The sequence below is a fragment of the Pongo pygmaeus genome, chromosome 4 (assembly GCF_028885625.2).
Source record: "Pongo pygmaeus isolate AG05252 chromosome 4, NHGRI_mPonPyg2-v2.0_pri, whole genome shotgun sequence".
In the NCBI taxonomy this organism is placed as follows: Eukaryota; Metazoa; Chordata; class Mammalia; order Primates; family Hominidae; genus Pongo; species Pongo pygmaeus.
Genome location: NC_072377.2, coordinates 126,072,793 through 126,144,881, shown reverse-complemented (window position 1 = coordinate 126,144,881; position 72,089 = coordinate 126,072,793). Strand labels below are relative to the sequence as shown.

The following is a 72,089-nucleotide window of genomic DNA, read 5'->3' as shown; positions in this document are numbered from 1 at the left end:
GTAGATTTCTTCTTATATAATGCAAAAAGAAATATTTTTGTATAATCTGTCATTGACTATATATTGTCACCATATATAGTAATGATAAATATAGATTATATAAACACATGTGTGTTTATTCTCTATATACATGCATGTAAAATATACATGAATATAGTATATTTCTCTAGAATAGCAGATTCCCCTGGAAGTAAACTGTTTTCTGAACAATTTCCCTTCTAGAAATATATAAAAATTATTCATATACAGCTATTCTGTTTGTATAAATATATACAAATCGAATTTTTGGGAGAACTTTATAATGAGGCACTGACTCATGAACACAGTAATGTAAACTATAATGAAAATAGTTCAATAAAACACCTGACAATTTTCTGGGAATCAAGTTAGACTAAAATATGATCTAGAAAATATATAGGTACACTCCAGTTGTACTCAGTAAATCTGTGGGTACTTGGGGACAAGACAGAAAGATTATCAATATAAAATAATTTTGATAAAAAATTGTTAAATGAGTGATAAAGTAGAGAAATTATGCGATTTTTTTCATAATATTTTCTGTAATACTGTTGTCATCTTAAGTTTTCAATGAAAATGATAAGTTCCATAAAATTTCTGAGGAAAATTTTACAAACAAGATGTATTTTTATTCCAAAAATGTTTTTGACAAAGTGGTACAGTTCTCACACACATAAAAAAAATTAACAAGTCACTATTTATGGAAGACAATCATTTGATCTTCTGATACTTAAAAGTCATGTTCCAGTGACCCTCTGGATAGGTAAGCTTCATGGACCAGGCTCATTGAGAATTTACTGACACTTCCAAGAGGCAGGGCTGTGCCCTCTTCTCAACTGTTCATATATTGATGCTTTTGGGTCACTGAAAAGAGAATAAAGCTGCTGGTCCCTAAAAATAAATCATAATTTAGATTAATTAAAATAATTGAAAATGTCTCAAATCCATCCTTCAAATGCACAATGGGATAATCTGTCTCTAGTGATAAAATAATCCTTCAATAAAGACAGCAATCCAAGCCTTCTAGAAATTTTCAGTCTAGTAAAACTGTCATTTCTTTATTTTAATAGAAAACCTTAAGGATTTTTAAAAATACATGTCCTTCTCATTTGGTTATTTTATTTTAATTTTTGAAATTTACTTTTGTCTTTTTATTTTAAAAATTATGCATTTCTAAACAATTAAAAATTATTCTGAGAAAACTAAGTGCTGCCTAGACCCTCAGTTCCCTCCTTTTGATTACCAGAGGTGACCAGAGTTACTGGTTTCTTATGTATCCTTCCATTAAAATTCTATAGCCTTCCTCATATGGTTTTGTTAGATGTGTGAGTATATTTATTGGATAAATTTTATAATAGTATTTTTAGGTCAGGGAGCATATAAGCCAGGGGAGGTGAGCTTCCACGGCAATAACCAATAATTCCAAAGTCTATGGGACTTAAAACAACAGAAATTTAATGCTGACTCATGCTGTTTGTTTATGCATGTTCAGTTGAGGTCTCCGCACTGCCCAGATTAATGAAGCAGCCAGTACCTGGAAGACTGTTGGTCAAGATTAATGTATAGGGTTGATCTTCATTCTCAGACACGTGCAGAGTGGCAAAAAATTTGAGTTGTACAACAGTGCAGGTTTCCAGCTGAGGTCAAACAAGACGATGCTCCTCATTCTTATTTCAGCTCTCACGCCTTGTTTTTTTTTGTTTGTTTGTTTGATCTATTTAGTACTACTTTTTTACATTTTGTGCTTTTTTGTCGGTAATTTTGCCATTTAAAATGGCCCAAAGCATAGTGCTAAAGTGCTGTGTAGTGTTCCTATGCACAACAGGGCTATGATGTGCCTTATGGAGAAAATGCATGTGTCCAATACGCTGTATTCAGGCATGAATTACAATGCTGTTGACCATGAGTTTAATGTTAACAAATCAGTAATACAGTAAATTCAGAAAAGAGGAAATGTGCCAATCTATATATCAGGCTGACCCAGGAATTACGCAAGTAACTTCTATTGTACTAGGATTCAAGCTATATGGTAACAACTTTGTTGTTTTTGTTTTGTTTTGAGACGGAGTTTCGCTCTTACTGACCAGGCTAGAGTGCAGTGGCGTGATCTCTCCTCACTGCAACCTCTGCCTCCTGGGTTCAAGCAATTCTCCTGCCTCAGCCTCCCAAATAGCTGGAATTACAGGCGCCTGCCACTACACCTGGCTAATTTTTGTATTTTTAGTAGAGACGAGGTTTCACCATGTTGGCCAGGCTGGTCTCAAACTCCTGACCTTAGGTGATCCACCTGTCTCGGCCTCCCAAAGTGCTGGGATTACAGGTGTGAGCCACCGCCAGGTCAGTAACATCTTAAAATATGCAGAAGATGAAAAAATGGCTAGTCTTGTGGATTCACTAGATGATGAACAATAAAAACAGGGTGAAACATTGTTATGAGGTTGAAAACTAAAGAAATTTTTAGTCATGTTACCCGAGGTGAAGAAAATTCTAAACTATTCTTGGCTAGTGTTTTATTATAAAAAGATAAACACTGCATATAATTATTTGTAAGAAATATATATTCATTAAGATATCTTTAAACAGAAAGACCTGTTAAAAAAAGCATTAATGGTTGTATTGATTGGTAAATAGTGTAAATGTTGTGACCAGAGGTTAATAGAAACCCAATAGTGCATTTCTCCTCAGAGCAATGACGGTATTTGATGAACAATCTTCAGCATTCATGGAAATTTTATATAACATAGCTGCTGTGAATGCTGAGAATTTACTATAGCTTGCATTTGTCCTTAAAGCCCCAAAGTGAGACATATAATTTCTTCTTACATTTTATTTTCCAAAGCAAGTCACATGTCCATTATAGGCTTCAATGCACTAAGGAAGAATAATTTTACTACCGGGGAAATGGAACTGGCTACTGGTAAATTATAATGCATACACCAAAAGGAGTTTAGAATAGCCACAATCCCTTCAGGAAGATTGTATTCCTAACAGTTTGAGAGTGCCTGTTTCCCCACACATTCACCTGCTGACATTAGTAAGGTGTCAAAAGCAGATCAAATATTGCCTTTCTTTTTCTACAGCCTGTGTAACTTCCTATAAATGTACTATTGACCAAGGAGAAATATTTATTTTTCCTTTGGGAATTTCCTCTAAAGAATTATTTCTCAGTTGTCATTCTTTTTGGCTTGTCAGAATGCTTCTCTGTGTGTCATGCATGCGGGTAATATTGAGAAAAGATTATTTCTGTTTAGGAAATAAGATTAGCTGTACTATATTTACTCCATTTTATCTAGATTAATATCTTTTAAAAAATATTGCGCATGTTTAAGGTCTTAGATTTATTTTGACATGTGGCAGTGTACATGAGCTATTGTAAGGTTGCTGAAAGAGTGGATAAAAACCCTCATGTCTGTTTAACATCATAAGATTATATAAATACTTATTTTAAAGGCTCTTGTCCAGAGGAGTAAGTGGTTCCCACATCAACGCTTACTTTTACATGAGAACTCCAAACTTTTTGTCTGCGTGTTCTATTAATTACCTACTGAAATGTATCAATCTCCTTTTAGTTTTTAAATTTATTTTTTCTAGGTTTTTCAATTTTGATTTATATATTTTGAGGCCATATTTTTCAGCGAGCAAAGTTTTTAATTTATAGAACATTATTGTGAGTCAAAATCATTTTACTTCAAGAAAGTTTATTTTTTTATTTTTATTTTTTTGAGACAGAGCCTTACTCTGTTACTCAGGCTGGAGTGCCGTGGTGCGATCTCGGCTCACTGCAACCTCCGCCACCCGGGTTCAAGTGATTCTCCTGCCTCAGCCTCCCGAGTAGCTGGGATTACAGGTATGTGCATCATGCCCTGCTAATTTTTGTATTTTTAGTAGAGATGGGGTTTCTCCATGTTGACCAGGCTGGTCTTGAACTCCTGACCTCAGATGATCCGCCCTCCTCAGCCTCCCAAAGTGCTGGGATTACAGGCATCAGTCACTGCAACTGCCCCCTACAAAAAAGTTTTATTATCTTAAATTCTATTTGTTTGAAATTATTTTAATAATTTTGGGGAGCATTTGCATGACATATTCTATTCCATTGTTTTAGTTTATATTTTCTATAACTGTTTTAAATGTATCAAAAAGAATTTCATAAGTTGATGATTTTTTTTACTGAAATACCAACTGGATGTACATTTAATGCATTTATTGATGTATTCAAAATTAATCCTATCATCATACTACATGCCTTTTTTACCCTCCTCTACAAACGATATTGTTTAACCTGAGAGGTACGGCCTCTTAGTTTTCAGCTCCTCAGGTGTGTTTTAAATCCCAGTCCTCTGTGTCAAATAAGTTACAGGAAATGCATACAGGGGATGCTTACAGAGCCCTTGAGAAGCCCCATTCATTTGGATTAATACAAGAAGAAGCATTCTTTCCCTGCCCTCATGGAGTGGTACTATCTCACTGACAAGCTTTTCCAAACCTCCTGTGACTATTCAGTTTTTACCTTGTTTATATTTATGGAAGGTGGCTGACCTTGTAAAATCTAAGAAACATTTGTCATGTTCTTGTATAGATGAACTAACATCTCACTATAAGGTATATGGTTACTTGGCACCCACTCTGTAGTTCTCAGCCTTTGGGGGCCCAGCCAAAATCAGTGTAGAAAGATTATCATTTTAAACTCTTGTTACATTAGTCTTGAGAATATGCTGGCATCCCTATATTTTTTTAAATAGTATTGCACTTTTAAACCTAAAGATTTGAACAGACTTCTGTATTTCTTTTAATGTCATTTGCATAGATTAAGTTGCAGTAGTTTTCTATTAATACTATAAAATGTGTTTTATAAAAATGTGTCAGAACAGAGTAATGCTGATTTCATTAAAATTACAAACCTATAGTTCAAGGTCACCCTAAAGACTATGTTAATAGAAAGAGCTGTAGATTTGTTGAAGTTCAGTAAAAAATTCGTAACTGCAATTTGAAAAAGACTTTTGGCAATAAATACTCACTCCTAAACCCTGCAACTGAAAAGATTATTTTCCTTAAACGTTAACTACTCCTTGTCAAAGGCCATTAGATTGACCTAATAACATTTAAAACTTCTGATTTCTATACCATCTCTTTTGTTCCGGGATAAGAATATATTTTCATACAGTGTTCAAACCACTAGGCTGCAGACCGTATTTTATTTGGTTTGGGCACATGTTCTGTCTCTTTCACATTCTGTTTTTCTCTGTTCCTTACACATATGAATACCTATATGTTTGAAATAGAAGAACAACTTCTTGTGATGGTTAGAGAGATCTTCTCTCTCCTTTAGGATGTTTTGGACTGTTTCGTGGTAAGTTGTGAGATAATTATGAACCATATTAACATTTAAGTTCATGGGTAGAGGTAAATTCAGTTTGGTAAGATAAAAGGAAAGATAATTAGTAAAAGGAAAAGTCTCTTTTAATCTTGCAATGGGGCCAAAGAATTCTGCAGTTTTACTTGAGGACAATGTTTATGGATAAAAATAAAAAGTGAATTTGAATTCATTTTTGCTTGCTTTTACTTAAGTGTTACTGGCATCTATTAAATTCTAATGTACTCATGTGACATTCATAAGCATTAGTTGTACTGGAATCAGGCAGCAGAAGAGTGAGCCTGACATTGTTTTTGTAATATCTGGATGAACATGGTAGCTTATTTTGGCTTCTTCTTTCATCTTCTACTTTCCATTAAAGATCAACTTTGCAGACAGATTTTCTAATATTTATAAGCTAAAGTAGTTTTTGCTTTGCCTGCCAAACTTGCATTGATTCTATACACTTCCTCCATTTCTAGCAATCTTTGTCACTTTTAATGATTTCTCACAGCCCTGGGGAATGTGAACACATAACCCTCTTCAACCTAAAAACTATTAGTGAGGCAGATGGAAGGCAAATTGAGAGCCAGATATGGGGATTTATGGATTTTTCTCCCTCCAGTATACATTAGCTTGACTGGAGAGCAAGAAAAGGCACTTCTCAAATTCATGCCTAGACATTCAAAGTGTATGGCAGGAAGGAGAGAGGCAGCCTCTGACACAAAACTTGCTGTAACATTTATTATTTTTATCTTTACTACATGGATGAGTGAAGAAAGACTTAAGGTCTTTAAGGCTTTTTTTGTAAAGTTGCATGGAAAGATTATTATTTTCACAAGTTTCTTAAGTTTGTTCTTATACAACTTTTTTACCAACTGTTCTATTTTCCTACGTAATTGATAAGGAAGTTGTCAGTACAAAGTAGTGAGATAATTTGTTCAAGGTCACACAACTAATTTGTAAGGCATTTCGAATCCTAATACTTTGCCTTTTTTCTTATTATACCTGCTACTTTCGGGATTGGATTTTTTTCCTCTGCTACCAATGTGCTAATTCTTAGTGTCGAACATCTGAATCTTGTGACACAACATAAAGAGCTGAAGATTCTGTGCCCAAATTAGTCCTGTGTTTGAATTTTAGCTCCTGCATTAATGCCTGTGGCCCCTTAAGTGATCAAGTTTCTAATGAACCTTAGGCTCAGATTGCCAACCTGTAAAATGGGGATAATAACACTAAGTTGAGTGGCTGTTATTACATTAGAAAAAAATACATAATGCTCACTAAATAATAGACTGTTAGTGAATAATACATATTTTCATCAATATCTATATTTTTTATATTTTTGTGTTATACCTTAAAAGCTGTATTCCAGTAATATGAGTAAGAGGGAATGTATAGGACAGAAAAATAGCCATGGAAATAACCCAGCTTTAGAGACGCTTTTTGTAGAGGGGAGGTTTCCAATGAGACATATCAGAAAGTCATTGTAAATTCTACAGAAGCTGTAATGAGTACGGAGTCTAGGGCTGGAGAATCGGACTGACATGGCAGATGTAAAAACTGGAATTCAGAGAGGGACAATTCCTTGTCACCCATTGAGTTATGGTCTGGGTAGCCAGTTCATTCACAGTGGGTCTCCAGTAATGCAACTGCAAGAGCTAGGGTTCTGTGCACAGCTATAGTCCCATTAGGAAAGAGGGATTCTAGGAAAAAGACCAGGCAGAAATCAAGTTTCTCAAAATGATTCAACATGTAATAACGGAGGCAGGAAATATTAGAGTGTGGAGATCATACAAGCCCTCTGTGCTCACTTCTAGAGCAACACATATTGGGCCTGTTGACAAGTTCATTCCATCTATGTGGTGCAGCAAAGGCTGATCTAAATATAGCAAGAATCTACCCAGGAGTGAGGAAAGGGCAGACGCCACCACTATCATGTCTACAGATGCCATTACTACCAAGTCAGCCTGTGACAATCTGAGGAAAACAGGGGCTGGCAGGATGGAAAGGAGACCCAGACAGAAGCATGGTTATTGTCATGGCCTTTGCTATAGTGAAAAGTGAAAGCCGGTTAGAAAATCAACTAGCAGTGATTGCCTCCCTTTTTTTTTTTTTTTTTTTTTTTGTTGTAGTTGTTGTTTCCCTACCCTTCTGCAGGTTGGAGTAGCTTCTTTTTGCTCACAAACAGCAAAAGGATTCCTGAGTAACTGTATTTCAAAGCTGCAGATACTTTAGATCTGCTCCATGTGGGGTGTGTGTGTTTGTGTGTGTGTATGTGTGTTTGTGTGTGTTCATGTGTTACAGCAGAAAGAGACCAGTGGAGAGTGGGAAATAGAACAATAATGTTATTTCTAAAATAGAAATACATCTGCTTCCACTAGAGTACTTGGTTCTTATGTTTAAATTTAGCCTTTGTTAATCCACCTATGTGCACAGTCATGCACCACTTAACAACAGGGATACTTTGTGAATTGGGTCCTTAGGTCATTTTGTTGTTGTGCAAACATCATAGAATATACTTACACAAACCTATATGGTATAGCTTGCTACACACCTAGACTACATAGTATGGCCACTTGCTCATAGGCTACAAACCTGTACAGCATGTTACTGTACTTAGTACTGTAGGCAACTGTAGCACAATGGAAATAATTTGTGTATCTATACATATCCAAACATGGAAAAGGTACAGTAAAAATACTGTGTTATAATCTTATGGAATCACCATATATGCAGTCTGCTGTTGATTGAAATATTGCTAAGAGGTACCTTATTGTGTATATGTATAAAATATGTACTAAATATCTCTATCATCAGTCAATTCCCTTGAAACAAATGGCAGGGGAATTTTTAAACACTAGGGTAAGGTAGTGAAAAAGAATTGGAAGTTGTTAGTGGGGAGGTTGGTCAATGAGATTAGGCCAGCTGTGTTGGATAATTGGCACTTATCAAACTTATGCATGTATTCTTCCACGGAGACAAAGAGATGGGATTACAGGCATGTACCACCATACCCAGCTAATTTTTTACATTTTTAGTAGAGATGGGGTTTCACCACGTTGGCCAGGCTGGTCTCGAACTCCTGGCCTCAAGTGAACTGCCCGTCTCTGCCTCCCAAAATGCTGGGACTATAGGCATGAGTCACTGTGCCTGGCTTGGTTAAAATTTAAAAAGAAAAAAAGGTAGAATGGTAAGAAAGCTTTCACTCAAGGGAAGCACAGAGACTAATCACATGATTCATAGCAGAAAAGATTCAGCTTCTTACACAGCATCAAATCCTCCCCTGGTAAATACAGGTACTTACAAGCCTAATACTCCATTAATATTGGCCAATGCACAATAAGACATGCAAAAACAATGGAATGCTAAACACTTTGTCAGAAATCTTGCAACCAAAACCAAAAATGATGCAGGCATAAAAGAATATTCTCCTGGATAAACAATAAATGGGTGGTTACAATAAAAATAATTAGATGATAACTAATATAACACCTAATGTACAAACAAAAATTTGCATTATAAAATCTTGAAGCAGAGGTTAAGGATACTGAAACAAATGGGGTTATTTTGTTTTTACCTTTTAGTTTAGGTTACCATGCTCTAAGTCTTTTTGTACTTACTATAGTGCTATCTGCACTCAGTAAATACTTATGGGAAGAAGGGAAAGGAAGGAGGAAGGAAAGGAAGGAAACAAGGAAGGAAGGGAGGAAAAAACAGAAGGAAGGAAAGAAGGATTGGGGAAATAAATAATCTTCATGCCAATACAGTAGAGAGAAAGAACACAATTGAATATTGAGTGAGTGTTATCAAATTTATATGCATGCAAGATGACATAAAAGTGACTACAAAATCTGGACAGAATTGTACACATATTTGTGCAGTAAAGTAGTAGAGAAATAAAACTTCCCTTATCTCCCTGAAAGACAAGAGGACCTACTTTGTGATTATCTCTGGTATAGTGAAAGACTTTTAAGCTAATCTCAGAGAAACGTGTTTATACTTTCAATGGTCAGGAGGTCCTGGATCTTATATTGAAAATGAAAAGGTTGGGCCTTTTATTGGGACTCTTATGTTTTTAAAAAGATACTCAAGCAGGGAGAGGTTGGGGAACCAATTGCCTTCTTTCTTTTTATTAAGCAAAGAAAGTGTGATCTTTGTTTACTGAACGCTAGAGTATTCTTCCTTTACAGTAGGAAGAGGAAGAGGGAAGGAAGGCAAAAGCAAGAAGGAGGAGAAGACAGAAGGAGGCGGGAAACTGAATGGGCAAGAGGTTCAGTGATGTAAAGCCTAGATTATGTCCCACAGCAAATCAGGCACGCTTCCATTTCCCTGGTTGGGGTTCCCAGGAATAGCACCTTCATATTCCTTTGTTAACAGAAAAGCTAAACTCTAAAATATTTTAAAGAGGTTTATTCTAAACCAGTCTGAGTGACTGTGGCCCAGGAAACAGTCTCAAGAGATCCTGAGAATGCTTAAGGTGGTTGGATTATGGGTTAGTTTTATACATTTTAGGAAGACAAGAATGATAGGTAAAATCAGAAATCAATACATGGAAGATGAACATTGGTTCAGGATACAGGGGCAGGATATCTTGAAAGAGGGGGAGGATGGGGATGGGGTCTTATAAGACATAGGTGGATTCAAAGATTTTCTGATTGGCAATTGACTGAAAGAGTTGAGCTATGTTTAAAGACTTGAAGTTGTTAGAACCAGCGAATATGTATAGGTCTGCAGCAAACTCACTTTTTGCCACTTCAGGAGACAGGATTCAACTGAGGGAACATAAGGCAGAGTGAGAGACTGAGGCAAGTTTTAGAGCAGAAGTGAAGTTTATTTTAAAAGTTTTAGGACAGGAAGTAAAGTACACTTTGGAGAGGGCCAAGCAGGCAGCTTGAGAGAGTCAAGTGCATGGTTTGTCCTTTGACTTGGGGTCTTATACACTGGCATGATTCCGGGGTCTTGCATCTCTTCTCTCCTGATTCGTCCCTTGGGTTGGGCTGTCTGCATGTGCAGTAGCCTGCCAGCATTCAGGAGGGGCCTAACATGCCATGAAACACTGAAATTGTGCACATGCTCACTTGAGGTGTCTTCCCTTACCAATAGAGTGTTCCCAGGAGAAGGTCATATACCAGTCAAACTCTGCCATTTTGCCTCATAGTGCACATGCTTGAGCCCACTCACCCAGTTCCTGGGATCTTATCAGGAAGCCGCTGATCACCCGTTTCAGGAGATTTCTATCAATTGGGAGACTGCTTTTCCCTGGTGCTGGCTGTGACCAATTATTATTTTAGAGAGACAGTTTAACAACCGATTGACCATCACCTAATAGTTGCCTGACATTCCTGGTGAGGGGATCCCTCTCCTGTCCTGCTCACATCTGCCTGACTACCTCCTGTAACACAATGAAATATTTCCACAAGTATTCCAATTATGATTTGTAGAAAATATTTTTCTCATATCAAAAAATGTGTTATTTACTATATTACATTCTTTTCTCCAGAGAATTTTTGTGTTGTCTTAGTTCCAGAGGAACTGATTATATTTTAAACACTGTATATAAAATTCAGGAGATTCACTTTAGTTTACCAGTTCAGATGTCTTGTTTTATATAATTAAAATTTATATTTACCACTAACAAACTCACCTCCAATTGCAAGTGAAATATTACTTATGAAATGTAAGTATTTTGATTTCACACACCCTATTTTCTTTGCCACAGAGAGTAACAAATTCTGTTTATCTGTCATAACCTTCTGCCCCTTGAAATTTCTCAATTTGGTAGATTGCCAGTGTAATTCATCAAGGTAGCTATAATGTAAGTATTTTTAATTTAACACTTCCACAAATAATTTTATAGCTAGACTATTTTAAAAAATTTATTTTTAATTGACAAATAATTTCATATATCAATGGAATACAAAGTGATATTTTGATACATGTGTACAGGTAGAATGATTAAGTCAGGCTAATTAGTAGATACATCACCTAGAGTGAAATAAATCCCAACACTCAACCACAGATGAAGTTTCTCAGTCAGTCCCATCTGGTTACTAATTCTTTGCTTGTTCGTTTAGTCACATAAGAAACACTTTTGCACTGTACAGTTTCCCTCAAATAGACTTCTGACATTTGGACATGACAGCCAAGTTGGGATCAATCAGTGCCCATTAAATTCAGTGCTTTTGTTTCCCTTGAATAAAGGGCGTTCTGATTACATATTTACAACAAAATTCTCAGAAAGTTGTTTTGCTAGAGCCAAAGAGAAAGAGTTCATGTTTAATGCAATAAGCAATAAAAACGGGCTGCTGGCCAGATGGCCAAATAAGAACAGCTCCGATCTGCAGCTCCCAGCCAGACCAACGCAGAAGACGGGTGATTTCTGCATTTCCAACTGAGGTACACTGTTCATCTCATTGGAACTGGTTAGGCAGTGGGTGCAGCCCACATAGGGAGAGCAGAAGCAGGTTGGGACATCACCTCACTGGGGAAGTGCAAGGAATAGGGGAGCCCCCTCACCCAACTCCAGGTACCTCAGCCAAGGGAAGCTGTGAAGGACTGTGCTGTCCGACCCAGATACTATGCTTTTCCCAATTTTTTTGCAATCCGCAGACCAGGAGATTGCCTCGTGTGCCTACACCACCAGGGCCCTGGGTTTCAAGCACAAAACTGGGTGGCTATTCAGGCAGACGCTGAGCTAGCCACAGGAGGTTTTTGTTGTTGTTGTTGTGTTCCCTCCCCGACCCCCTGCCCCCATATCCGAGTGGTGACTGGAACCCCAGTGAGACAGAACCATTCACTCCCATGGAAAGGGGGCTGAAGCCAGGGAGCTTCAGTGGGTCTCACCCCTACTGAGCCCAGCAAGGTAAGAACCACTGGCTTGAAATTATCGCTGCCAGCACAGCCAACTGAAGTCAACCTGGGACCATCCAGCTTGCTGAAGGGAGGGGCCTCCACCATTACAGAGGCTTCAGTAGGCGGTTTTCCCCTGACCGCACTATAAAGGCCTGGAAGTTCGGACTGTGTGGAACTCAACACAGCGTGGCAAAGTGGCTGTGGCCAGAGTGCCTCTGTAAATTCCTCTTCACTGGGCAGGGCATCTCTGAAAGAAAGACAGCAGACCCAGTCAGGGGCATATAGCTAATAACCCCATCTCCATGGGACAGAGCAGCTGGGGGAAGGGGCGGCTGTGGGAGTATCTTCACCAGACTTAAACGTTCCTGCATGCCAGCTCTGAAGAGAGCAGCAAATCCTGACCAGGAGGGTTTTCCTAGCACAGCACTCAAGCTGTGCTACGGGACAGACTGCCTTCTCAAGTGGGTCCCCGATTCCTGTGCCTCCTGACTAAGAGAGACCTCCTAACTGGGTTTGATAGACATCTCATACAGGAGAGCTCTGACTGGTATCAGGCCAGTGCCCCTCTGGGACGAAGCTTCCAGGGGAAGGAGCAGGAATCAATCTTTGCTGTTCTGCAGCCTCTGCTGGTGATACCCAGGCAAACAGGGTCTGGAGTGGACCTCCAGCAAACTGCAGCAGACCTGCAGAAGAGGGGCCTGACTGTTAGAAGAAAATCAAACAAACAGAAAACAATAACAACAACACTAACAAAAAGAAGCCCCACACAGAAACCCCATCCAAAGGTCATCAACCTCAAAGATAAAAGGTAGACAAATCCACAAATATGAGAAAAATCAGAGCAAACATGCTGCAAATTCCAAAAACCAGAATGCGTCTTCTCCTCCAAGTGACTGCAACTCCTCTCCAGCAAGGGCACAAAACTGGATGGAGAATGAAACTGATGAATTGGCAGAAGAAGGCTTCAGAAGATGGGTAATAACAAATTCCTCTGAGCTAAAGGAGCATGTTCTAACCCAACGTAAGGAAGCTAAGAATCTTGATAAAAGGTTACAGGAACTGGCAACTAGAATAACCAGTTTAGAGAAGAACATAAGTGACCTAATGGAGATGAAAAACGCAGTACAAGAACTTGGAGAAACACGCACAAGTATCAACAGCTGAATCAATCAAGCAGAAGAGAGGATATCAGAGTTTGAAGATCAACTTAGTGAAATGAGGCATGAAGACAAGATTAGAGAAAAAAAGATAGAAAAGGAATGAACAAAGCCTCCAAGAAATATGGGACTATGTGAAAAGACCAAACCTACGATTGATTGGCGTCCCTGAAAGTGATGGGGAGAATGGAACCAAGTTGGAAAACACACTTCAGGATATTATCCAGGAGAACTTCCCCAACCTAGCAAGACAGGCCAACATTCAATACAAAGAACAACACTAAGATACTCCTTGAGAAGAGCAACCCCAAGACACGTAATTGTTAGATTCTCCAAGGTTGAAATGAAGGAAAAATTGTTAAGGGCAGCCAGAGAGAAAGGTCTGGTTACCTACAAAGGGAAGCCCATCAGACTAACAGTGTCTAACATCAGCTAACAGAAACCCTGCAAGCCAGAAGAGAATGGGGACCAATATTCAACATTCTCTTTTTTCTTTTTTTGAAATGGAGTCTCACTCTGTCGCCCAGGCTGGAGTGCAGTGGCACAATCTCGGCTCACTGCAACCTCCGCCTCCCAGATTCAGGCGATACTCCTGCCTTAGCCTCCTGAGTAGCTGGGATTACAGGTGCATGCCACCACATCCAGCTAGTTTTTGTATGCTTTTTTTAGTAGAGATGGGGTTTCACCATGTTGGTCAGGCTGGTCTTGAACTCCTGACCTTGTGATCCATCTACCTCGGCTTCCCAAAGTGCTGGGATTATAGTCATGAGCCACCCTGCCTGGCCTCAACATTCTTAAAGAAAAGAATTTTTAACTCAGAATTTCATATTCAGCCAGACTACGCTTATAAGTGAAGCAGCAATAAAATCCTTTACAGACAAGCAATTCTGAGGGATTTTCTTATCAACAGGCCTGCCTTACAAGAGCTCCTGAAGGAAGCACTAAATATGGAAAAGAAAAACCAGTATCAGCCACTGCAAAAACACACCAAAATATAAAGACCAATGGCACTATGAAGAAACTGCATCAACTAATGTGCAGAATAGCCAGCTAGCATCATGAAGACAGGATCAAATTCACCCATAACAATAGTAACCTTAAATGTAAATGGGCTAAATGCCCCAATTAAAAGACACAGACTGGCAAATTGAATACAGATTCAAGACCAATTGGTGTGCTTTATTCAGGAGACCCATCTCATGTGCAAAGACACACATAGGGTCAAAATAAAGGGATGGAGGAATATTTACCAAGCAAATGGAAAGAAAAAAAAAAAAGCAGGAGTTGCAATCCTAGTCTCTGATAAAACAGATTTTAAATCAACAAAGATCAAAAAAGACAAAAAAAAGGGCATTACGTGGTAAAGGGATCAATGCAACAAGAAGAGCTAAATATCCTAAATATATATGCACCCAATACAGGAGCATCCAGATTCATAAAACAAGGTATTAGATACCTACAAAGAGACTTAGACTACCACACAATAATAGTGGGAGACTTTAACACCCCACTGTCAGTATTAGACAGATGGAGACAGAAAATTAACAAGGATATTCAGGACTTGAACTCAGCTCTGGACCAAGCAGACTTAATAGATATCTATAGAACTCTCTGCCACAAATCAACAGAATATACATTTTTCTCAACACCACATAGTGCTTATTCTAAAATCGACCACATAATTGGAAGTAAAACACTCCTCAGCAAATGCAAAAGAATGGAAATCATAACAGCCTCTCAGACCACAGTGCAATCAAATTAAAACTCAGGATTAAGAAATGCACTCAAAACTGCACAACTACATGGAAACTGAACAACCTGCTCCTGAAGGACTACTTGGTAAATAACAAATTTAAGCAGAAATAATGAAGTTCTTTGAACCCAATGAGATAAAAGACAATGTACAAGAATCTCTGGGATACAACTAAAGCAGTATTTAGAGGAAAATTTATAGCACTAAATGGCCACATCAGAAAGCAGGAAAGATCTAAAATTGACACCCTGACATCACAATTAAAAGAACTAGAGAAGCAAGACCAAACAAATTCAAAAGCTTTCTGAAGACAAGAAATAACTAAGATCAGGGCAGAACTGAAAGAGATAGAGACATGAAAAACTCTTTAAAAAAATCAATGAATCCAGGAGCTGTTTTCTTTTTGAAAAGATTAACAAAATAGATAGACTGCTAGCCAGATTAATAAAGAAGAAAACAGAGAAGAACAACATAGGCACAATAAAAATGATAAAGGGGATATCACCAGTGATCCCACAGAAATACAAACTACCATCAGAGAATACTATAAACACCTCTACATAAATTAACTAGACAATCTAGAAGAAGTTGATAAATTCCAGGACACATACACTCTCCCAAGACTAAATGAGGAAGAAGCCAAATCCCTGAATAGATTCATAAAATGTTCTGAAACTGAGGCAGTAATTAGTAGCCTACCAATGACAAAAAAAGCACAAAAGCATACAAATTCACAGCCAAATTCCACCAGAAGTACAAAAAGGAGCTAGTACCATTCCTTATGAAACAATTTCAAACAATAAAAAAGAGGGACTCCTCCCTAACTCATTTTATGAGGCCAGCATCATCCTGATACCAAAACCTGGCAGAGACACAACAAAAAAAGAAAATTTCAGGCCAATATCCTGGATGAACATCTGTGCAAAAACCTCAATAAAACACTGGCAAACCGAATCCAACAGCACATCAAAAAGCTTATCCACAACAAGCAAATTGGCTTCACCCATGGGATGCAAGGCTGGTTTAACATATGCAAATCAAGAAATGTAATCCATCCCATAAACAGAAACAATGACAAAAACCACATGATTATCTCAATAGATGCAGAAAAGGCCTTTGGTAAAATTCAGCATCCCTTCATGCTAAAAACTCTCAATAAAATAGGTATTGATGGAGCATATCTCAAAATAATAAGAGCTATTTATGACAAACCCATAGCCAACATCATAATGAATGGGCAAAAGCTGGAAGCATTCCCTTTGAAAACTGGCACAAGGCAAGGATGCCGTCTCTCACCATTCCTATTCAACATAGTATTGGAAATTCTGGCCAGAGCAATCAGGCAAGAGAAAGAAATAAAATGTATTCAAATATGAAGAGAGGAAGTCAAATTGTCTCTGTTTGCAGATGACATGATTGTATATTTAGAAAACCCCATCATCTCAGCCCCAAAACTCCTTAAACTGATAAACAACTTCAGCAAAATCTCAGGATACAAAATCAATGTACAAAAATCACATGTATTCCTATACACCAATAATAGACAAGCAGAGAGTCAAATCATGAGTGAACTCCCATTCACCGTTGCTATAAAGAAAATAAAATACCTAGGAATCCAACTTACAAGGGATATGAAAGACCTCTTCAAGGAGGACTACAAACCACTGCTCAAGGAAATAAGAGAGGGCACAAACTAATGGAAAAACATTCCATGCTCATGGATAGGAAGAATCAATATTGTGAAAATGGCCATATTGCCCAAAGTAATTTATAGGTTCATTGCTGTTCCCATAAAGCTACCATTGACTTTCTTCACAGAATTAGAAGAAAGTACTTTTAATTTTACATGAAACCCAAAAAGAGCCTGTGTAGCCAAGACAATCCTAAGCAAAAAGAACAAAGCTGGAGGTATCACGCTATCTGACTTCAAACTATACTACAATGCTACAGTAACCAAAATAGCATGGTACTGGTACCAAAACAGAGATATAGAACAATGGAACAGAAAAGAGGTCTCAGAAATAACACCACACATCTACAACCATCTGATCTTTGACAAACCTGAGAAAAACAAGCCATGGGGAAAGGATTCCCTATTCAGTAAATGGTGCTGGGAAAACAGGCTTTCCATATGCAGAAAACAGAAACTGGACCCCTTCCTTACATCTTATACAAAAGTTAACTCAAGATGGATTAAAGACTTAAACATAAAACCTAAAACTATGAAAACCCTAGAGGAAAACCTAGGCAATACCATTCAGGACATAGGCATGGGCAAAGACTTCATGATTAAAACACCAAAAGCAATTGCAACCAAAGCCAAAATTGGCAAACGGGATCTAATTAACCTAAAGAGCTTCTGCTCAGCAGAAGAAAATATCATTGGAATGAACAGGCAGCCAACAGAATAGGAGAAAATTTTTGCAATCCATCTGACAGAGGACTAATATCTAGAATCTACAAGGAACCTAAACAAACTTACAAGAAAAAAACAACCCCATCAAAAAGTGGGCAAAGTACGTGAACAGACACTTCTTAAAAGAAGACGTTTATGTGGCCAACAAACATACGAGAAAAATGTCAGCATCACTGGTCATTAAAGACATGCAAATCAAAACCACAGTGAGATACCATGTTACGCCAGTTAGAATGGTGATCATTAAAAAGTCTAGAAACAACAGATGCTGGAGAGGATGGTGAAATAGGAATGCATTTACACTCTTGATGGGAGTATAAGTTAGTTCAACCATTGTGGAAGACATTGTGGCAATTCTTCAAGGATTTAGAACCAGAAATATCTGGCCCAGCAATCCCATTGCTGGGTACATACCCAAAGGATTATAAATCATTCTACTATAAAGACACCTGAACATGTATGTTTACTGCAGCAGTATTTACAATAGCAAAGACTTGGAAGCAACCTAAATGCCCATCAATGATAGACTGCTTAAAGAAAATGTGGTACATATATACCATGGAATACTATGTAGCCATAAAAAGAATGAGTTCATGTCCTTTGCAGGGACATGGATGAAGCTGGAAACCATCATCCTCAGCAAACTAACACAAGAACAGAAAATCAGACATCACATGTTCTCACTCATAAGTGGGAGCTGAACAGAGAGAACACATGGTCACAGGGAGGGGAACATCACACACCGGGGCCTGTTGGGGGCTGGGGGGAAAGGGGAGGGAGAGCACTAGGACAAATACCTAATGCATGCAGAGCTTAAAACCTAGATGATGGATTGATAGGTGCAGCAAATCACCATGGCACACATGTACATATGTAACAAACCTGCACATTTAGCACATGTATCCCAGAACTTAAAATAAAAACAAATAAATAAAATAAGCAATAAAAACTTTATTAGCTAAACTGGAAGGAATTTGAGATTTCAGGCCTATTTATGTTTTCTTAAATTGCCACTATCTGTGTGAGAGACTGGAATATGCCACCCCAAAGATGCCTGTTGAGCTGAAGACAAGAAGTAGATACAGAAAAGTTCCCAGTCCTCTCTCAATTTGTCTAAAAGCAGGATATAGATATACGAAGATAAGAGGTTCCTTGACACCCCTTCTTCCAAGGAGAGTAAAGATTAACTACTGATGGCAACTTTACAACCTTATTGGCCTGAATATGTTACCATAGTGCCACCAATGGGCTGGAGGAGGTTCCCAAAAATCAGTGAGACCTTGACCCCACTGATGTCCAGGCTCTTGTCAGTGTTGTGAAAAGGAATTCAAAGATGAGTCGAAAAATAGTGAAAGTATGGAGATTCATTACAAAGCAAAAGTATACACTTAAGAAAGGAGAGTGTGGGTGTATTTGAGAGAGAGAGTTGCTCATTGAGTTTTGGGATTTCTTTTTTTTTTTTATTTTATTTTTTTTTATAGCTTTTTTATTTTTTTCTTTTATTATTATTATTATTATTATTATTATACTTTCGGTTTTATGGTACATGTGCGCAATGTGCAGGTAAGTTACATATGTATACATGTGCCATGCTGGTGCGCTGCACCCACCAACTCGTCATCTAGCATTAGGTTTATCTCCCAATGCTATTCCTCCCCCCTCCCCCCACCCCACAACAGTCCCCAGAGTGTGATGTTCCCTTTCCTGTGTCCATGTGTTCTCATTGTTCAATTCCCACCTATGAGTGAGAATATGCGGTGTTTGGTTTTTTGTTCTTGCGATAGTTTACTGAGAATGATGATTTCCAATTTCATCCATGTCCCTACAAAGGACATGAACTCATCCTTTTTTATGGCTGCATAGTATTCCATGGTGTATATGTGCCACATTTTCTTAATCCAGTCTATCATTGTTGGACATTTGGGTTGGTTCCAAGTCTTTGCTATTGTGAATAATGCCGCAATAAACATACGTGTGCATGTGTCTTTATAGCAGCATGATTTATGGTCCTTTCGGTATATACCCAGTAACGGGATGGCTGGGTCAAATGGAATTTCTAGTTCTAGATCCCTGAGGAATTGCCACACTGACTTCCACAAGGGTTGAACTAGTTTACAGTCCCACCAACAGTGTAAAAGTGTTCCTATTTCTCCACATCCTCTCCAGCACCTGTTGTTTCCTGACTTTTTAATGATTGCCATTCTAACTGGTGTGAGATGGTATCTCACTGTGGGTTTGATTTGCATTTCTCTGATGGCCAGTGATGGTGAACATTTTTTCATGTGTTTTTTGGCTGCATAAATGTCTTCTTTTGAGAAGTGTCTGTTCATGTCCTTTGCCCACTTTTTGATGGGGTTGTTTGTTTTTTTCTTGTAAATTTGTTGGAGTTCATTGTAGATTCTGGATATGAGCCCTTTGTCAGATGAGTAGGTTGCGAAAATTTTCTCCCATTCTGTAGGTTGCCTGTTCACTCTGATGGTAGTTTCTTTTGCTGTGCAGAAGCTCTTTAGTTTAATTAGATCCCATTTGTCAATTTTGGCTTTTGTTGCCATTGCTTTTGGTGTTTTAGACATGAAGTCTTTGCCCATGCCTATGTCCTGAATGGTAATGCCTAGGTTTTCTTCTAGGGTTTTTATGGTTTTAGGTCTAACATTTAAGTCTTTAATCCATCTTGAATTGATTTTTGTATAAGGTGTAAGGAAGGGATCCAGTTTCAGCTTTCTACTTATGGGTAGCCAGTTTTCCCAGCTCCATTTATTAAATAGGGAATCCTTTCCCCATTTCTTGTTTTTGTCAGGTTTGTCAAAGATCAGATACTTGTAGATATGTGGCATTATTTCTGAGGGCTCTGTTCTGTTCCATTGATCTATATCTCTGTTTTGGTACCAATACCATGCTGTTTTGGTTACTGTAGCCTTGTAGTATAGTTTGAAGTCAGGTAGTGTGATGCCTCCAGCTTTGTTCTTTTGGCTTAGGATTGACTTGGCGATGCGGGCTCTTTTTTGGTTCCATATGAACTTTAAAGTAGTTTTTTCCAATTCTGTGAAGAAAGTCATTGGTAGCTTGATGGGGATGGCATTGAATCTGTAAATTACCTTGGGAAGGATGGCCATTTTCATGATATTGATTCTTCCTACCCATGAGCATGGAATGTTCTTCCATTTGTTTGTATCCTCTTTTATTTCCTTGAGCAGTGGTTTGTAGTTCTCCTTGAAGAGGTCTTTCACATCCCTTGTAAGTTGGATTCCTAGGTATTTTATTCTCTTTGAAGCAATTGTGAATGGGAGTTCACTCATGATCTGGCTCTCTGTTTGTCTGTTATTGATGTATAAGACTGCTTGTGATTTTTGCACATTGATTTTGTATCCTGAGACTTTGCTGAAGTTGCTTATCAGCTTAAGGAGATTTTGGGCTGAGACAATGGGGTTTTCTAGATATACTATCATGTCATCTGCAAACAGGGACAATTTGACTTCCTCTTTTCCTAATTGAATACCCTTGATTTCCTTCTCCTGCCTAATTGCCCTGGCCAGAACTTCCAACACTATGTTGAATAGAAGTGGTGAGAGAGGGCATCCCTGTCTTGTGCCAGTTTTCAAAGGGAATGCTTCCAGTTTTTGCCCGTTCAGTATGATATTGGCTGTGGGTTTGTCATAGATAGCTCTTATTATTTTGAGATACGTCCCATCAATTCCTAATTTATTGAGAGTTTTTAGCATGAAGGGTTGTTGAATTTTGTCAAAGGCCTTTTCTGCATCTATTGAGATAATCATGTGGTTTTTGTCTTTGGTTCTGTTTATATGCTGGATTACATTTATTGATTTGCATATATTGAACCAGCCTTGCATCCCAGGGATGAAGCCCACTTGATCATGGTGGATAAGCTTTTTGATGTGCTGCTGGATTCTGTTTGCCAGTATTTTATTGAGGATTTTTGCATCAATGTTCATCAAGGATATTGGTCTAAAATTCTCTTTTTTCGTTGTGTCTCTGCCAGGCTTTGGTATCAGGATGATGCTGGCCTCATAAAATGAGTTAGGGAGGATTCCCTCTTTTTCTATTGATTGGAATAGTTTCCGAAGGAATGGTACCAGCTCCTCCTTGTACCTCTGGTAGAATTCGGCTGTGAACCCATCTGGTCCTGGACTTTTTTTGGTTGGTAAGCTATTGATTATTGCCACAATTTCAGCTCCTGTTATTGGTCTATTCAGAGATTCAACTTCTTCCTGGTTTAGTCTTGGGAGGGTGTATGTGTTGAGGAATTTATCCATTTCTTCTAGATTTTCTAGTTTATTTGCATAGAGGTGTTTGTAATATTCTCTGATGGTAGTTTGTATTTCTGTGGGATCGGTGGTGATATCCCCTTTATCATTTTTTATTGCATCTATTTGATTCTTCTCTCTTTTTTTCTTTATTAATCTTGCTAGCGGTCTATCAATTTTGTTGATCCTTTCAAAAAACCAGCTCCTAGATTCATTTATTTTTTGAAGGGTTTTTTGTGTCTCTATTTCCTTCAGTTCTGCTCTGATTTTAGTTATTTCTTGCCTTCTGCTAGCTTTTGAATGTGTTTGCTCTTGCTTTTGTAGTTCTTTTAATTGTGATGTTAGGGTGTCAATTTTGGATCTTTCCTGCTTTCTCTTGGGGCATTTAGTGCTATAAATTTCCCTCTACACACTGCTTTGAATGCATCCCAGAGATTCTGGTATGTTGTGTCTTGGTTCTCGTTGGTTTCAAAGAACATCTTTATTTCTGCCTTCATTTCGTTATGTACCCAGTAGTCATTCAGGAGCAGGTTGTTCAGTTTCCACGTAGTTGAGCGGTTTTGAGTGAGATTCTTAATCCTGAGTTCTAGCTTGATTGCCCTGTGATCTGAGAGACAGTTTGTTACAATTTCTGTTCTTTTACATTTATTGAGGAGAGCTTTACTTCCGAGTATATGGTCAATTTTGGAATAGGTGTGGTGTGGTGCTGAAAAAAATGTATATTCTGTTGATTTGGGGTGGAGAGTTCTGTAGGTGTCTATTAGGTCTGCTTGGTGCAGAGCTGAGTTCAATTCCTGGGTATCCTTGTTGACTTTCTGTGTCGTTGATCTGTCTAATGTTGATAGTGGGGTGTTAAAGTCTCCCATTATTAATGTGTGGGAGTCTAAGTCTCTTTGTAGGTCACTCAGGACTTGCTTTATGAATCTGGGTGCTCCTGTATTGGGTGCATATATATTTAGGATAGTTAGCTCTTCTTGTTGAATTAATCCCTTTACCATTATGTAATGGCCTTCTTTGTCTCTTTTGATCTTTGTTGGTTTAAAGTCTGTTTTATCAGAGACTAGGATTGCAACCCCTGCCTTTTTTTGTTTTCCATTTGCTTGGTAGATCTTCCTCCATCCTTTTATTTTGAGCCTATGTGTGTCTCTGCACATGAGATGGGTTTCCTGAATACAGCACACTGATGGGACTTGAGTCTTTATCCAGCTTGCCTGTCTGTGTCTTTTAATTGGAGCATTTAGTCCATTTACATTTAAAGTTAATATTGTTATGTGTGAATTTGATCCTGTCATTATGATGTTAGCTGGATATTTTGCTCGTTAGTTGATGCAGTCTCTTCCTAGTCTCGATGTTCTTTACATTTCGGTATGATTTTGCAGTGGCTGGTACCGGTTGTGCCTTTCCATGTTTAGCGCTTCCTTCAGGAGCTCTTTTAGGGCAGGCCTGGTGGTGACAAAATCTCTCAGCATTTGCTTGTCTGTAAAGTATTTTATTTCTCCTTCACTTATGAAGCTTAGTTTGGCAGGATAGGAAATTCTGGGTTGAAAATTATTTTCTTTAAGAATGTTGAATATTGGCCCCCACTCTCTTCTGGCTTGTAGGGTTTCTGCTGAGAGATCCGCTGTTAGTCTAATGGGCTTCCCTTTGATGGTAACCCAACCTTTCTCTCTGGCTGCCCTTAACATTTTTTCCTTCATTTCAACTTTGGTGAATCTGACAATTATGTGTCTTGGAGTTGCTCTTCTCGAGGAGTATCTTTGTGGCATTCTCTGTATTTCCTGAATCTGAATGTTGGCCTGCCTTGCTAGATTGGGGAAGTTCTCCTGGATAATATCCTGCAGAGTGTTTTCCAACTTGTTTCCATTCTCCCCGTCATTTTCAGGTACACCAATCAGACGTAGATTTGGTCTTTTCACATAGTCCCACATTTCTTGGAGGCTTTGCTCGTTTCTTTTTCTTCTTTTTTCTCTAAACTTCCCTTCTCGCTTCATTTCATTCATTTCATCTTCCAGGGCTGATACCCTTTCTTCCATTTGATCGCATCAGCTCCTGAGGCTTCTGCATTCTTCACGTAGTTCTCGAGCCTTGGTTTTCAGCTCCATCAGCTCCTTTAAGCACTTCTCTGTATTGGTTATTCTAGTTATACATTCTTCTAAATTTTTTTCAAGTTTTCAACTTCTTTGCCTTTGGTTTGAATATCCTCCCATAGTTCGGAGTAATTTGATCGTCTGAAGCCTTCTTCTCTCAGCTCGTCAAAGTCATTCTCCGTCCAGCTTTGTTCCGTTGCTGGTGAGGAACTGCGTTCCTTTGGAGGAGGAGAGGTACTCTGGTTTTTAGAGTTTCCAGTTTTTCTGCTCTGTTTTTTCCCCATCTTTGTGGTTTTATCTACTTTTGGTCTTTGATGATGGTGATGTACAGATGGGTTTTTGGTGTGGATGTCCTTTCTGTTAGTTTTCCTTCTAACAGACAGAACCCTCAGCTGCAGGTCTGTTGGAGTACCTGGCCGGCCATGTGAGGTGTCAGTCTGCCCCTGCTGGGGGGGTGCCTCCCAGTTAGGCTGCTCGGGGGTCAGGGGTCAGGGACCCACTTGAGGAGGCAGTCAGCCCGTTCTCAGATCTCCAGCTGCGTGCTGGGAGAACCACTGTTCTCCTCAAAGCTGTCAGACAGGGACATTTAAGTCTGCAGAGGTTACTGCTGTCTTTTTGTTTGTCTGTGCCCTGCCCCCAGAGGTGGAGCCTACAGAGGCAGGCAGGCCTCCTTGTGCTGTGGTGGGCTCCACCCAGTTCAAGCTTCCAGGCTGCTTTGTTTACCTAAGCGAGCCTGGGCAATGGCGGGCGCCCCTCCCCCATCCTCGCTGCCGACTTGCTGTTTGATCTCAGACTGCTGTGCTAGCAATCAGCGAGACTCCGTGGGCGTAGGACCCTCTGAGCCAGGTGCGGGCTATACTCTCCTGGGGCACCGTTTCCTAAGCCCGTCGGAAAAGCACAGTATTCGGGTGGGAGTGGCCCGATTTTCCAGGTGCTGTCTGTCACCCCTGGAAGGGGAACTCCCTGACCCCTTGCGCTTCCCGAGTGAGGCAATGCCTCACCCCTGCTTCGGCTGGAGCACGGTGTGATCACCCACTGACCTGCGCCCACTGTCTGGCACTCCCTAGTGAGATGAACACGGTACCTCAGATGGAAATGCAGAAATCACCCGTCTTCTGCGTCGGTCACGCTGGGAGCTGTAGACCCGAGTTTTGGGATTTCTATATTGATGGGTTTCTTTAACCAAGAAGTGGAATATATTTGAAAATTCCTGAAAAAGCTAAAGATTCCTTGGAACTGTGGTGCCACCCATTTTTACATCAAATACGAGTGTTCTTGGAACTGTTGCGTCTATTATTTAGTATGTTAATAAACACACAATGAGGTACTAGGTGAAACCTAGGTCAAATTCAGTGCCATGTTGGGTCCAGTCAGTCTTAGCTAGCTTTGCCTATACCATGGTTTCAGAGTCTTATCAGCCTCTAGCTTATGCAGCTGTTTCAACAGTTTCCTTTTTGCTAATCATGTGAAACTACTGCCTGGAATTTTTATTGGCCTGTGACCATCTGTATTATTCCTGTCTCAAAAGGAACTTACATTAACAAGCTTTACTAACTAGCCATTTTCTGCTATAATACGCTTTTCCGCAAGTTGCCACCCCTAGAGGCTCAAAGCCCTTTTACTTCATTGTGTCACTTGTCACTGTTCTTTGTTGAACATGAAATATAAGTTAGAATTCAAAGCCAGGTTTTTAAGAACTACCTATTTGCTGGGTGTCTTCCATGTACATATGAAACATACATGTAAGTAAACTTCTGTTGGTTTTTCTTGTTAATTTATCTTTTGTTATAGTGTCAGTTTCAAGTATGAACCTATGGCGGTTGAAGAAAAACTTCCACACCTGCTATTAAATTAAAGAAAAAAGAAGCATGTCTGTGAAATGCTGATTTTCAGGAGTTTGTTTTAGGAAACAAAGATCCCTTGTATCAAAGATGAGTATTCCCCCACTCTGGATTTTCTTACTCTTCGTTAGCTTTTCTATGAGAGTCCATTGACTGAGATAAAATAGTTTCAGATTATAGTGGTACTTCAGGTATTGATTCTTATAAGAAAACAGATAAACTAATAAATGGACAAAAACACACACATTTATAGACTGTGAAAATTAGCAAGAGTTCACCAAATTGTTTGAAGAAATTTTAGATCAAATATAAAATACATAATCTGGAAAACAATAATGTGTCCTGTCATGTTAATATAGTTTTTGGGATTCATCAAGTAACCATTTTGCACTAGGATAAATAACAGTAATAAAAATCAAACAATAAAATAAAATAATGTATTTCTCAGTCTTATAAAAATCCTCATGCTGAATATTTTCCTCTCATTCTATTTGAACTTCTATTAACATACCACTAAATTTCTTTAATATTTATAAATATATAAATATAAACACACACATTAACCACCACAAAAATTCCACATATTTAAAGTAAATTAATGTCTAAGGAGTAACACAGAGAGATTTAAGCTAGTTTTGCCACTGTTTCTGTAGTCAGCCTGGATTTACATGACATTTTGATGAATTGAAGCCCTAACTTACCAAGAGACTTGCCATGATCTGTATTAAATAAACACATGTAGGCAGACAAAGCAACTGATTGTGCCTTACCTGCCCTCAAACAAAAAAAAAAATCAAAAAGAGGTTTTGAATGAAATGGTAAAGATAAATGACGTAAAGGAAATGCTTGTTACCTGAGAATAATCTTTACCTCATACAGTCACCAACAGAATCCATTAAAAATTGAAATGAAAATTTTATTGTAACTAACAAAATGTTTAATTTGGATTATATGTTGAACAATTAAACTTACATTTATTATATATATGATTAAATATTGCCGTAATTCCCATAATGAACTTTTGTGTAATTTTGGTTATACATTTGTAAGGTGTAATACATTAGTAGTTGCTGTATTTTACTTGTAACTTTTGCCATATGATCTCAGACCATGAAAAAAAAAAATCCAAGAGTTTTATACATTTTCCTAAAGGCCACTTCTGATCCTTCAATATTTGAGTCATTGTTTTTGAAAACATCTTGCCTTTCATCATTCTTGCTGATTTTCTCTTTCAATTAAGTGGTCTAACCTGATTAGATCTTCACTTGCAGTGCTGGTTGGTAGTTTTGATATGATTCAAGTAATTCCTCAACAAAAATTACATGTAATCTTTGACAAGATTTGCAAGTTTACTTTGGAGTTACTTTTAATTTTATTTCAATTTTATTGTTTGATGTTTAGAATACTAAGCTCTCCATGTGATGAGATCTAATAGGGTACTCATTAGAAATAAGATTCAGAGGGCTGTTTGAGTAAACAGTAAATATTTACAAATGCTCAATTAACTGGTATACATTATCAATTTATGCAACTGCAAAGACTTGTGTAATGGACACTCCAGATAATGAGCAATCTAAAAACTTAAAAAAAATCATCAAACATTAAACGTATATTATATAGTCACGATAATTAAATAACCGTAGTAAAGTATAAATTCTACCAGTACCTGTCAGGGAAGATTTATTTGGCCTGATTTTACTGCTTTTCATTTGTAATTATTATTTCAATTAGTTTATAAGGGATGATAGTTTCCATTGCTACCATAGGTTCTTTTGAGCACTCTCTTTGATTTTAAATTGTAATTATTTAGCAAACCAAAATATTCATTTCCATATGCAAAAGAGCAAATGACGAGTAATTATCAGAGACTTTTCAAAAAATCTGTGCAGTGTGGACCATTTGCCTTCATTCACAAAACTATCATTATCTTATGAAATATTTTATACTGCTACTTAGTTGACCATGACATAATGATTTCAAAGAAATAGAGATGAGCATTGTTAGAAAATCCAACCAGCAGCCAAGAGAATTTGTTTTACTTTAATAGAAAGAAATAATATGTAGAAACAAATAATTTAAGTATTATCTATCTTTTATTTTATTTGTTTAGGTAGTTTTTTTTAAAAAAAAACTCTTTATTAACAAAATTAAAAATGCAACAAAATACAATATATGTATATTTTTAATGTTTGAGTTCCTTAAGTAGCTACTTTGTTTCTTTCCCTAATAATGAGAATTATGTAATTCAACCTATGTCTATCTCTTTTTTAATATTGAAATATCTTTTTTATCATTATTTTTTAATTTCAATAGGTTTTTTTTCGGGAAAGGTCATGTTTGTTACCTGGATAAGTTCTTTAGTGGTGATTTTTGAGATTTTGGTGCACCCATCACCCGAGCAGTGTACACTGTACCCAATGTGTAGTCTTTTACTCCTCACACCCCCCTCACCCTTTCCCCCAAATCCCCAAAGTCCATTGCATCATTCTCATGCCTTTGTGCCTTCATAGCTTAGTTCCCACTTACGAGTGAGAACATACGATGTTTGGGTTTCCATTCCTGAGTTACTTCACTTAGAGAATAATGGTCTCCAATTTCATCCAGGTTGCTGCAAATAATATGATTTCGTTCCTTTTTCTGGATAAGTAGTATTCCATGGTATAATTATACCACATTTTCTTTATCCACTTGTTAATTGATGGGTACTTGGGCTGGTTCCATATTTTTTGCAGTTGTGAATTGTGCTGCTATAAACATGCATGTGCAAGTATTTTTTTTTGTATGACCCTTTTTCCTCTGGGTAGATACCCAGTAGTGGGTTGCTGGATCAAATGTTAGATCTACTTTTAATAATTTAAGAAATCTCCACACTGTTTTCCACAGTGATTGTGCTAGTTTACAGGCTTACCAGCAGTGTAAAAGTGTTCCCTTTTCATCACATCCTTGCCAATATCTATTATCTTTTTAAAATTTTTGATTATGGCCATTCTTGCAGGAGTAAGATGGTATCGTATTATGGTTTTGATTTTCATTTCTCTGATAATCAGTGATGTTGGACTTTTTTTATATGTTTCTTTGTCATTTGTATAATGTATCTTCTTTTGAGAATTGTCTATTCATGTCCTTAGCTCACTTTGTGATGGGATTGTTTATTTTTTTTCTTGCTGATTTGTTTGTGTTCTTTGTAGATTCTGGATATTAGTCCTTTGTCAGATATAGGACTAATCTGTATAGATTGTGAAGATTTCTCCCAATCTGTGGGTTGTCTGTTTACTCTGCTGATTATTTCATTTGCTGTGCAGAAATTTTTTAGTTTAATGAAGTCCCATCTATTTATCTTTGTTTTAGTTGCATTTGCTGTTGGGTTATTGGTCATGAAGTCTTTGCTTACACCAATTTCTAGAAGGGTTTTTCCAATGTTATCTTCTAGAATTTTCATGTTTTCAGGTCTTAGATTTAAATTTTTGATCCATCTTCAGTTGATTTTTGTATAAGGTGAGAGATGAGGATCCAGTTTCCTTCTTCTACATGTGGCTTGCCAATTATCCCCATGCGGCTTACCATTTGTTGAATAGGGTGTCTTTTCCCCACTTTTTGTTTTTGTTTACTTTGTTGAAGATCAATTGGGTATAAGTATTCGGGTTTATTTCTGGGCTCTCTATTCTGTTCCATTGGTCTAGGTGTCTATTTTTTATACCAGTATCATGCTGTTTTGGTGACTATGGCCTTATAGTATAGTTTGAAGTCAGGTAATGGATGCCTCCAGGTTTGTTCTTTTTGTTTAGTCTTGCTTTGGCTATGTGGGCTGGTTCCATATGAATTTTAGGATTTTTTATTTTTATTTTTTAGTTCTGTGAAGAATGATGGCGGTATTTCGATGGGAATTGCATTGAATTTGTAGATTGCTTTTGATGGTATGGTCATTTTCACAATATTGATTCTACCAATTCATGAGCATAGGATATGTTTGCATTTGTTTGTGTCATCTATGATTTCTTTCAGTAGTGTTTTGTAGTTTTCCATGTAGAGGTCTTACCCCTTCTTGGTTAGATATATTTCCAAGTATCTTATTTTATTTATTTATTTTTGCAGCAATTATAAAAGGGGTTGAGTTCTTATTTGATGTTCAGGTTTGTCGTTGTTGGTGTCTAGCAGTGCTACTGACTTGTGTACATTAATTTTGTATCCTGAAACTTTATTTAATTCATTTATAAGTTCTAGAATCTTTTTGGATAAGTCTTTAGGGTTTTCTAGGTGTATAATCATATCATCAGCTAACAGTGACAGTTCGACTACCTCTTTACCAATTTGGATGCCCTTTATTTCTTTCTCTTGTCTGACTGCTCTGGCTGGGATTTCCAGTACTACATTGAATAGAAGTAGTGAAAGTAGGCATCTTTACTTGTTCCAGTTCTCAGGGGGATTTCTTTCAACTTTTCTCTGTTCAGTATAATTTTGGCTGTGGGTTTGTCATAGATGGCTTTATTACCTTAGGGTGTGTCCCTTCTATGCCAATTTTGCTGAGGGTTTTAATCATCAAGTGATGCTGGATTTTGTCAAATGCTTTTTTCATGTCTGTTGAGATGATCATGTGATTTTTGTTTCTAATTCTGTTTATGTGGTGTATCATATTTATTGACTTGTGTATGTTAAAACATCCCTACATCTCTGGTATGAAACCCATTTGATCATGGGGGATTATCTTTTTGAGATGCTGTTGGATTTAGTTTGCTACTATTTTGTTGAGGACTTTTTCATTTATGTTCATCAGGGATCAGGGATATTAGTCTGTAGTTTTTTTCATTGTTGTTGTTATGTTCTTTCCTGGCTTTGATATTAGGGTGATACCGGCTTCATATAATGATTTAGGGAGGATTCCCTCTTTCTCTGTCTTGTGGAATAGTGTCAATAAGATTGGTACCAATTCTTATTTAAATGTCTGATAGAATCCAGCTGTAAATCCATCCGGTCCTGGACTTTTTTTTGTTGGCACTTTTTAAATTACCATTTCAATCGTGCTGCTTGTTATTGGTCTGTTCAGAATTTCTATTTCTTCCTGGATTAATATAGGAGGCTTGTATGTTTCCAGAAATGTATCCATCTCCTCTAGGTTTTCTAGTTTGTGCATGTAAAGGTGTTCATAGTAGCCTTGAATGATCTTTAGTATTTCTGTGATATCAATTACACTATCATCTCCTGTTTTGTTTCTAATTGAGTTTATTTGGATCTTTTCTATTCTTGATTAATCTCACTAATGGTCTATCAAGTTTATTTATCTTTTCAAAGAACCAGCTCTTTGTTTCATTTATCTTTTGTATTTCCTGGTTTCAGTTTCATTTACTTCTGCTCTGATATTTGTTTTTTCTTTTCTTACGCTGGGTTTGGATTTGGTTTGTTCTTGTTTCTCTAGTTCCTTGAGGTGTGACCTTAGATGTCCATTTGTGCTCTTTCAGACTTTTTGATGTAGGCATTTAATACTATGAACTTTCTTCTTAGCACTGCTTTTGCTGTATCTTAGAGGTTTTGATAGGTTATGTCACTATTATTGTTTAGTTCAAAGAATTTTTAAATTTCCATCTTGATTTGATTGTTGACCCATCAATCATTCAAGAGTAGGTTATTTAATTTCTATGTATTTTCTTGGTTTTAAGGGTGCCTTTTTGAGTAGATTTTCAATTTTATTTCACTGTGGTCTGAGAGAGTACTCAATATAATTTCACTTTTCTTAAATTTACTGAGATAGGTTTTGTGGCCTATCATATCATATGTTGGAGAATGTTCCATGTGCTGATGAGTAGAATCTATATTCTGCAGTTGTTGAGTGGAATGTCCTATATTTAAATATCCGTTAAGTCCATTTGATGTAGAATATAGTTTAAATCCATTGTTTCTTTGTTGACTTTCTGTCCTGAGGACCTGTGTAGTGCTGTCAGTGGAGTTTTAAAATCTCCTACTATTATTGAGTTGCTGTCTATCTCATTTCATAGGTCTAATAGTAATTGTTTTATAAATTTTGGAGTTCCAGTGTTAGGTGCGTATAAATTTTGTGATATTTTCCTATTGGACTAGAATCTTTTATCATTATATAATGTCTCTTTTTGTCTTTTTTAACTGTTGTTGCTTTAAAGTTTGTTTTGTCTGATATAAGAATAACCACTCCTGTTCACTTCGGGGGTCCATTTGCATGGAATATCTTTTTCCACCCCTTTACCTTAAGTTTATATGAGTCCTCATGTGTCAGGTGAGTCTGTTGAAGACAGCAGGTACTTAGTTGGTGAATTCTTATTCATTCTGCTGTTCTGTATCTTTTAAGTGAAGCATTTAGGCCATTACATTTCAATGTTAGTATTGAGATGTGAGGTACTATTCTATTCATCTTTCTTTCCCTTTGTCTACTAAAATGTTGAACTCATTTAGCTTTCAGGTAATGCCTGAAAAGTACAGTTTTATTTTTTACTGCTTTGTTAAGAAATATCTTACTTAGATTTGGACTTCTTTTATAATAACAAAAATCATCAGAAGATGCAATTAGATGTTGATATCAATTGTGTGGGCCCAGCCCCCACGTCAAAACTAATGGCCATTGGTTTCCTTCATTTAAAAAATTTTTTTTTTAACTGGAATTGAGACTCCTAGTTAATTGAGACTTCTAGGTAATTTAATTTAATTTCTCTTTGCACTGACTTGGGAACTGTTAGACTGCTACTTCTTTCTTTCTTCTCTAGTTGCCTCACTGTGTCCTTTATTTCCTTGTCATTATCAATCTGGGAGATACAAGCAAGGAAGTTACTGGGTGGAAGTTCTCACCATTGCTCACTCATTTCACATGCCAGCTACACCTTTTTATGCCTTTACTTTTAAGACAAACTGACATGAATTAAGATAGGATAAAACAAAACCCTTCAGTTTGCCTTCTTTGTCACCTCTCCTTCATGCTGATGTACCAGCTTTTGAAACTTTATTCATATTAGTTTCTTTTCCCTGTCTTCTAAAATGGATGGTAGTATCTTACTCTCAAGCATGTCTGTGAAATACATAAATAATGCATAACAACACTCTTTTTTGTCTGGATAAAACACAATTTCAGGGTACTTTATAACACATTACTCCAACTGATTGAGGTTGGCACATGGAAAGAAATCCACTTGCCATCCCATTTCCTGAGATAGGCTACAGTCTTCCACTGGCTATGTCCAAAATATAAGTAAGGGCTCTCACAAAATGGCCTGTAATGGGCTATATCACTTACCAGTCATTTGTTTGGGATTAGGAATGCCTTTCTGGTTTTGCACAGAAATGGTGGATAATTAATTGTTGTTACAGTATCAAGATGGCCCCAAAAAGCTTATTATGAAATCATTTATTAACTAGTATTGTTGAATAATTCTTTAGATGTCACTTATGGCATAATTTTTATGGGAAAACAGATTTTATATTTTAGTACAGCTCTCCAGAAATAGCTCTTTATACTAATTTCCATCTTCTTTACCTTGGCTGTCTTGATTCCTTTGGATTTTTATTTCCAACAGTCATGTGTTTGGATGTAAGGAAGCTGCTCCCTGGGTGCCAGGTTTTCATATGCTTTTTCCATTCTGGAGTCACTAAAGTAAATTTTGCATATTCACAGTTTAAAATATAGTTATTATGTTGTTTCCATAGTGAAAATATGATGAATAAAATTGTAATTTGAGGTCAAAGTAGGTTATTTAAGATAAATGAAAAACATCATTTAAAATATGCTTAATTTAAAATGTGCCCATCTTTTTATTGTTAGTAGTATATAAGTATTTTTCATTCATCCACATAATATTGGGCTTAAGAGGTTCTCTAAACACCTTTACCAGAGTGTATGCAGGGTCATTTGTATGAGTTTAAGAAGGTCAACAAAGACTGAGAAATGCCTTGAACACCTGTAAATTTAGATTGCATTCCATGTCGTGAGAACCAAAAGTTGAGGAACAAATCAGAGCTCTCTAGTAGAAAGCCACCAGCAGGCAAAATTGGCACCTGCTCCTGCACACTCCTTTGCCTGCCCAACAGCAGCCTAATGTAAACCAGCAAACTCTTCTCCTTTACTTATATTGGGGGCTCCCATCTTTTAATAACATATTTAGGTGGCAGTTTAAGGAGGAGAGGTAGGATAGATCTTAAAATAGAATATTCCTGTTTTGGTAGGGCTGACATTGTATAATCAAGTTCAAAAATGCTTAAGTCATTTCCAAATCTGTTTCACCTAAGGTCCACATATTTTGCTAGTTACCTTGACTCCAGTCTCTCAGAGGACATTGAAATTGTCAAGTATTAACTCCTATATGTAACTTAATCTTCACCTTGAAATGTCAAGGGAGATGTATCTATCCTTCCTGCTTCAAAGGAAGTGTATACTTTCCTACACTCTAGATCTAATTCCTTATGTGTCTCCATATGTTGCCTTCATGATTATTCCTCCTCTCTTTAGCAACTTCAACTTCTCTCTTTCCTTTGGCTCCTCCCACTCTGCTTTCAAAAATTGCAAAGAATGTTCTCATCGAAAAAAGTCAAAATCTTAATCACTCATCAAGTTATCATTTGTTGAAAAATTATTAAGTGCCTGTTTAAGTGCAAGCTCTGTGGTGGACACACCTGTTAGAACCATCCTACCTTTCTCTTTCCTTTCTTCACTGAATGTTTGTGATACCTGATCTAAAATTGTTTCATCTGAATTCCTTTATAACACCATAAAATTTAGTTTCAGGTTCTACCACACTAATGCTATTCTCTTGTGGTTTCTATATATCCTCTAAACAAATTCTTCTTGGCATTTATCTTATTTTCATTTTAGAATTTAACACTATCAAATCTCTCTTGCTTTTCTGAATACTCTCATATTGTTTCTGTATTTTTGCTATTTCTCTATTTTGCTTCTCCTCAAATTACTTTTCTGTTACATTTTCCCCCAGTATCTGAATATAAACATTCCTCAAGACTCCAACTTTGACACTTGCTCATTTTGATATACCGTTATCATTGTTTTAACTGTTGTTCCTATGACTTCCAAATGTAGATGAGATTTCTGACTTTTGCTCCAGCATCACTTTTTCAGTTTCTTTCTCATCTACTCTATTGGCATGTTTTGTCATTAATTGTATAGTCTAAATATCCCTACATCTTGGCAGATTCTGCACGTAATATAAATTCAGACTAACCATAACTCAAATTCCAGTGGCTCTGACCCCCATGTGCATACCCAGGACACCAAAGTCTGGGTTTGATTCAGAGTTTATCTAGGCATCTTCCATGTATTCAAAAGCTTTTATGTCCTGCTTGTCTACTCTGGTCTCCTCATAGAAGTTCAATGCTCACAAAACACTTGAAGAAAGCTGTCAGTGTTATAAATGACCTTTTTGAGAACATTAGTTCCCTTCCAGGTGCTGTCTCCTCTGACCACTCAACTTTCCTATACTCCATTCTTTCTCTTACCTTGTTTTCATTTTCTTCATAACCCTTATTGCTACCGGACATTATACATTTTTAAAATATTCTTTATTTTCTAAATTTTGTTAGACAAGACTTGATCTTGTTCACTATTCTATACCCAGTGCCTATACCACTGTCTGACAGACTGGAGAGGCTTAATATATATTTATTTAATGAAGAAATAAATGAATCAATAAACTTGGAATGCCAACCCATAATGCCAAGGTAGTGCCATTTTTTTACTGCAACCTGGGCATCAACCCTGTGGTCCTGTGCCCCGTGTTCCCATAATTACACATGCCATCCAAAGGACAACCTTGCAAGCAAGGCATTCTAAGGTAGCAGTCTCAGGTCCACTGTGTGAGCATAAAAACAAAGGTCAATAATGAAAACTTCAGTAGAATTATTTAATTGCAAGTATTATACTGAACACATGTCAAAATCAAATTAGCTTAAGTCCTTATTCCATACTTGAATGCATGACATCTAGTCTTTTAGCAGGTTTCTTTCCTTCAGTGTTGCAGAGAGTTTCCCAGGAATTCTTCATGCCCCACAGTTTAGTCCTGTAGTCAATGACCATGTCTACCAGGCATGGACCAGTGCTCTGCTATTTTCAATGGTTACTGCTCTCTCCATTGCTGGTTACCTGCTGCCATCTCAAGGTGTATTCCTCTCAACCCACTGCCCCTCTCTCCTGCAAGTAACATTTCTCCCCAAAATTGGCACACAGTTTTTCTCATTGACTCAAAAAGATATGTGAAGATAGGCTGTAACTTTTAATCAAATACAGAAAGACTGGGAGTTATAGAAGACAAGTGGGGTACAAATATACTTTGACTCCTAAATGTGACTTACAAGCAGACACCACCAGCTATAATCCAAAATTGCAGAACCCTTCCTAAGGTGTTCCTCAGGCTACTTGCTAGCCCGATGCCACTTGATAAAAGTGAGTTTACCCTGCAGAAGTGTTTTAATATCTCCATTCAAAACTGCTGCCAGGATCCTGAGAGACCAATTCATTTCTTTGGCACTTCCAGTGAAGGGTCTACAACTTCATTTTCATTTTTGTCATTAAATTACTAGCAGTCCGGAATATCCAATCTTCTTATTTAAAATCTCACTTCTACCTCCAGGGATGTAGTCTGGTCTTATTCTTTCAATACAATAATCTAGTATTAGAATATCCACTGAAGTCTGAATTATTCAGTCTTAAATACAATCACATGTGAGCTATCACCAGGGCAGAGCAACACATTCTTGAGTAGAAAATCAGGCTAACAGGCCTTTCCTGTGGTCTGTTTTTTGTCTTCTTCTGATCCCCTGTAACTTCTTGATCAAGAATACATACATACAACTGTCTGAAAACAAACACTGATGTAGATATATAGGGAGGAAAAATTTTATACAAGAAATGTTTCTGCAAAGAACACACGGCCCAGATTACTGCAGATCTGCCTGCACCCCAGCCAAACTCTTTTTTTATCACTTGGATTTTCCCAAACAATTGATAGTTTTTACCTTCTGCACAGAGAAGAGTGATGCTTAAAGTTCCGAAATTGCATGATTTTGTTGTTTTTTAACCTACGACATATACCTTCCTCACTGGAAAAAGAAAACTAATGTTTCTCAACTATATATATTTATGGCATCAGACAGGAATTAAAATTAATTGCCATTTTGATGTAACCGTATTTATGCTTTGTATTCTTGATTGGAAAATCATGAATGAGAAATATGTCTCCCAAGGAACTCTAGGAGACACTGCAGACGTATTGTTTCAAGTTTGATTTCATCTAAGAAAATGAAGTCAATTAGGCATTTTTACAGTCATATTAAAATAAAACTTTAAATATATAGATGTGTAAAACCTAGAGATTTCCAGTTATTTCTAGAAAAGTCCTGTACACAAAATTTGGATTCTTTGGGTTAGCTTTAGTGTCTCGATAATTTGTTGATTGCTATTAAGTGAAAGTAAAACATTTACAGAGCAATGCCAATGATATTTTGTGGAGTAATACCATGCAGGAGTTAAAAAAATTACTGTGAGAGAACATAAGTTTGAGCAACCTTTATAAGTAAGAGTACATTTGACTTTTTTGTATTTCATTGGTTTAATGTTGAGATGTAAAACAAGGAGTATTTCAGAACTAAAATTCTGACATTCAAATTGACCTTTGACAGAAATTTTGCCAATACTTGGATGAATGCTTGCAAAAATCTTTGAGAAACTTCTAGCAAATTCAAAAAGAAAAAATGCAAAGCATTTTAAAATGATGACTTTGCTGGGAGGAGAACCAGGGTCATAGATAACGCATTTTGGAACACATGATGACAGGGTAGAGTTGCCTGCTAACCTGGGAATATTTTATATAAAAATGTGTCAGTATTACCCTGGCAGGTTAAAAATTAAGTACATTTTTTTAATAATTATTTTCTAGTTCAGACCCTGAAGAAAATTTAGTGTTCATGTAAACATTTGATTAATTTTGGTGGGGAGTTTCTGACATAAGTGAAAAGAGATGAAAATGACTGCTCTTTAAAAGAATGAATGGCTCTTAATGATGTTATCAGATTCAAAATAAATATTAAAAAAGGCCTCCAGCTATTTATTATTTTAACTCTTGGTTATGAGTCATAAATGTAAGCTAAATGACAAGTAATTTGCCTAAAGACACTTACTAAACAGAATGTTAAAGGAGAATGGTTTTGGAAAGCCAGACTATGGATTCTTCTCAAAAGCAACATTGAGCCAATGGCTTGAGGTTTAATTGCAAAGGCCAGAAACGAAGGCCAGGAAAGCTGGGATTCTGTGACTTAGATTCATGGAAAATAAGCTTATTATCCATACGGTTTCCTGAAAATTGAAATTGCATGTGGTTCCCAAAGATCTTCAAAAAATATTGGCCAATTGACACTCAAAGAGGAATTTTCTCCACTTGGCACAAACAGAAGTATTTAAATGAGACTTTCAGGAAAAGTAACACCATCCTCAAGCCACAGCCCCAAAGTATGCTGAGATTTGCCCTTTAGATCCTGGAAAATAATGAATAGAAATATTTATGAAATGGAGATTCCTTTTACATAATTTGTTTTTTTTTAATCGTGAGGGAATAATAATTTACTGAGTTTGTGATCACCAACCAGGTAACTTAATTTAGCCACATGGATATACTAGAAACTTCTGATGATTTTCTTTCTTTTCTTGCTATTATTTCTCCTTGAAATTGTTTTATTATGCAGATATCACATTGCTCTGCTTCTCTCCTTACTTTTTTGGCTGCTACTTTTTGATCTTCTTTATAGATTTTTTCTCATTTCTCTAATCTCTTAATATTGAACTGTCCCAACATACAGTCCTTTACTTCTTTATTTTTTTTCCTACTGATTCCCTCTCTTGGGAAATCTCAAGTCTTAAGGCTTTAACATCTGTATATAAGCTAATTGACCCAGCATGTATATCTACATCTTACCTCCCCTTTCAACTCTAGACTCATGTAATCAATTAACTTTCCAAATATCTCCTGTTGGATATCTAATGGACATTCCTAACTTGACATTTTAAAAATCAAGCTTATAATCTCACCACCACCCACAAAACCCTATCCCTCTATAACAGGCACCTTCTTTCCTCTATTTTCTTTGACTAAAATCTTTGGAAGCATCCTTTACTCTTTTTGGTCAGTCATATATCATACTTTACCCATCAGAAAAATCTGTTACTCTACCTTCAAATTGTATCCAAAGTCTTTGTCTCCCAATCTCTAGAGTTAATGCCCTGCCCAAAGTACTGTTACCTCTTTTCCTACATATTCTATTGCAATGGTGCCAAATTAGTTATGTTGCTTTGTTTCTTCCCTTTGATCTATTTCCAGCAGAACCACTAGAGTAATATTGTTTAGAGTCATATTTCTCCTCATGCTTTATTTTTATAGTACTCATTACCTTGTAACATATTGTGTATTAACTATTCATCTTATTTTTGTCTTTTTTATCCACTAAATAGTTCTTTCTTTCTCTATTTTTTGAGACGGTGTCTCACTCTGTCACCCAGGATAGAGTGTAGTGGCACATGATCTCGGTTCATTGAAAGCTCCAACCCCCGGGTTCAAGCAATTCTCCTTCATCAGCCTCCTGAGTAGCTGGGATTACGGGCGCCTGTCACTATGCCCAGCTAAATTTTGTATTTTTTTTTTTTTTTTTTTAGTAGAAATGGGATTTCACTATGTTGGCCAGGCTGATCTTGAACTCCTGACCTTGTGATCCACTTACCTCGGCCTCCCAATGTGCTGGGATTACAGTTGTGAGCCACCACATCTGGCACACTTTTTAAGGATGAGAATTTGTTTTCTTTTGTTTCATGTTACAATACCAGTACCTAGAACAGGGCCTTTCTTGTAATAGATACTCATTTGCTTAATCAGTGATTGAAACACACCACCAAGGTTGCAGCAGAATATAGTTTGACCTAGTTCTTAATCAAAGCTTTCTGATTCAGTATAATAAAGGAAATATACCGGACATTTCAAGCACTATATAAAGGAAGAGTTAGAACTGAGTCATTCTTGGGGCTTAAACTGGGAAGGCTGACAATGGAAATATTTGACCCAGAGCTAGGCAAGAGTAGCAGCACTAAAAATCTATCATGTATGAATCAAGTTATGCACAATGATTTACTGTAATAAATTTCCTTGTATTTATATCCAGAAAAGTGTAGCCAAGGAAATTTCTTTTTATATAGTGGGTAAGAATTCAAATCTTAAATAGAGAAATTATCTTAATTGTTTTCTATTTAATTGCTTATAAGCCACTCTGAGTAATTTACAGAGTGCTTTGTGTAGAACAATTGATCATAGTGTGGGCTTAATATGTAATCAAGGTCTTGGGGACTGTATGGATAACTTCAAGGAAGCAACAGGGGAAAGTCTTACTCTGTGCATAGTTTGAATCTGTAAGAAAAGTCTGGTTGGCTGCTGAAGTAGTAGGAACCAGAACCTTGGAACAAGAGCAACACGAAAGACAAAGGCATATTCTTTTTGGAAATACGCTTTTGGATGTCTAAGATCCAAAAGGATATTTCAAAACATTTTCAGATAATAAAAAGTTATTTTTCAGATAAGAAATTCCAAGAAAATGTTAGTCTCAGAGAGGAAGTTCTGTAGTTTAATTGCACATGGAAATTATATTGTAATGATAAATATATTTTGAGACATCTAAGGAATCTGCAATATCTACGGAGAACTCCCTGGTAATTTACAATTGAAGTAATACATAGACAAATTGGAAGAGTAACACATAATTAAAGCCAAGGAGCAAGGAGTGCTACAATATAATTGTAATAATTGAGAAAGAAAAAGCCAAAATTAAGATAACTCTTTAGAAAAGCATGTAAAAATAATTTAAAGGGTTTTAAAGACATGTTCGGAACAAAACAAACTACACTTATTAGATTATTTGCTTGTACGAAATTGAACATACAGCAATGACACGGATAAAGAAAAGCTAATTCCAATTTTGTGTGTGTGGTCAAGATAGTCATTTTAAACTGAAAAATGTGAAACAACTATGCTTAAAAGAGATCTGAAGTCTAAGAAAAGTAAAAGAAGGTATACTTCTAGACTGGGAAGAGAATGAGATCCACTGGGAAGAGATTTCATAACTGTAATGATTTGGGGAGAAATTTTCACCTAAGTTCAAACTTCTTAATATAGAGAGACTTATAAAAGAAATATCTTGTAAAATAAATAATGTCACTTTAAGTTCTATTCCTTTTGTCCTTTTCCTATGGCTTTCACTCTTAGGTGTATAACATCTCATATAAGTCTAAACTGTCTTGGTATCTAGATACATTCTGTCAATATTTTTCATATTGTTTCTTTCTAACAAAATATACTTTTCATCATTGTATTTAACATACTAAATAACTCCAGCAATAGTTATAAAACCACATTTACTTCTTCATTTACTTGCAGTTGATGTAATTTATTACCCAAGACAGTGAGATTTCCCTTCTTTGTGTACTTGGATTCCTGGTGCAGTGGAAAAGCAAGGCACCGCAGTGGTGCCTTGTGACAGCAATGAGTTATGGCAGTGAGGAAAATGGCAATGAACAGATCCCAGCACTCTCTTACATTTTCCAGGAAACTATTTAGGAGGCGGCGTCTAGAGCATGTGAACAATGCTTTTTGCCTGTGTAATGTGAGCTGTGGAGTTGGTATTAATTTTAGTTGGAAGGAAACTGAGATGTAAAATAGTTTACTTCCAAAACTGAAAAGCCATTAATAGTATTAACATCTGTATTTGTTGATTATTTGCCATATCTTTCTTCTTCTTCCGAAGTTTTATAATATTTGATTAAAAGATGAAATTGCTACTTGTGCTCCAAACTTATTTTCTACACAGACAGGAAATAAAATAAAATAAAATCATGGCCTATTTTTATTCAGTGTGTATGTTATTTCAATGTGATTTTAGATTTTGTAATGTGGCGCTCAAGAATTATATGTTGAGTAAATGAAAGGGAGAGAACTTCACAGTTAACCATGTGAATGGATCAAGTCACTTAACTTCAAGTGACTGTTTTGTAAAGCTTTAGATTACTCGAACTTGTATCCTTAGAGATTTTTTAAATTCACCCTTTAAGTCACTTCATTATCTGCTTGTTCACAAGAAAATTTTCAAAATGGAAAATAGCTCTTATTACCTTGATATCTATGGTTATTATTAAGAAAAATACACTATTTTGGTGTGTTGCTTGGTTCAATGGTTTAAAAACTCTGGGAGTGTAATTGTTGTCTTGATTTGGTATATGAAATTAAATCAGGTTTTGATTTTTTTCTATTTTTGTTTCAGTGAATGTTATTAGTCATTGCCACTTAAGATTTCTTTTATGCCTCCAGCTTTGTTCTTTTGGCTTAGGATTGACTTGGCGATGCGGGCTCTTTTTTGGTTCCATATGAACTTTAAAGTAGTTTTTTCCAACTCTGTGAAGAAAGTCATTGGTAGCTTGATGGGGATGGCAGAGGCATCACGCTACCTGACTTCAAACTATACTACAAGGCTACAGTAACCAAAACAGCATGGTACTTGTACCAAAACAGAGATATAGATCAATGGAACAGAACAGAGCCCTCGGAAATAACGCCACATATCTACAACTATCTGATCTTTGACAAACCTGAGGAAAACAAGCAATGGGGAAAGGATTCCCTATTTAATAAATGGTGCTGGGAAAATTGGCTAGCCATATGTAGAAAGTTGAAACTGGATCCCTTCCTTACACCTTATACAAAAATTAATTCAAGATGGATTAAAGACTTAAATGTTAGACCTAAAACCATAAAAACCCTAGAAGAAAACCTAGGCATTACCATTCAGGACATAGGCATGGGCAAGGACTTCATGTCTAAAACACCAAAAGCAATGGCAACAAAAGCCAAAATTGACTAATGGGATCTAATTAAACTAAAGAGCTTCTGCACAGCAAAAGAAACTACCATCAGAGTGAACAGGCAACCTACAAAATGGGAGAAAATTTTCGCAACCTACTCATCTGACAAAGGGCTAATATCCAGAATCTACAATGAACTCCAACAAATTTACAAGAAAAAAGCAAACAACCCCATCAAAAAGTGGGCGAAGGACATGAACAGACACTTCTCAAAAGAAGACATTTATGCAGCCAAAAGACACATGAAAAAATTCTCGTCATCACTGGCCATCAGAGAAATGCAAATCAAAACCACAATGAGCTACCATCTCACACCAGTTAGAATGGCAATCATTAAAAAGTCAGGAAACAACAGGTGCTGGAGAGGATGTGGAGAAATAGGAACACTTTTACACTGTTGGTGGGACTGTCAACTAGTTCAACCATTGTGGAAGTCAGGGTGGCGATTCCTCAGGGATCTAGAACTAGAAATACCATTTGACCCAGCAATCCCATTACTGGGGTATATACCCAAAGGACTATAAATCATGCTGCTATAAAGACACATGCACACATATGTTTATTGCGGCACTATTCACAATAGCAAAGACTTGGAACCAACCCAAATGTCCAACAATGATAGACTGGATTAAGAATGTGGCACATATACACCATGGAATACTATGCAGCCATAAAAACTGATGAGTTCGTGTCCTTTGTAGGGACATGGATGAAACTGGAAATCATCATTCTCAGTAAACTATCGCAAGGACAAAAAACTAAACACTGCATGTTCTCACTCATAGATGGGAATTGAACAGTGAGAACACATGGTCACAGAAAGGGGAACATCACACTCTGGGGACAGTTGGGGGTGGGGAGGGGGAGGGATAGCATTAGGAGATATACCTAATGCTAAATGATGAGTTAATGGGTGCAGCACACCAGCATGGCACATGTATACATGTGTAACTAACCTGCACATTGTGCACATGTACCCTAAAACTTAAAGTATGATAATATAAAAAATTTCTTTTATGAAATTAGAACTCTTTAAGCTCCTTATGTGTGCTTTTCTAAGGTACACATTTCTAAGACTAGTAAAGATTATAAACCTGCTAGGAAGAATTTAAGACTATAAATCCAAATCCAGTTAGCATAAATTTAGGTAGCACCCCTGAACTTATTCAGTTGTTCTTATGGGTATTTCTTAACTTCTGAACCAAAACGTAAATGAAAAGATAAGTCTGAGAATCTTCTTCTGCTGGTGGTTTTCTCTTTATTTAGAAGGCAACAGACGCCTTGGCAGTTGTTCAGACAGCATTTAATTTATTGGCTTAAAATGAAACATAAGTTGTGTTTTTAATTCTCCACTGAATCCAAATTAAAAATTCTAATTTCTTATTATTTAGAATTTTTTAAGTTTATATAAAATAGTAATTGATAAAGAATAGTATTCAATGCACTTGTAATTGTACCTTTTCTGTGGGTTTTAGAAGAAAATAAGGAGAGTTAAGATCCTGCTTATTGTGGAATAACCTGGGAGTGGGGTGACCAGTGAGAAGTGGATTCTAATACAAAGGACAAGAGTGGAGGTAAGAAACATAAACCCAGATTGAAGCTGTGCCATTGGCTTCATGATATCCCTTTCAGGACGACAGATTAGGACCCAGACATACTCTCATGGCTTTCTCCAAATGGAAAAAGTGAGGCTTTCCAAGCTGAGTAGATGATACAGCAAAGCCCGTTAACATTGCTTCTGTTCTAATCTTCACACATAATGTTTCCTGTTAATTCTTCCTTAGAATATAGTTCAGCTCTTGTTTGTCTGCTGATGCAATTAATCCTAGTGCAGTTAACCTGGTGCAATTAATCTAACCAACTATGCAAGACACTAATTTCTATGAGTGTGTCCGATTGGAAATGTGGCATTCAAGGTTTTTTTTTTTTTTTTTTTTTTTTCTTACAATTCAACAGGGATAATCAATAGCAACCATTTCTTAGTTACCCAGCTAGCTAAATCTGATACCCTTTTTTATTTTACATATTGTAGTCATACCCCAATCTGGTCACAAGGATCTTCCATTCTCCCCTTTAAAAAATCCTCCCAGCACACAAAATGTAAATGCTTGTGCACATATCTTCTATGGCTCCATTGTGAGAGAATTCTTGGAAGCTTGAGGCTTGTTTCTTCTCAACATCACTCCAAATGCCTTTTCTTTTTGTGAATTTTGCTTCATATTTTTTTCCTGCACTGAATCATAGTTCTGAGTATGAGTATATTCTGGGGCTGAGTCCTTCTAATGAATCACTGAAACTGGGGGTCTTTGGGACCCTTGAAGGAGAGAGTTAATACATCTGTAAGTACTTTACATTAGTTACACTCTATAGGGTTATGAGAAACAATCTTACTCAGGATTCCTTTGAGATGAGTTTACTGCAAAGTTACACAGAACCGTGAAGGACCAAAAAATGAAAAGTGTTGCCCTGCTTTTAACTATTGCTTATTCTGGAACTGGTTGTTCCCATAATGGGAGTATACAATAGGCATTCTGAGAAACAGAACAATAACACATTTTGGTGACTGTTTCTTTGTCAGAGGCCCAAGAGACAAGCTCTGGTTGGGCAGTTTTTTCACCATTATATACAGAACACCCCTATTAGGCAGAATTTAGGCCAGGCTTCCTCAAGGATTGGTGGCCTTCTTCGTTTCCAGCCTAGACATGTTTGCCCTTGATTTGGGCACCTGCTTCTGATCTAATCATTTGTAGCTAATTTGTCAGTGTTGTTATGGCTTATGTGTCACAAGAATAGCAGAATTAGGAAGAATGAGCCCTTCAGGTTCATGTTTCACTTATGGGGCATTGGTTGTGGCAGACACTCAGATTTTATTACAATAAATTCTTAGCCAGTAGACAGAAAGAGGTATAATAAGAATTCATAGTTATTCTCCCTTTATAATAAAGACAGGACAGGGGAAAATGTCATTAATTGAAAATAAGAAAGGGACACTTATTAGGATCTAAATAAAAATGTACTGATGCACATTATAAGAACAATGCGGCAGAGAAGTATAAGATACTGTAAGCTCTATAAGGATGTGGTGTCTGCTCTAGTCCCCACAAAATATGTCTCTTGTATTTTTGTTCATTCTTTCAAATTTTGTAAAATTGAATCACATTTAGTTAGTCTTGCATGTTTTCACTCACTAATGACCAAGCTACTTTTCCTAGCTCCCTAGATGAGCATTTTCACAAGTATCATGCTCTGGCATTAGGGACCCGCAACCAGGTGAAAAATTCAAACACCTGAAGATGAAGTGTTTGAATTAAATTATTAAGGACAGGTCTGAAAAGTAACAAGATTGCCAAGCAATGCTGAAAAATAAGTGGCAGAAGAGGATGAAATTTGCCTATAAAAATAAATGGTAGCTTTGGAAATTCTATTTTTTATAAGACCCACCAGAGTATTCTTGAGAGTATCCTAAGCACAAAGACCTTTTCTTTTAACTTATATCTGTAGTAGATGACTTGAGGTAATTAAGCTAATATAACTTCTGGAGAAAGACAATATAATCAAGAGAAATTACTGGAAAATGAAAATTAAAAGTAGTGGCAAAAACCACAATTACTTTTGCACCAACCTAATGGATTGTAAGAGATTAAACTATGATTACATTTTGTGTCTAATATACTTGGCAATTGGTGATGACCCTTCAACTTGGTAATTTGTTATACCTTTTCCGACTTGAACTACTGGGAATTCAGAGCCATTTTATTCATATCAAGGGCAGATAGCTGCCCAAAGTGGCCCTGACCAGTGAAAGAAATCATCATCAGAAAACAAAGAGTAAATCTAATTTATGCACATTAGAACCTATTATTATAGGGACCAAATGGTTACTTTGAAAATTTTCTCTGTATTTTGCTCTTTCTCTGTACTTACAGAACTTCCATTCTAAAAGGGGACTCACAGATGTCAGACCAGTATCATGGTATGAAGACTCTCCTGGTCTATTTCTCCATCTTCCATTTTTACAGACACTACCTCTAATTAATTGTAATTCCATGTTGGCATCTGCTTCTTAGAGAACCCAAAATGAATCAAATGCTCTTCCCAAATTTGTACGCCTGAATAATTCTCATTAGTAATAACTAAAAAAGAGGAAATAACTGAGGAACAGGTTTTTAATAATGCAGTCTTGGTCGGGATGAAAGAAAGTGAATGAATATGTTCTCTGTCCTTCATTCACTGTGGAAGACAGAGATAATACTTGTGTAAGGGAGTGGATAGTTGAATTGGGCATTCCACTATGACTATGCTTCTACAGGAAGTCATTTTGATTAAATCAATGGCCTTTTATGCCTGTGGTCTGGGGAGAGAGTTAAGACCAAATCCTCAGTGCCTCTTTGAATAGTATTGCACAAAACAGCCTTTCCACATTTTCTCTCCGAGGCATTAAAGCTACTCATGACCTCTGGAACCACTAACATCTCAAACCCAAGGTATCATAACTTCTCCCTATTTTTCCAGACTGGAAACCTGAGTTTGGTACCATTCCTCTGTGTGTGTTACAATTAAAGGCTATTTGATTTACTATTTCAACCCTTTATTAATATTTATTTTATAGTGACTCTGCTAGACTACCACTTATTTGAGGATAAGAAAGGAGGCTGGCTTTTTTAATATTGCCATCACTTATTACAATGACTGGCACATGGAGTGTCCCTCACATATCTAAGTGAAGTGAAAAATGTTTCATTATTTGACTTTTTAGCATATAAACCCTCTCTTCGCTGACTTGGATTTTCCTCAGTTAGTGACTTTGTTGCCATACATATCTATTTAGAGATATGTATTAAGAAAAAAAGAAACATAGCAACAAAAACACATTGCATTCTTGTAATATGATATTTTTGGCATTGCATTGCTGAATGATTTCTGTGGTAATATAATTGTCTTTGCCAAAGCATATTGAGGAAAATAAGATTGAACAAAGACGATATTTAGATTTTAGAACATTATTTATTAGCCACAATTCCTCAGTTATTGAAAATTAACTCTGCCAATGCCAATGTGTAAGGTATTTTTTCCATTAATTATAGAGATATTCATTTCTTGGCATTCAGAACCACTAATAATATTGCCATTTAAAAATAAAAATTTAAAAGAGGAAAACAACATTTAAAACTGCAGTTCTGGGTCAATGTTCTCAGAGGGCAGAATTCTTGAACATATGGTTACTTGATTATACATATTTATAGTAGCTATCTATGGTTTAGATATCTATCAGTTTTACAGTTTTACTTTTATAGAGGAAGTGAATGCCAAATTTAGAAGTCTCTTAAAATATAAAATGCTGAGTAGAAACTAAAGTAAAAGTGTTATCTAGGAAAGGGGAAAAATGAATTCATGGCTCTTGAATAGAGTTTTCTCTAACCAATACCACCCCTCCAATAACTACCTGGCAATATACAGAGAGTCCAAGTACTCAACCATAAGAAGACCAAGTATGAATGGTGCTTTTATTCCTCTAGAGTATCTAGTGGTTTTCCTGGAAGGAGGGAAGAGATGTGCAGATAACATCATCTGGGAACAAGAAGCCTCACACATACCGGGAAGAAATGTATGCCATCACCTCTGATCCATTATGACTTTTGAGTCAGGGGTCACACAGGGTAAAGAGGTACCAAGGCCCCAGTCACCGGGACAGGTCAGGGTACCAGGGGCAGGAAGAAACCCCTGAGACACTGAGAGCTCTAAATTCTGCAGGTAGGGTGGAGTTCAGAGCAGAGACTTGTCTCTGATATGCCTTCCAGGGTTTAATTACCATTATGGTGGGCCATCTTTTATACCTTCTCGCGTTTTATAATATATTTCATACTTTTATATATTTAAACCTAGTGGCTGGGCACGGTGGCTCATGCCTGTCATCCCAGCACTTTGGGATGCCGAGGTGGGTGGATCACCTGAGGTTGGGAGTTTGAGACCAGCCTGACCAACATGGAGAAACCCTGTCTCTATTAAAAATACAAAATTAGCCGGGGGTGCTGGTGCATGCCTGTAATCCCAGCTACTTGGGAGGCTGAGGCAGGAGAATTGCTTGAACCTGGGAGGCGGAGGTTGCGGTGAGCTGAGATCGCGCCATTGCACTCTATCCTGGGCACCAAGAGTGAGACTCCATCTGAAAAAAAAAAAAGAAAAAAAAGACATAGTAAGTATACTTATTTTACATTGTTTGATAATTCTAGTATTTTAAGTCTGTATGAGTCAGACGCTTCATTAAGCCTGAGCTGGGGGAGGGATAGCATTAGGAAAAATACCTAATGCAAATGATGAGTTGATGGGTGCAGCAGACCAACATGGCACATGTATACCTATGTAACAAACCTGTACGTTGTGCACATGTACCCCAGAACTTAAAGTATAATAAAAAATATGCCACCATTTTTCTTGAACATTTATCATTGAGTATTCTCTGATGTTTGAATTGAAAGTGGGTCCCTTGAGAAGAGATTTATATTTGCTTCCACCAGTCATTTGAAAATACTATTTTCCAGCCAGAGCCACTTCACGCTTAATTCTCCTTCAGGTTTTTCACATTTCTCAGGATTCAGGATGCAAACTTACCTGAGAACCAACTTAATGTTGCAAATCCTTAGGGGAAACTTTTTCTCCCTTTAGTCTGTGACTATTTTCAAGGCAGATCATTTTCCTTGCTGCTCACTGAATATGTATCTGCGTTTTTAGGACTCCCTTACGCTGAGGTCGTTATCTTTGGATTTGGGGGGTTCTCCTAAAAGATTCTACAATTTGAGTAGGCTGTGGACTTTTCCCCTCACAAGTATTAAACTTGGTAACTTTCCTTAAGGGAAATGACAAATATAGGGCTCCACTTATGTTCTGGACTCTATAGATCCAGGGAGTTGCAATCTTTTTCTGCTAAGGACCATATAATTTTAGCGTTTGCAGGTCATGTACTTCAGGCCACATTATTTCTGTTGCCTATTTTTTTAAATTTTTCTTATAATTCTTTAAAACTGTAATAACCATTCTTGGCTCCAGAGCCATAAAAAACCAGGCCATGGTTTTGATTTGGCCCATTGCTTATCGACTCCTGCCTAAGAGTCTAAATTCCCCTTTCATATTTTTTGACCTCAGAGATACTTCACAGTTCACTGATGTCTTTTTAAAGTCTATAAAATATATTTTTTTCTGGCATTTTCAATAGTTTTCAGTTGGAGTGTCAGGCTATCTAGTACTGCTGAGAATAGAAGTTTTATTTTATGCAGTCTATAAATATTTATTTAGATTACTGCCCACATTTGCCATTTTCTATTTTTCCCATGTTTTTCATCTCAGACCTTCTTTCTGGCATAACCTTCCTTCTCTTTCAAATATATTCCTCAGCTGTTAGTCTGTTGGTTAAATTCTTGCAATCTGTATTCTTTTTAAAAGATTATTTCACCTTGTATGCAATTATATGTTCAATTTTATTTTCCTCAAAACTTGAAAGGTACTGCTGATTTCATTTTATTTACCCTGAATGGGATTAACTGTACTTTCTAATTTTGGAGAATTATATTTTTTTATTAACCCTGGGAAAATCTCAACAGCTATCTCTTTGAATTATCGATCCCTCATTCTATTTTTCTGTTCTTTTGAAACTCCAATTAGATATGTGTGAGACCTCTCAGAGACCTTTATGTCTTTTACTTTGTCTTTCATTCTTTCCCTTTATTTCTTTCTCTCTCTCTTTCTCCCTGCACCCCTCCCTATATGACTTTCCAGTAATTTCCTTTAATCTATTTTCTAGTTCACTCACGCTCTCATTGGTTACTGTTCTGTTTTTTAATTCGTCTATTGTATATATTTTTGTTTCTGTAGGTTTTTATCCTCTTATATTCTAATTTATTTTTGGTGATCTCTTATCTCATGTTGTTGGTTTTTTTCATTTACATCCTTAAAAACATTAAACATGCTGAATTTTATAGCTTGTGTCTGATAATTACAACATCTGAAGAGTCTGAAGTTCTATTTGTGTTATTTTACTCACTGTATCTGATGGTTTTATTGGGATATTCCATGTGTTAATTCAGTGATGCCTACAATGAGAAGGTGGGCTTTCCTTAGGTACCTGGGTGCTTATCAAATCCAGGAAAGTTGGTTTAAATTAATTAAATTAAATTAATTAATTAAGACTTTTAAACCAAGTGAGTAGTAACCATTTAAATCCATTTAAATGTCATTCCTGCGTGTGGCCTTACTTTACAGTAAAGTTCTCAGGGGGGAATATATCACTCTACCCATAACCGAATCAGAGATCAACAAATTTTGTTGCTATTTCTTTTGGCAGTGTTTGGTTGTTTTTCTAACTTATGTTTTCACTAATGGTGAATCTCTTCCGAGGCACAAGCTTTAAGGGTTTTCTGTGTTCAGACACTCCATTAGCTTTTTATAATAAAAGCTCTTTGTTGCCACGAATCAGCAACTGTTTCCAGGTGCTGCTGTATTCAGTGATTTCTATGCCTGCTTTGTTTCTAGCCTCTTGAGATTTTTCCTTTTTTTTCCACCTATATTTAAAAATGAACATCTTTAATAGTTTCTGTGTCATATTTAGGTGTTTGAGAGCATGAGAATTTTCGGGATTTAAAAAATATTGTGTTAGACATCAAACTTTATTTTTTTTTTCCTTCAGAAAATATAAAATACTTAAGATACAGGTTCTAATCTTTTCCTGGAGTTAGTTACTATTACCATGATCTTAGGGAAGTCATTTACACTTAGAATCTCAGTTTCTTTGTCAATGAAATTAGGGTTCTAAGAATACCAATCTCACAGTACTGCGGGCTGGTGTGTATATGGTAATGGGTATCAACATACTTTTCAAAACCATTGTTAAAGCAAACTATGGCCTGAAAAGGACTCTACTTCTATATTTGAGTCCTTGTGGATGAACTGCAACCTAACTTAATAAGTAGACAAGATTGAGAACCTAACTTAGGAGTATGTGCTTGTAACAATAGCTGAGTCTTGGCCAATGCCACGAGCCATACTTCAACCACTCATACACTGCTGAGTGTTCAGACTGTGTTGAAATAAGGCCAAAGATAAGCTGTAACCAACCCAGTTGTTTCTATACCTCACTTTTGATTTCTGTATGTCACTGAGACAGCCAAGTATGGAGAGGTCCCTAGGGAAACTCCAGCCTGTGCACTGGGAGAACAGGGTGGAGTTTTGGGATGTTCCCGTCATTTGCAGGAAGGAGGAGCTTGGCTTCTCCTGTCCCAGAGTGGAATCTGGAATTCAATCTGCAAGGCAGGAAGCCTATACTAGCAGGACTGTCACTTTGCTGAGGGTCCCTGTTTCCCTTTTCCCCCCGCTTTTTTTCTCAATAAATTCCATTTTCTTTACCCTTCAAATTGTCTGTAAGCCTAATATTTCATGGGCGTGTGACAAGGACCCTATTTTCAGCTGAAATAAGGAGAAAGTTCTACAATATCACTTCTCCCCATCTTTTTTTTTTTTGATCGATAAATTTATTCTCACCATGAGGCATCCCTGGAGTCTCTTTGAATCTGCTGTGAAACTGGGGGCTGCCTAACTCATGAATTGTTCATTGCTCAATTAAACTTTAATTTGAGTGAAATTTTTTTAACACCATAATGAGCTATACAAACATTCAATATTATTATTATTATTATTATTATCATCATCATTATTCACATGCCTCAATCAGGTTCTCTAGCCAAAAGTTAGAACTATTGCTGATATATAATGATAAATTTCAAATGTTTCTGATACAGAAAAAGAAGTGTTTCTCCATGGACCTTATGAAAATGAATACTATTTTTTGGGAAATAAAACAAAAATCACATCTACAATTAAAATGAAAACTTATTTATATGTATGTGTCATTTAGCAAAATAAGTTTAAATAAAACAAGTAAAACACAGTTCTCCGATAATATTCTTGTTAACTTTGCTAATATTCCAGGGAAGAAACAAAATATCTCTTATTCCTAAGCCAAAGTCAAATATGAATATTCACTTTTTCAATATAAAATGCTGTTCACAAGCCAGGTAGAATTAAAATCTCACAAATAGTTTCAGAAACAAAATATTCAATTATCTGCATATTGTGGTATATATGCCATCTATACAGTTTAAAAGACTGTTACTACAACTTTCGATTACAGAATCTATCTTTTCCTTATTTCCTGCAATAGGTTTGCATGTAAGTTTTAATCGTAATTATTCATACAACTTATAATGATGTATTATGTTTCTGTGCTATATTATTTATTTGCCTGAAAAAGAATTTACTATTTTACCTTCTAGCAAGGGCAGTACAGGAAGACAGACTTTTTGCTCAACTATAAATTGTTGAAAGTTCATCTGGTTACACACATGCTTTGTTTCAGGATCACACGGTTACATTTGGGGCTTCTGCGGGAAATACTATTGTAATACATGTTTATTTTTTGACTAACTTTTGGTAAAGAATCAAAGCATTGAATATCAATGCCAGAAGATATATTATCTTTCTTAGTTCAGTAAGAATTTATTTTAACTGGGCACATTTAGAAAATTTATGACAGGGAAAGTAAGGCTTGCTTCCAGAGAGCAAATGCAAAACAGCAAATCAGAATTCAACTTGAAATACTTTTTTAAAGTTTCTATTTATCTATTTTTTGAAAGGTAAAAAAAAAATTCTTCAATTCCTGAAACACTAATAGAAATAGCTAACACTATAACTATACTTCTAAGTACTGAATAATGTTAATTTACTTAAACAGCCCAATAAACTTGCGTGTCTGTTTCCTACAGATGAGAAAACACAGAAAATTGTGTAAATAACTAGTACAAGGAAATTTAGATAATAGGGAGAGAAGTCCAAATTTGAACATGGCTTTGGAGTCTGTTACCTCCTCTCTATATTGCCTCCAAGTCAGTTGTTAGGGAACTAATTTTTAATTCCCAGTACTATTGATGAAGTCCTCATCACTTTCCTGATTTTTGAGTGATTGGTCTTAAAAATATTTGAATTTTAAAAGACTGCTTGATGGCTTAAATAATGTTTTATTCCTCTAACTTCAGTGAATATAATAAGGCAAAACGAAAAAAATCAATGCAGCTGAAAGGAACCCATTTTTGTATGTGGGGACACCCAGGGAGCATGCTCTAACCAATAAGTGTCATTCCTTAATTTTGCAGCTATTCTCTAGCTTTACAATTCTGAATTAGTTCTAAGTGCATTACCAAGAGAGCTTTAATATTCCCCTCAGCTCTATTAAATTTCAGACAAGCATTTTGACTTTAGGTCCCTGACCTTCCTTTTCTTAGAGCATTTACCTAAGAAAATTTTCCTTTGTAAATTCTTTCTTTGAGTCTTTGAGATGTAAATCTTCCCCCGGCCTCTTGCCAGTGTTACAACCTTGGAGTGCATTTCTCAAAGACCTTGAGGCCATCCTTAGAAATATAATCAAGAAAGATAAGGCCACTGTCTTCTAATCTCTGTGGAAGGGTAGGAGCCAATTAACAAATACAGATGACCTAATCACATTAACCAACTCCCCACTCCCTCACACCAAAGTCCTCTAGTACTTTTCCACTAGCTCACCCCAGCATTTAAAAGTCCTCCTGCCTTTTGTTTCAGCCAGGCCCTCTACCCTACTGCCATAGCCTTGACTCCTATTGCACTTGTCTTGAATAAAATCTTTCTTGTCATGTTTAACAAGTGTTCAGTACAACTTTTCTCTTACAAGGTCAAGATACCCCTCCATATCTCTGGAGATGAGATCAAGACCCAGAGGTGGACTGTTTTCAAATAAATATTTATGTATGTTGTTGACTGCTTTATATTGTTTTCTTTTTTCATTTTTAGTTATTATCTTAGTACGTTCCGATAATTTTTTTGATGTGATCCAGCCTATGTAGACTCAGATATAAAATCCAACATTAGTCAAACACAGTAAATTAGGATATGTTCCCAGATGAAAGACAGCCTTTAGCTTTGTCATATTCAACAAATATTTGTATCTTTATATAAGCATCTCCATTTAACTATTAATAATTGCTAACGCACTAGGCACTTTTAAAGTGCTGGGTTTATAACGGAACAAGTGAGACAAATTCCCTGACCTCAGAGGGCTGGCATTCTATTTCATTATTATGAGTAACAAAAACAAAAAGAACTCTACTTCATATTATTTAAGGATGAGCAAAAATCCTAAGCTGAAAAGGATAAGCACTGGATCTTTGAGCATTTAAGATGTTTAGTAAATATATACAATTAGGATAGGGTTTAACGTTTCAAAAAAGTACTGCAGTTTTGTATTCTTTCTGTATGTTTTCTTTATGTTGTGCTCCTATTTTCTACAGAAGGTCATTAACTGCTGATACACACTTTGTCAATTATGATATTTAGCTCTGGCTTGGCATGACTTGCCTTCTGCAAATCCTTAGAACTGCTAAATGGAACAGAATGCTGAGCTGATTGAGGAATGGAAATCTTACATTTCAATAAGGTTTTTGAGGAGACACACACACATACATAATATTGGGTGAGAAAAAAGAAAAATTGTGTATGGGGCAAGAAAAATTGAGAAATTTGTTAAGAGTTTATGCAAAAGTCAAATGTTTTATAATCTATGATATTTTCCTGATAGTATTTTACTTAGGATATAAAATGGCCCTAGAGTTTTCTCTCTTATGTATTTACATCAGCATTTTATTTCTTTATCTTGCTATAGAATACCTAATTTATTTAAATGTTAGTGTATTTTTGAATTGTGATACAATTATATTGCCATGTCAATAATGGTACTTATTTTTATTGCTGTCCTAAAGGTAATAACATGCCATACTGAATGTATTACAAACGGAATGTGGGTGTAATTTCTCGGTAACATTCCAGAGATCTCATTTCTGTGACTTGATCAGGTACTTTAAAAACTGTAATAATTAGAATAAGCACAACTATTTTGGTTTATAAGTGTTAAATAATGAGAAAAGACAAGTCTGAAACAAACTGTTTTTCAGGAAAAAAATCTATCTGTTAGAGGAATTCTGTACAAAACAACTGTTCTGCCATAAGCTTTAAATTAAATCTTGTTACCAACAAGAAAGTTATAGCCTATTGATTTTCTTAGTCATTAATTCACTCAAGGCATCATTTCAGTCTCTATAGAATTTAGCTGTTTTAATTTACTTATCAAAGCTAAGGATAATCAGCTTCCTTTCACTAGGTAAATCAACAGAGTAATTTTCTCTAATCAGATACTATTGAATTGCAAAGAAAGAAATCTCATAGCACCCTGGCTGGTCACTTCAAATAAACAAATGACAAATAGACAAATCTCTTAATAAAACCATTATTTTAGTTTCATAAGGGTGACTGAAAATATGGTAAAACCATTGCTTTGCACACCATAACACCACTGGCCATCTAATTCTTTTTTATTTTGCTTCTGTGTATATGTTTTCGTGTTACTGTGTGTTGCAGCAGTAACAGTTAAAAAGTTGCAGTATGTTGAATTGCCCATTATATCTAAATATTGAATTTGATGCCAAATTCAACTTCTATGACAAAGAAAACACAACCTTTACTCAGGTATGTAAATCTAAATCCCCTGTTGAAATTCCAACATTTAGTTCTTTCTTGAACTTTGTCTGAACATTATTATCCTATTGCTCTTTATCTAACCACATTACCAAGTAAATTCATGCATGCTCGAGGTTTTAGTTACCATCAAGGAGATATGCACTATTCTATCCAGGCTTGAGCCTCCTCAAATCTCAGCCTTCTCATATTATAATTATTATTAAAGGAAATAACAATGAAGACATCTTTTTTACATACCCTACGTTTATATAACTTGGAAAATATGCTCACGTATATTATCTTGTTTTACATTTGAAATACACTGAGTTTAGTGGTAAAGGTAGCATTTTTTTCCTGATGTGTCATCTAATTAGATGCCCTAATATTGCCTCAAGCCTAACATCAACAACATTAACCTCACTTTCCTACCCTCCCCATTGCTTCCTCTCAGAAATCCAGGCTAGCCACCTCCGCTGCCTTCTCTGCCTTCTAGATGTTCTGTGAGAACATCCTATTGTTTGTTTGAGATGGCTCTGTACCTAATCTACTTCCACATCCCTTCATCATTGCATAGTTAACTCACTCTAACAACTTCCAGATGGTTTCCTTAACTAGATTTTTTTCTTCTCATACAGCATACTGAAACCAAGCCATCTTCCTAGTCTGAGAATTTCAGCAGCAGGCAAGCTCAAAGAAAATCACTGTTTTTCCATTTTCCTTTGTATAAATCCAAACTCCTCCTAGGCATCCAAGGAACTTTATTCTCTGGCCCATCTTGCATTTCTCACTTTATTATCTTTTAGTACATCCCAACACGGCCGCCTGAGTTCAGTCAGATTTGACTCTTTAGTATTGGCCTTACACACTGCTTTCATTCTTACACCTGGATTTTGACATATGATGTCTGACACTTCACAAAGTCTGTTCTTAACCATACCGTAAAGCTGAAGTCTAATCCCACTTTCTCAAATCCTTCCAGCCAAAACTTAACTCCTTTTCTGAACCTTAATTTTTATACTTGTAGTGGTCAGCTCTTTGTGTTTTTCTTTACTCTGTCTTACTACATTCACTTAGAGGTCATATTGCAAATGCCATTTTTTTTTTCTGTGCGGTGTGAATCATCTGAATTGTATTGTTTTTGATAGTTAGATTCTATGTTTTGTGGGGCAGCAGGAAAATTATTTTTCCTTTTACTTTCTTCCTTTTGCCTAAACTTCTGTGATTGGTTAAACTTTAACCTACTGTACAGACACTCAGTTTGGCAAGTAGATGGTGAGAGCTCTGCATTTGGTTTGTCTTTCACTATGAATTTGTGGTGACTAGAAACCTCTGCTCCTCAAACTAATGATTCATCTCAAGTTCTAAATACAAGCATCATGGCAGCTTGGGACTGCAAGGTAGTTTAGTCTACCATGAGTACACAAATTAATTTATTTCATATGGCCAATATATTCACAAATATCAATTAAATGCTTTGTTTTCCTTTTTAAAGTTGAGTAACAAATTTACAATGAGTATTTTTTTGTTTCTGTTTCACCGTGTCAGCCAGGAGGGTCTCGATCTCCTGACCTCATGATCCACCTGTCTCAGCCTCCCAAAGTGCTAGGATTACAGGTGTGAGCCACCGCAACCGGCCTACAGTGAGTGTTATTTTAAGATGATTACTGAACATGTCAAGGGGCTAAGGTTGACATTAAGCCTCATACATGAGATCACTGACTAAGACAAAAAAAAAATTAAAAAAAAAAACACAAAACCCATAACTAAAAACCTTAGTTATAACATTTAGTCTCTGGAAGAGGGAGAATAGGAGTCATGAGCAGAGACTTGTGGAGATCATCATTTTCAATCTTCTATTAAAGTAGCTTAAGGAGTTGATACTTCTTAATAATACAAAGCACCATTTTTTTAAATGAATACATTAAAATAAAAATAAGTTTTTAACAAAGTCCATTTTTTATAACATATATCAAAGTGTCAAGTGCCACAAAACTGACATGACTTGTACTGATTCAAGCACTTGGTCTGGAGGTTGAAAGGGCACCAATGAGAAGTGTGACATTGGGCTTTATGAGAAGCATCAGTAAGCTTCCTAAGTGGCATGTTTTTAGCAAGTGCTATGGACTACAAAATCAGAATCAGTGTTTTTGTTTTGTTTTGTTTTGTTTTTTGTAGAGACATTAACTTTCATTCGAAGGCAACTATTTTCCTCAATTCTGTTCCTTTTTCTAATACTATTCGTGGGTAATAAAATACATATAATGTAACATTTCTCATTTTAACCATTTTGAAGTATGCAATTCAGTGGCATGTAGTAAATTCAGTGTTGTACAGCTATCACCTCTGTCTAGTTTCAGAATATTTTCATCAACTCTAAAGGAAACCCTGGACCCACCAAGCAGCTATTCCCTGTTTTCTCCTCCACCCAGCCCCTACTACCACTAATCTGCTTATTATCTCCATGGAGTCACCTAATTGGATGTTTCATATAGACAAAATCATGCAATATGTGGCTTTCTGTGTCTAACTTATTTAACTAGTATCATATTTTCAGATTCATTCATGTGGGTACTGAAATGGCCTCATTGTCTGGAGTAACACCTGAGGTTTGTTTCACAGCCATGGAGAACAAGGACGGGGACACATAAAGAGTGAGGTCAAGAGTGGAAGTTTAATAGGTGAAAGAAAGAGAATAGCTCTCTACTGCAGAGAGGGGACTCAGAAAAATGGGCTGCTGAATCCTTGGTGAAATGCAGGGGGTCTCATAGATAAGCAGGTGAGGAGGCAGTGTGTCTGATTTACACAGGGCATGAAAAACTGGTTAGACCACCAGGTGTGTCATTTGCCTAGGATGCAAATCTCTGGTAGCCTCCACCCTAATCTTTTATTATGCAGGCAAGTTCTCTGCCTGAGCTGTGCCATGTTGTCCATTTCTTTGTTCTTGTACACATGGTAACACAAAGGGAAGATGTAGCCTCTATGTTGGATATGCCTGGCCCCGAGGTAGCCCTTTTCTATTGGTGCAGCTGCCAGGATTAGCCCATGCAAGCTTCTAGCTTGCTTATTTGTATTTGCAGCTCCATTTTTCAGGCTGCTCTTTGTTAGAAAAGAAATGCTTTTGGGGGCTGCTTTTTGTTAGAAGGGAAGCTTTGCTGAGGACTCTTTTGCCCTCACTATTTGCCTAAATAATTTCTTTCTACCTCCTGTATCAGTAGCATATACTAGTACTTTATTTTTTTATGACTGAACATATTCCATTACTTGGTAATACCACATTTTGTTTATTCATTCATTAATTGATGCCATTTTCAGTTTTTCTTTCTTTTTGGTTATTGTGAACAGTCCTGCTCTGAACACTTGTGAACAAGTATTTGTTTAAACATTTGTTTTTTATTCTTTTGGGTATATCTAGGAATGGAATTCCTGGGTCATATGATAATTTTCCATTTAACTTATTATGGAGCAATCAAGCTGTTTTCTACAGTGGCTAAATCATTTTACATTCCCATTAGCAATGTGTTACAGTTCTAATTTCTCTACATCATCATCAACACTTGTTATTTTCTATTAAAAATGTTTTATTTTTATTATAGCCATCCTAGTATGTGGAAAGTTCTGTGGTTTTGATTTGCATTTCTCTAATGTCTAATGACACTGAACATTTTTTCATGTATTTGTTGGCCATTTGTGTTTCTTCCTGTGCCTAATACTTTACATTGATCCTATAATTCTAATACTTTTAATCCATAGCATAATTCAACCTATATCCTCCCAAAGATTATCTATAGGCTAATGCTAAAAGATGCTTTTTAAAAAGTTCTTACTAAGTTGTCAGGGAAAAAGACTATCCATGTAATTTAGTAAACTGCTTAGTTTATAATTTTTGGCTAATTTTTAATGTAACATTTATTAGTAAATTTTTGCTCTTCAAACAGCATGAGATTAAAAAAGTACATAATACATGTTTCTCTGAAAAGCAATCATTAACTAAAGTAAGGTTCCAGTATCTTGCCTTTTCTCCCCATTTTAAAGGAACTTTTGACTAAATTCAGTAAACTAGTGGGTAGCTGGGTGTTGGAGTTCTGAGAGGACAATATCTTCTCTAAAAATTGTATCATTAGATTCTCCCACCCGATAGTTCTCCCGTGTTCTATTGCTGTCATTCACATCTGTATCATTTTAGCCAGAAACAGGTTTGCCTACTCATTGAGTTTATTATTCTATCCAAAAAAGTGAGACAAACTGTCTCCTTCCATTACGATGACTCTTTTTTCTAAGACCTTAATTATCTCTCTTGAAGTTTTTCGTTTTTTTCTTTTCTTTCATCTAACACTTAACAAATTAGAAAGAGCCCAAGAGCCTGGTGAAGTGAAGGGATTTCAGGTTTGTGTTGTGGGATAGGGAGGAGTGGGGGTTGTGGAGTTGCTGGAGGCACTTGTGGGTCATTGCTTCAACCACACTGATTCTCTCTAGGATTTATTTAAAATGAAAAAGGAGCAGCTGAATTCTCCTTCTGCCTGCTCTAGGCTATTCTTTACACCCTGAGTTTTATAATGGTTATAAGTATCCACTACTTTTTTTTTTTTTTTTTTTTTTTTGAGGCAGAGCCTCACTTTGTCGCCAGGCTGGAGTGCAGTAGCGCAGTCTCGGCTCACTGCAACCTCCACCTCCTGGGTTCAAGTGGTTCTATTGCCTCAGCTTCCCAAGTAGCTGGGATTACAGGCACCCGCCACCACACCCAGCTAATTTTTGCATTTTTAGTAGAGACGGGGTTTCACCATATTGGCCAGGATGGTCTTGATCCCTTGACCTCGTGATCCACCTGCCTTGGCCTCCCAAAGTGCTGGGATTACAGACGTGAGCCACCGTGCCCAGCTGTATCCACTACTTTCAAAAGAAAAACATGTTGAGTGTGACTATTGTTTCAAAGAAAACTTTTAGTAACTTGTCCGCAAGTGTATTCCTATCTCACTCTCATGGTGCTTGAGGATAATCATAATTGAGTGTACTTACCATAAATAAAAATGTATGTTTGCTAAATATAATATAGCTGCACACCTCAAAAGGGGAAGCAAATTTTATTTGTTATATCTGAAACTTTCTAATTGTACAGAAAAGTCCCATAGGTAATTATTGCTGTTAATTAACTGTGGCTGTAATAGGCTATGTTGCAGAGCAATTAGCCACTTCACTGTCATATGAGAGAGCAGAAGAGACCAAAAAAATACTGTCATTGTAATTATTCAAGGTTGTTGTAGAGAATGCTTGTCTGTATTGCATGTTTAAAATGACCCTGCATCAACATAAGCAAATTAGTGATGCCTGTTTTGATACTTTTCAAAAATACTATTACTGGTTTATTCAACCAAATTTATTTAAAACTTTGAGGCAACCCTAATAAAATTAGGCAAACCTAAAAGTGATAAGCAACCCTACATGCTATTGAAAACAAGTTATTGGAAAAAAAAATAATGTTCATTAGGGTTACTTCCAGAGAATAGGAACTTAGAAAATTTCACTTTCTAGTTTGTTTCATAGATAAAAAAATTTAATATAATTATTTATATATTGAAGAAAATTAGTGTTGGAAACAAGTTGGTAAATATATAAAGAATTTGCTACTATTCAAAGTTCATTCTTTGACTTTTGCTTTACATTGGCTATAGAAACAAATAATTAAGGAAGAAATCCCTGATGGGAATTAACTCTGACAGATGGTCATATGCTGAAGTTTATATTTACCACTTCCATGCTTGGAAAGTGCTTTCTTTTAGAATTATTTCCAAACTGTGACTCATTTGCAATTTACTGGAAAAGACAAAGTATAGCAAAGTTCATTAAGGAGATGAAAGTACAATGTATCTGATTGTTTTGGGCATATTATATTCTTTAGGTGATCTCCAAGCAAAAAGAATTATATGTGTTGTGATTAAAGGATATTAAAACAGAGCCAATTAGTATATTCCATAGAGACTTGTTTTATAATTGTGTTTTTGGAATAAGTCAGTCAAAGTCTTATGTCAGTATCTTTACCAAAATTCTCTGGTGTTCCTCGGAGAGAGGGTGTGTTGAAGACCAGTTTCTCCAGTGGACGACCAGAGAAAGGAACAGGAATGGGCTGAAAAATACTTTTGCTTGCAGGGTAAGGCATATTCTTCACAGTGACAAAATTTGTGCTGCTTTACTTATTTCTGCTTCCTGAAACCTTACATAAAATAGTGCTCTTAAAAAAGAGGAACAAAAAGACACTATGAATGTGAAGGGCTTGTTAATGTTGCTCATTTACTCAGTCAGTGATTCAACAGGCATTTTTTTCAGCATCTACATTGGATTAGAAATGTTAGAAGTTAATAAGTCATGTTTTCTGAAGGTGTTTCCTCAAGGAGGTCACAGTCTAGTAAAGTGATGGACTCAAATAAGTACATCAGTATTTTAGTTTCTAATAAAGGTATGCATAGAGGGTATTCTAATGGGGTATAAAGGAAGGAGTGGCCATTTTTTTGGTAGGGATGACCTTATAGGAAAATAACCGGAATGTATTCGTTCATTAATTCAACAACTATTTAAAGATGACATGGTATTTTCCAGGCTAGAGATATACTAACGAGCATGACAAAATCCCTGTTCTCCAGAAACTTTACAGTGTTTTGAAAAGTGGATGGTTATCACCAGCAGACAAGGAGGAGAAGAGCATATTTCAGATGAAAGCACAGAGGCTTTGTGTATGTACTGGATGTTAGTCACATGCCTGTCCTACCCACCTGCCACTTCTAGCTTAAACTGCTAAATTCCCTACTACCTCACCACCTCCTGCCCCTACCACACACAGAGAAATAATGCTTAATTATTTTTCTGTATAAAGGAAGATATTGGTGATTAAGTGGAGAAACAAGGATGTGAGACAATCAACATGTGGTTTGACTATAGAGCTAAAGTTTTGCCAAGTAGTGACTAAATGGGCTAGATTTTTAACTAAATAACATAGAATCATCAGTTGGCCATGGCTCTGGAGCTGAGAGGACTTTATATGCTCTGGATGGTGATCATGTTGTTCCATGTGCAAGATGAGCTGAACAGAGAGACCATCTCAACAAAATAAAAAAAATGGAGCAGACTCAGAGAGACAGAAATTAGAGACCATGTATAAATTTGCCAACTTCATAAAGACTTTCTAATACAGAGTTTACTCTTCACGGCATGAATTGTACTTCCAATATCAGATTCTATGACCTATTAATACCTTTGTCACAATTGTCTTCTATTTTCAGCTTGGCCATGTACACTATTCTATGATCAGGATGAGCATTCAATTCAAAATACATATTAAAGTGCTTTCAGTGGGTTTCTGTTGCTTGTATCCAAAAGTAGCAAGTAGTGTTGGGTATCTTTAGGCAGTTTAGCAAGGCTAGAAAATAGTGTGAGAAAACAAGGCATAGGAAGTAGACCTGAGACTGGAAAGAAAGCCAGGGACATAACACGAATAGTTTTGTATACCATGGTTAAAGGTTTAACTTTATAATCTAAACAATGGAAATCACTGCAGGGCCTCCAAACAAGTGGTATGATCAGGTTGCATTATACAAAGATCACTTGGGAGCTTTAGAGAGCTTATAAATGGAGACAGAGCAAGGCCTCTTAGGAAGCTATGAGGATATAATTAGTACGAGATATTAAGAATCTGTAGTAAGGCAGTGCGTATGGAAATAGAAAGATATTTAACATATCAATGTTGTGAAATTTATAAGACTTGGACATTGATTTCCAAAAAAGAAGAATGACAGATTAATGACTGATACATGCCAATGCTTCATCGATAAGGGAAATCCTAGAAGTAATGGTACAAAGAATTAGTGAAGTTGGGGAGGTATTAGTGAAGTAGTCTCATTGTCTGAGGTATTATCCAAAGTTCTTTGTCTCATGACCAAGAAGAATAAGGGGTGTGGCCATCAAGGGTGAGTTTGAGGGAAAGTTTAATAAGCAAGAGAGAAAAGCTGTCCACTGTGGGGAGGGGGTCCGAGGAAGGTTGGTATTTCACAGTTGAGTACAAAGGCTTTTATGCAAAAGTGAATGGGGTGGGGTGTTTCATTTACACAAGGTAGAAAAAAACAGTTAGGACTGGGTATCTTATTTGCATAAAGCAGAAATTTATGACAGCTCCACCCTGCCCCTCTAGTGAGCATGTGGTTCCTTAGCCTGAGTTACTCCATTGTTTTATTTCCCTTACTACACATGTGTCAGGAGATGGAATTTTCCACTGTGGACGTGCTTGGTTTGTGTAAATCCTCTTATCTCTGCAGCTGCAAGCATGTCTTACGGAAGTCTCTAGTGTAGTTCCTTTATCTGAGTATGCTCAAAAAAGGAAAGCCCACTGTGTATGGACAGAACTCACTGGTTGCATAAAAGACAAAGGTTTATTATTATTATTATACTTTAAGTTCTGTGATACCTATGCAGAACATGCAGTTTTGTTGCCATGGTGGTTTGCTGCACCCATCAACCCGTCATCTACATTAGGTATTTCTCCTAATGCTATCCCTCCCCTAGTCCCCCACCCTGTCAGGCCCCGGTGTGTGATGTTCCCCTCCCTGTGTCCATGTGTTCTCATTGTTCAACTCCCACTTATGAGAGAGAACATGCAGTGTTTGGTTTTCTGTTCCTGTGTTATTTTGCTGAGAATGAAGGTTTCCAGCTTCATCCACGTCCTACAAAGGACATGAACTCATTCTTTTTATATGGCTGCATAGTATTCCACGGTGTATATGTGCCACATTTTCTTAATCCAGTCTATCACTGATGGGCATTTGGGTTGGTTCCAAGTCTTTGCTACTGTGAACAGTTCTGCAATAAACATACATGTGCATGTGTCTTTGTAGTAGAATGGTTTATAATCCTTTGGCTATATACCCAGTAATGGGAGTGCTGGGTCAAATGGTAATTCTAGTCCTAGATCCTTGAGGAATCGCCAAACTGTCTTTCACAATGGTTGAACTAATTTACACTCCCACCAAACAGTGTAAAAGTATTCCTTTTTCTCCACATCTTCTCTAGCATCTGTTGTTTCCTAACTTTTAATGATCATTGTTCTAACTGGTGTGAGATGGAATCTCATTGTGGTTTTGATTTGCATTTCTCTAATGACCAGTGATTATGAGCTTTTTTTCATGTGTTTATGGGCCACATAAATGTCTTCTTTTGAGAAGTGTCTGTTCATATCCTTCACCCACTTTTTTATGGGGTTGTTTGGTGTTTTTTCTTGTAAATTTAAGTTCTTTGTAGATTGTGGATATTAGCCCTTTGTCAGATGGGTAGATTGCAAAAATTTTCTTAGATTCTGTAGGTTGCCTGTTCACTCTGATGATAATTTCTTTTGCTGTGCAGAAGCTCTTTAGTTTAATTAGATCCCATTTGTCAATTTTTGCTTTTGTTGCCATTGCTTTTGGTGTTTTAGTCATGAAGTCTCTGTCCATGCCTATGTCCTGAATGGTATTGCCTAGGTTTTATTCTAGGGTTTTTATAGTTTTAGATCTTACATTTAAGTCTTTAATCCATCTTGAATTAATTTTTGTATAAGGTGTAAGGCAGAGATCCAGTTTCAGTTTTCTGCATATGGATAGCCTGTTTTCCCAACACAATTTATTAATTAGGGCATCCTTTCCCCATTGCTTGTTTTTGTCAGGTTTGTCATAGATCAGATGGTTGTAGATGTGTGGTGTTATTTCTGAGGCCTCTGTTCTGTTCTGTTGGTCTATGTATCTGTTTTGGTACCAGTACCATGCTGTTTTGGTTACTTGTAGTATAGTTGTATACAAGTATAGTATACTTGTAGTATAGTATACTTGTAGTGTAGTATAGTTTGAAGTCAGGTAGCATGATGCCTCAACTTTATTCTTTTTGCTTAGGATTCCCTTGGCTATACAGGCTCTTCTTTTGTTCTATATGAAATTTAAAGTAGATTTTTCTAATTCTGTGAAGAAAGTCAGTGGTAGCTTGATGGGGATAGCATTGAATTTATAAATTACTTTGGGCAGCATGGCCATTTTCATGACATTGATACTTCCTATCCATGGGCATGGAATGTTTTTCCATTTGTTTGTGTCCTTTCTTATTTTCTTGAGCAGTGGTTTGCAGTTCTCCTTGAAGAGATAGTTCACATCCCTTGTAAGTTGTATTCATAGATATTTTATTCTCTTTGAAGCAATTATGAATGAGAGTTCACTCATGATTTGGCTCTCTGTTTCGTCTATGATTGGCTTACAGGAATGCTTGTGATTTTCGCATATTGATTTTGTATCCTGAGACATTGCTGAAGTTGCTTATCAGCTTAAGGAGATTTTGTGCTAAAATGATGGGGTTTTCTAAATATATAATCATGTGATCTGCAAACAGAGACAATTTGACTTTCTCTCTTCCTATTTGAATACCCTTTATTTCTTTCTCTTGCCTGATTGCCCTGACCAGAACTTCCAATACTGTGTTGAATAGGAGTGGTGAAAGAGAGCATCCTTGTCTTGTGCCAGCTTTCAAAGGGAATGCTTCTGAAATTGAGGCAGTAATTAATAGCCTGCGAACCAAAAAAAGCCCCGGATCAGACGGATTCACAACTGAATTCTACCAGAGGTACAAAGAAGACCTGGTACCATTCCTTCTGAAACTATTCCAAACAATAGAAAAAGAGGGGATCCTCCCTAACTCATTTTATGAGGCCAGCATCATCCTGATACCAAAACCTGGCAGAGACACAACAACAACAAAAAAAGAAAATTCAGGCCAATATCCCTGATGAACATCAATGTGAAAATCCTCGATTAAATACTGGCAAACCAAATCCAGCAGACATGAAAAGCTTATCCATCACGATCAAGTCAGCTTCATCCTTAGGATGCAAGGCTGTTTCAACATACGCAAGTCAATATATGTAATCCATCACATAAACAGAACCAATGACGAAAACCTCATGATTATCTCAATAGATGCAGAAAAGGCCTTCAATAAAATTCAACACCTCTACATGCTAAAAACTCTCAATAAACTAGGTATTGATGGAATGTATCTCAAAATAGTAAAAGCTATTTATGACAAACTCACAGCCAATATCATACTGAATGGACAAAGGTGTTTTTATGGTAGACCTTGCTTCCTTATCTGTGCTTGCTGCTTGATTTTTCAGGCTGCTCTTTGTTGGAAAGAATTCTACCAAGGATCTGCCCTAACTGCCTGCATAACTGCCTTCCGTTCTCCTCTCTCTTTCGTTGTGGGATTTTTCTTTAGTACGTACTTGTGAGATCCTACAGTATTTGTTTTTCTGTGTTTGCCTTATTTTTACTTAGTGTTGTGTCCTCAAGATACATCCATATTGTTGCAAATGGAAGAGATTCATTCTTTTTTTTATATACCTTAAGTTCTAGGGTACATGTGCACAATGGGCAGGTTTGTTAATATGTATACATGTGCTATGTTGGTGTGCTGCACCTGTTGACTCATCATTTACATTAGGTATATCTCCTAATGCTATCTCTCCCCCCTCCCCCCACCCTATGATAGGCCCCAGTGTGTGATGTTCCCCACCCTGTGTCCAAGTGTCCTCATTGTTCAATTCCCACCTATGAGTGAGAACACATGGTGTTTGGTTTTCTGTCCTTGTGATACTTTGCTCAGAATGATGGTTTCTAGCTTCATCCATGTCCCTATAAAGGACATGAACTCATTTTTTATGGCTGCATAGTATTCCATGGTGTATATGTGCCACATTTTCTTAATCCAGTCTGTCATTGATGGACATTTGGGTTGGTTCCAAGTCTTTGCTATTGTGAATAGTGCCGCAATAAACATACGTGTGCATGTGTCTTTATAGCAGCATGATTTATAATCCTTTGGGTATATGCCCAGTAATGGGATGGCTGGGTCAAATGGTATTCTTAATTCTAGATCCTTGAGGAACTGCCACACTGTCGTCCACAATGGTTGAACTAGTTTACAGTCCCACCAACAATGTAAAAGCTTTTCTATTTCTCCACATCCTCTCCAGCACTTGTTGTTTCCTGGCTTTTTAATGATCACCATTCATAATATTTGTTGTGTGTGTGTGTGTGCATGTGTGTTTATATCCATTCATCTGTCAATGAACATTCAGGTTGTTTACATAACTTGGCTATTGTGAATAATATTGCAATGAACATGGGGGTGGAGATATCTCTTTGAAATGAAGATTTTATTTCCTTTGTATATATACACAGAGGAAGGATTGCTGGATCATATGTTATTTCTATTTTTTACATTTGAGGAAATCTCCAGGCTATTTTCCATAATGGCTATACCAATTTACATTTCCATCAACAGTGTACAAATTTTTCTTTCCTCCACATCATTACCAGCACTTCTCTTTGTGTTTTTGCTAATAGTGATTCTACAGTTACACAAGATGAGTGAGTTATGTAGCTCTAATATGCAGGATGGTGACTATAGTTAACAATATTGTATTGTGTACTTACAATTTTCTGAGAGGATAAACCTTAAGTGTTGTTACCACATAGAAAAAGAGAGAAGAAAAGAAAATGGTATCTGAGTTGATAGATATGTTAATCAGCTTGATTATGGTAATCATTTCACAATGTATATATTATATATGAAAACATCAAATTTTATGCCTTAAACATATAGAGTTCCTATCTGTAAAAAAAAAAACAAAAAACTGGTAATTGAATATCAGATGTAAATTTCCCCAAGCCTTACATCTTTTTAATAAACTTGATGAAGACATTCTAAGTACAATGAAAGTCTCTGTGTTAAGTGTAATGTAATGTAAATTCTTGACCGATGATTTTACAAAGGTAATATTCATTTTTCAAAATTAAACAACTGACGTATTAAATGCCCCCATAAATGGCTTATAATTTTAATAAAGAGCAGAATTCAACATAGGGAATTCAGCAGGGATATACAGCTGGGTAATGAACACTTCCTAAGATCATTGTTATTAAGTTATACCTACACTTATTTTATCCTTTTAAAAATTATTATAGGTGTCATTTGGAGACTCTGTGCCAGAGACAGGGTAACAAATTCATATGCATTATTTAAATTGTCCTAATAATTATTCTCTGGAGCAGCTTTTAATATCTCCATTTTACTGATGAGAAAACATAAACACAATGAGCTTCAAGTTCAAGAACTTGCCAAAGGTCATAGTATCTATTTAAGCTGAGATCTGAGGCCGCTTCTGTCTGACTCCATAGCCTGTGCAATGAACAGTTGTGTTGTGTATTGCCTCCCAAATACCAAATAACAGGTGAATGAAGAATACACAACTCTCTATAGGATTGAACCTGCCCAGCTGCCATTTGGGTTCTTCAGTTCTCTCACATTCCAGACAAGTTTTCTGATGACTCTGTGGGCTGGGCAATAGTGGGCAGGATGAGAAGAAAGAAGATGCCATGGTGGAAAAGCAGATTTAGGAGCAGAGAATCAAATGGTGATGTCTTTCTCCTTTTTAGCCTCTGTGGCAGCAACTACTGAACCTTAGTATTAGCCCAAGCAGCATATGAGAACAGGAGGCCACGTGTGGCTGGTTCCACCTCCCGGTGTCACAAGAGAGACTCAGTGTGAGGGACTATTTATTTTTGAGAGGTGAGATCACAAGACACAGACTTGAGAGCAGCTTTTTGATTTATGTTGCAAGTAAGACCAATTTTTCCTTGCTGCAAATAAGAGAAAAGTCACTTTTTATTAAATAGGGCACAGAGCAAATCTTAAATAGTTAATGTTAGTAACATCCTAGGAAACCTTTGCAAATGCCATCTCTTAGCTTGGTCTCCAAATGTAAAGGTTAGAAATCATTTCAGGAAGCATGGTCACACGTTTTAAATAACTTCTCCTTTCATTTAAGCTGCTATAAATTTATATACATAATTCACTGTTTTTCATTAAGGAATAATGCCAAGAGAAGAAAATAACAGGTTGAAAAAGTGATCTAATACTGGAGAGGAAGCAAGAAACCAGGCCTGGACATCTTTCTAGACATAGAGTGGGCCCTTTCTAGACAGAATATTCCATGTTGTTTGGGTAGTTTGCTTTGGGGCAGAATATAGGTTACCTGGTCTTACATGATTCAATACTGTAACTATTTAGCCACAAGGGGTTGTTTGGATTAAAATTAAATACAACTAGAAATTTAATTCCTTAGTTATACTAGAAATCAGAAACCAGAAAACAGATTAAAAAAACAGTAATGAGTAGGAGGGAGTAGTCTTCTATATCAAAGAATGTTGCTTAATTAGCCCTGCCTTTTGTATTTAGATTGTGTCAGATATCTTTGACATAAACTTCCTTCACATTCATTTATTTCCAACTATTTCTTTAAAAATTAAAGTATGCCTCTATCTGTATTTTTTCTTTTCCTTTAAGCTAAGACAAAACACTTTGGAATGGTGCGAGTACTATGAACATCTATTCATTCATCTATCCATCCATCTACCCAGCTATCATCTATGTTTCTAGAAATTTCTGTAGCTTCATAAATGTGTGAAAAAGTAAATAATGTTAATGAACTATATTCCATTCACTATCTAAATATTTTGGATTGAAATAAGTACTCTGTTGTAGGATATGTGTCTCTGTAAGCATTATCAAATGATCTATGAAGTTAAATATATAAATAATATATTTAGTATGAATATATATAAACATATGTGTACATTTCTTAATAAAAGATCTTTATTATGTAAATTTATTGTTATATACACATATACCCATATGAAAGAATATTGCAAAATTATTTGATTTTTTAAAAATGATATTATTAATAGCTAGATTCTAGATCCTTTCAATAGATCCAAGAATGAAGAATTGTTGGTTGTAATGTAAACTCAAAACTTACATTTCAACTTCTACTTAAGGTTGGTATTTGGTTGGTGGGAACCACACAGATTCAATGTGCCTATTTGGAAATGTTATTTTTGTTCAGGGCCCATGTACCCTGGACCCTGGCCACTGCATGATGTTTGCAATGATTGCAAGGTGTTCAGATTTTGTAAATACAAATGTCATAAAAACTTTAAAAAGAAATACAATCCTTGCAAGTTCAGGTCTACCAAAGCATTCCAGAAAGCAGCTGGTAAAGAGCTTACAGTGAATAATTCATTTGATCTTTGAAAAACGTAGACACGAACCTATGAAATACCAGCAAGAGCTATGGAATAAAACTATTGATGCAATGAAGAGAGTTGAAGAGATCAAACAGAAACATCAAGCTAAATTTATAATGAACAGATTGAAGAAAAATAAAGAGCTACAGAAAGTTCAGGAGATCAAAAAAAGTCAAGCAAAACATCCATCTTATCGGAGCCCCTCTTGTAGGCAAAGGAAAGCAGCTGTAAGAGAAAATGGTACAGCAATTACAACAGGATGTGGACATGGAAGACGTTTCTTAAAAACATCACATTTCTACATGTACATTTGAAAATATCCTTTGGAGACTTACAACTTCTAAATTATTCACTTTTTTTTTTTTACATAGGGTCACTTAAAAGGTGATTAAAAACATTTCTCCTACATTGCTGTCTGTAAAACATCAGATATTATGAATGTTAGCTTTCTTCTCAATATGAACCTTCACTGATAGATGTACTTGTGTAAATCATGAAAATTCTGTTTGTAAATTCAGAAATGAATTGTGGACATAAAATGATCACACTATTTGGATAATGGCACCGGGAGGCGTTTATGTAATAACTAATGAAAAAAATTCATGACTAGTGATATATAAAATGAAATATCCTTTGCAGCAAAATATTCCCTTTGTTAGTGTTATAGAAGGGGGAATACAATAAGGAACTAAGTATTTGTAAGACAGGTATCCTCAAATAATA

The 72,089-nt window shown here is 36.5% G+C and overlaps 1 pseudogene; it reads left to right on the top strand.

Annotated features, from left to right (window-relative positions):
• Positions 1–13,094: 13,094 nt before the first annotated feature.
• Positions 13,095–71,651, top strand: LOC129036236 (probable ribosome biogenesis protein RLP24; annotated as a pseudogene).
• The last annotated feature ends 438 nt before the right edge of the window (positions 71,652–72,089 follow it).